This window comes from Salvelinus namaycush, chromosome 28 (assembly GCF_016432855.1).
Source record: "Salvelinus namaycush isolate Seneca chromosome 28, SaNama_1.0, whole genome shotgun sequence".
Lineage (NCBI taxonomy): Eukaryota > Metazoa > Chordata > Actinopteri > Salmoniformes > Salmonidae > Salvelinus > Salvelinus namaycush.
In genome coordinates this window covers 21,163,253-21,232,477 of record NC_052334.1, presented here as the reverse complement: position 1 = coordinate 21,232,477, position 69,225 = coordinate 21,163,253, and the positions used below count along the sequence as shown (strand labels likewise).

At 42.6% G+C, this 69,225-nt stretch overlaps 1 pseudogene; it reads left to right on the top strand.

Moving 5' to 3' along the window:
• The first annotated feature begins 8,560 nt into the window (after nt 1-8,560).
• LOC120023261 lies at nt 8,561-56,223 on the top strand (annotated as a pseudogene).
• Nucleotides 56,224-69,225: the final 13,002 nt, after the last annotated feature.

Sequence of the window (69,225 nt, the reverse complement as noted above, 5' to 3'; positions counted from 1 at the left end):
CTGGAGGGGAGCCAAAGTAATTCCGCTACCCAAGAGTGATAAAGCGGCCTTTACTGGTTCTAACAGCAGACCTATAAGCTTGCTGCCAGCTCTTAGCAAACTGTTGGAGAAAATTGTGTTTGACCAAATACAATGCTAATTTCTCTGTAAACAAATTAACTTCTTCTGGCTGCAAACCCGAGGCCGGCCACAATATGACAACAGCCACTTCAAGTGCAGGGCGCGAAATTCAAAATATATTTTTTAGAAATATTTAACTTTCACACATTAACAAGTCCAATACAGCAAATGAAAGGTACACATCTTGTGAATCCAGCCAACATGTCCGATTTTTAAAATGTTTTACAGCGAAAACAGCACGTATATTTATGTTAGCTCACCACCAAATACAAAAAAGGACAGACATTTTTCACAGCACAGGTAGCATGCACAAAGCCAACCTAACTAACCAAGAACCAACCAAACTAACCAACAAACAACTTCATCAGATGACAGTCTTATAACATGTTATTCAATAAATCTATGTTTTGTTCGAAAAATGTGCATATTTCAGGTATAAATCATAGTTTACATTGCAGCTACAATCAGAAATTGCACCGAAAGCAGACAGAATAATTACAGACACCAACGTCAAATACCTAAATACTCATCATAAAACATTTCTGAAAAATACAGTGTACAGCAAATGAAAGACAGGCATCTTGTGATTCCAGACAATATTTCCGATTTATTAAGTGTTTTACAGCGAAAACACAATATAGCGTTATATTAGCTTACCACAATAGCCAGAAACACAAGCCATTTCCCAGCAGCAAAAGTTAGCGATCGTAACAAACCAGCAAAAGATATATAATTTTTGACTAACCTTGATATGCTTCATCAGATGACAGTCCTATAACATCAGGTTATACATACACTTATGTTTTGTTCGAAAATGTGCATATTTAGAGCTGAAATCAGTGGTTATACATTGTGCTAACGTAGCTACTTTTTCCCACAACGTCCGGATATTTTTCTGACACTTTTTCTGACACACATATTCTGACCAAATAGCTATTCATAAACATAACTAAAAAATACATGTTGTATAGGAAATGATAGATACACTAGTTCTTAATGCAATCGCCGTGTTAGAATTCTAAAAATAACTTCATTACGACATAAGGCTTACGTTATGGCGAGCGAGTGCCCAAAACCTGGGCGCAAAACTAATAGTACACAGTTCGACAGATATATGAAATAGCATCATAAAATGGGTCCTACTTTTGATGAGCTTCCATCAGAATGTTGTACAAGAGGTCCTTTGTCAAGAACAATCGTTGTTTGGATTTAGAACGTCCTTTTTCCCTCTTGAATTAGCAAGCGCACTAGCCAAGTGGCGCGAAGCTCTCCTTCCTGAACAAAGGCACACAATGCAACACGCCTAACGTCCCGAATAAATTTCAATAGTCTAATAAAACTATATTGAAAAAACATACTTTACGATGATATTGTCACATGTATCAAATAAAATCAAAGCCGGAGATAGTAGTCGCCTATAACGACAGCTTTTCAGAAGGCAATCCCCGGTTCCTTCTCGCGCCTTCCTGAAAACAGGAAATGGGTGACACGTCATTCCAAGAGGATTTATTCCAACTCAGACCAAGATAAACACTCCATTTCTTCTCTCACTGCCTTTTGACATCTAGGGGAAGGTGTATGACGTGCATGTATACTAATACGTATCATGCCCATTTATAGGCAGGACCTAGAACAGAGCATAGTTTTCAGACTTTCCACTTCCTGGTCAGGAAGTTTGTGCCAAATGAGTTCTGTTTTACTCACAGATATAATTCAAACGGTTTTAGAAACTAGAGAGTGTTTTCTATCCAGTAGTAATAATAATATGCATATTGTACGAGCAAGAATTGAGTACGAGGCCGTTTGAAATGGGCACCTTTTATCTGGCTACTCAATACTGCCCCTGCAGCCCAAACAGGTTAACTATAGACTTTCAGCATGCTTATAGAGAAGGGCACTCAACATGTTGTGACGGCCCTGAACTTTTCTGAACCGTCTCAGTGCTTCTCCTTCCAATAGGGCGCTTCCCCTTTAATTCCCAATTAAATAGCCAGCATCAGCTGCGCAAAAATGGGGTTGTGATGGAGACGTGAATGAGGATGTGTTCAACCCTCAGTTCCAAAGCTTCTCTATTCTGTTTGTTTTGTTGCCTTTAACTTCTTTGGGATACCCCCCCCCTTCTCTCAATTTCCCGCCTGAAGACATACCCAAATCTAACTGTCTGTAGCTCAGGCCCAGAAGCAAGGATACGCATATTCTTGGTATCATTTGAAAGGAAACACTTTGAAATTTGTGGAAATGTGAATTGAATGTAGGAGAATATAACACCATAGATCTGGTAGGAGAAAATACAAGGAAATAAACATACGTCTTCTGTTTTTATTGTTGTTGCATCTTTCAACTGAACAAGAACAGGCAAACATTCAGATATGATGCTGGGGATAATTTTGATGCAGAACATAAGAGGGCAACAGTATTTGAAAAATGTTTCAAAAAGATATCTTCAGGAACGAGTGAGCTACATGACATTGAGCATGTAGTCACCCAGGTGTCCCACACAAGTTGCCCAAATGTACCCAAGTGGCCAAATTGGTACAGGGATACATTTTGAAGTAAATGACTATATACAAAATCCTAAAATGCTATTCTAACACACACCCCAACAACAACAAAAAATACAAAAAAAATATGAAAATTTGAAAATTATTATAATAGCAAGGGTAACTATTTACACACATTCAATGTATAATATACAATATTGTGAAGACCCTCAGTCCTCTACATAATATTGTTCTGCTGATGCCATGCCCAATAGCAGTCTCTTTCTGCTGTAAAGCAGAGGGTTACTGAACAAGTGGTGCAGGTGATGGGGCATTTCCTGTGACAAAGCACACATCGACGCCTCCCCACTGTGCCCTTTTTGCCCTGAGGCACATTCATGCCTGCAGAGATGAATCTGGGCAGGTGAACAGCACTGGTTGGGGCAGAGGTAGAGGGGGCAGAGGTAGAGGGGACAGAAGGTGCTGCAGTAGACTTGCTGTAGCAAGCAAGCTCCTGGATGAGCAGCTCTCGGAAGGCTAGCTGTGAGATGTGGGGCTGTCCACAGCTCTTAGCCATTTCCTTCTGGAGGATGAAGGAATTCACCACTGCAATGTCAATGAAATGATAGAAAAATGTCTTGTACCATTTTATTGTCTTGTGGAGCACATTGTAGTAGCCAATCAGTGCATCTGACAGGTCCACACCTCCCATGCTCTTGTTGTAGTCCTTGATAGCTGCAGGAATGGGGACATTTTTGGTGGTCCATGCCCCAGTAGCGCCCTTCACACGCCTGACGACGTGATCCCCACTGAAGGACTTGTGGATAGTGGAGCACATGACCACCTCTCTGGTATCCATCCACTTCACAAACAGCAGGCCATCTTGGCGAATCCATCTCATGGTCCCCCGCTCAGCACGCTTAGGCATGTCGTTCACCTTTGTCTTCGGAAAGCCCACTCTGTTGGTCCGAATGGTGCCACAAGCCCACACCTCCAGCTTCCTCAGGTCTGCATACAGGGTAGGGCTTGTGTAGAAGTTGTCCACAAAAAGTTTGTAGCCCTTCTCTAGCACCTGAAAATCTAATAACTGCATAACGGAATCATAACTGAGTCCCTTACCGGTCGCAAAACTGCTCTTCCCCTCATAGACCAAAAAATTGCACGTGTATGCACAAACAGAATCAGCCAAAACAAACAGCCTGTAACCCCACTTAGTTGGTTTGTTACGCATGTATTGTTTTAGGCCAATTCTGGCCTTTGAGGCTACCATCCTCTCATCGATGGACAGGTTCTTTGCAGGCTGAAAATAAGTCTCGCAGGCCTCAACGATGCTGGGGTAGAGAGGTTTTATTTTGCAAAGCTTATCAAACCTTGCTGTGCCTCTCGCCTTCTCGTTGTTCTCATCAACTTCTGGGTCACTGATATGAAGCGCCCGTGAGATTGTCAGAAACCTTTTGCATGACATGACAGTGGAGGGGAAAGGCAGTTGATAGAGGGGAGCAGTTTTCCAGTAGTCTTTCAGGGTTTTCAGCTTCACAAGACCCATGTAAATGACCATTGACAGGTAACAAAAAAGATCTGACATGGAAATGGGCTTCCATCCCTCTTTCTTGCCTGCCTGCTTCTTAGCACCATACTTATTACTGTTCAACACCAGGGAATCAACAACAGATGAGGTGAAAAACAGCTGAAAAAGTTGCATGGGGCTGTACTTGGAGGTCATGTCCAGCTGAGGTCCTGATGGCCTTTTTGGTCTGAATAATGGAGGTGGAGGCGCCACATCCTCCTCCAGCACAGAGTGCAACCCTCCTCCTCTCTGATTGCAGGTTTATCTCTTCCCCATCTCCGCTTCTTTGTCACAGACTTCACACCTGGCAGGGCGGGGGTAGGTGTGGAGCCGGAGACAGCAGGGGTCCGGCTAGATGAACAAGCTCCTGTGGGGGATGGGCACCTTGGCAGTGGGGGCTCCCATCAGAATCGGAGGGACTGTGAAATAAAGACACATACACACAGATTATATATAGAGTAGGGAAACTAAATCATTTTGGTGATCTGTGGTTCTATTCCATGTTTAGATAAAATACATGTAAAAAATCTCTCATATATACAGACACACAGATTATATATAGAGTAGGGAAACGAAATCATTTTGGTGATCTGTGGTTCTATTCCATGTTTAGATAAAATACATGTAAAAAATCTCTCATATATACAGACACACAGATTATATATAGAGTAGGGAAACGAAATCATTTTGGTGATCTGTGGTTCTATTCCATGTTTAGATAAAATACATGTAAAAAATCTCATATATACAGATACACAGATTATATATAGAGTAGGGAAACTAAATCATTTTGGTGATCTGTGGTTCTATTCCATGTTTAGATAAAATACATGAAAAAATATCTCATATATACAGACACACAGATTATATATAGAGTAGGGAAACTAAATCATTTTGGTATTATTTTCAAACAACGGCATGAGAGTTACTTACCAATCGAGAATTGCGTCTTCTCCATACAAAAACATTTCTTCAAATTGGGAGTCCAAACTTGTCCCACAATCTGATACATCTTCTTGTAAATCTGTGTCACTTTCTCTATCAATTTCGTCAATAATAGCATGTAGATCTGTATAGCTGGACTTTGCCTTTGATTTTCCAGATTTACTCGCCATAATTCTTTCAATAAAATAACGGAAAATGATCTCGACTCAATACTGCTACGCGCAAACAAAGTGGCTCCTTCGGGTAGAAATTTCAATGGCGAATGGCTGCGTAACGCTCGACTTTCGTTCAAGAGCTGGTCTTCCCAGATATAACCATTAGATATTGCCGTTTACCTCAGCTCATTGGCTCTCTACGAAGATAGATTTCAAGACGATCAGTGGTCATTGGGCCAAAATACAGTCAATCAAAGAAGCACTGGTTATATCATTGGCGCGCAATGAGGTCATTGTTTGGTGTGTTCAAATCAGTTCCTTTCGGTCAATACGTCCCGTAAAAATAACCATCAGGTATGGTTGTGTTACTAACAAACAGAGGATTGCAATGAAACCAACCATGACTAGATAAACGTACATTTAGTGTGAGTAATTACATCGAATGTTTCGTCGAAAGTTGAAGGAGTCGGAACTCATGACACAAGCCGTTTACAAAATGTGTCGTGTTATGCTATAAAAATGGATTTAATCGAACAAAACGACCATTTATTGTGAAGATTGGACCTTTTGTATTGCCAAAAGAAGATCTTCAAAGGTAATTTATTATTTTATTGCTATTTCTGACTTTTGTGACGCTACTGCTTGGTTGGAAAATGCTAGTTATACTTGTGTGTGCGGCGCGCTGTCGTCAGATTATCGTAAGGTACGCTAACGTCCCACCTAGCCTAGAGAAGTTAAAGGTCCACAATACAACTTGAAGCCGTGGACAGAAGGTCCACTCTATCTGGCTGATGGTGAGGCTAAACAACCACTTGGATGGAGTGAGGTGGAGTTGAGCCTGTGTAAACGCTCCTATATGATTCCGTCTGTTATCCTACAAACCAAGAACCTTGCTTTTCCTGTCGTGTTGGGAATTGATTTCATGTACTTCAGTGGTGTCCAGATTGATATCGCACACAATTGCTACTGGTTTCCATACAATCTGAGCAAGAAGCATTTCTTCCAATCAGAAGCTACAACGTTACATGATTGGGGTCCAAATGTGGCAGTCTTCTCTGCCGTTGCTCTGGTACCACTAACCCTTGATAATCCTTCTGATGATCTCCTTTTACAGGCTGTGAGAAGAGCTCAGCTGGAACAGCCAGAGGAGTTAAAGCTGTTGGAACAGCTGCAGAATATGCTGATGTATGTACTTCAAAGCTAAGACGCTTTGAGGCTCCTGAAGCACAAAATATTCCTTACACAGGAAATGCCGATCAAGCAAAAGCCATATCGTTTGTCCCCAGTGAAGCTAATCACCCAATAGGGACTCATTAATGATATGTTGACACAAGATATAATTGAACGTTTCTCCTCCTCCCTGGGCTGCTCCTGTTGTCCTCATCCCGAAAAAGACCGGTGGTCTTAGATTTTTTGTGGACTATAGGAAGACCAACAATGTTTCCCAGACTGATGCCTATCCTCTTCCCACCATCCACGAGATCCTGGAGTCATTGTCTGGCGCTGTTGTGTTCACTACCCTTGACCTCAATAGTGGCTATTGGCAGGTTGAGATGGACCAGGAAAGCAAGGACAAGACTGCTTTTGTCTGTGCTGAGGGCTTGTTTTCCTTTAAGGTGATGCCTTTTGGATTAAAGAATGCACCTGCCACTTTCCAAAGACTCTTGGAGATTGCGTTAGGTGAGCTCAAAGGGAAGATCTGGACGATATAATTATCTACTCCCAGAACAGAGAACAACACTTTCAAGATCTTCAAGCAGTGTTGGACAAGCTAGAAGAAGCTGGTCTGACATTGAATATGAAGAAGAGCCAAACCTCCCTGAAGTTCCTGGGCCATATTGTATCTTTTGACGGCATTCGTGTGGATCCTGAAAAGACCAAGGCTGTACAAGACTTTCCTGTGCCAACCACACTCAAGGCCCTTCAATGGTTCCTTGGGATGGCTGGATGGTACTATCGGTTTGTGTCGAACTTCTCCTAGGTGGCAGAACCCCTCAACGTGTTGAAGCGAAAAGGAGCGAAATTCCGATAGACGGCAGAGTGCCAGACCTCCTTTGAAACCCTGAAACGACACGTCGTCACATCTCCCATTATGGGTCATCCCAACTTTGACTGCCCTTTTGTTGTTTACACTGATGCAAGTGATGTTGGACTTGGTGCTGTCCTAGTCCAACAGACTGGACTTGGCACTGAAGAAGTGCTAGCGTTCGCCAGTCGGACATTGAATGGAGCAGAACGGAACTACTCCACAAACGAGCAAGAGTGCCTTGCAGTTGTCTGGGCTTTGGAAAAGTGGAGGTACTACCTGGAGGGAAGACACTTCACTGTGGTCACTGACCATTCCTCCCTTGTGTGGGTGTTCAAGACCAACAAACCAAGTACCAGACTCATCAGATGGACTCTACGGTTGCAAGAGTTCACCTTTTCAGTGGAAGACAGGAAAGGAAAATACAACACTGTTCCAGATGCCTTATCCAGAGCTCCTGCTTGTGGTAATGGTGGTCCTCATCTTACATGTGCTACTGTCCTGTCAAGCAGTCGAGACTCACCCAAAACTGACTTTCCCATCTCTGATGAGGCCATTTGGAAAGCCCAACAGGATGATCCAGAAGTACAGGCTTTGTACCAGACTATCCTGGAAGATGGAGAAAAAAATGTCAATCCTACCACAAAGCTGACCATCATTGAAGACAAAGTCTACCGAGTTGTACAACTACCTCACAGAACACTCTACCAAATGTACATACCTGAAGCTCTACGCCTTCAACTGCTGCAACATTTCCATGAAGACCCATTAGCTGGTCATTTGGGTAGGTTCAAAACCTACAAGCGGTTGCAGGCATTACTGTACTGGCCACATCTGAGCATGGATGTGAAGTCACACATCCGAAACTGTCAGGTTTGTCAAATGTACAAACCAGAAGGTAGAAAGCCTGCTGGCAAGTTGCAGCAAACTATGGTTACCCGACCTTGGGAAATGTTAGGAGTGGATTTGATGGGTCCATTTCCTAGAAGCTCCAATCAGAATGTGTACATGCTTGTTTTTGTTGATCACTATTCCAAGTGGGTGGAGCTCTTTGCCCTGCGTCAGGCCACAGCAAGGACCGTCTCTAACATCCTTACGAAAGAGATCCTGACTCGCTGGGTTGTGCCTGATTACATCCTGTCTGATCGAGGTTCCCAATTTGTCTCTGATCTCTTTGAGGAGACCTGCCAACCTGAGACAGAAGTTGACCACGGCCTATCACCCACAGACCAACCTCACTGAGAGAGTAAATCGAACTTTGAAGACAATGGTTGCTTCCTATGTAGGGACCCAGCATAAACACTGGGACAAGCACCTTCACAAGTTTCGATTTGCCCTGAATTCTGCTGTGCAAGAGTCCACTGGAGTCACACCTGCAGAGCTGAACCTAAGTCGTCTCCTCCAAGGACCCTTGGATATGGTGCTACAGCCCCAGCAGCTTACTCCAGACTCTGCATGCTATGACCAGGTAGTCCATCTCCATGACTTGAGAGCTCTTGTCTCAAAGAACATGATCCAGGCTCGACTCAAGCAGAAGAGAAATTATGATAAGAACAGACGAGACATGCAGTTCCAGCTTCGTGATTGGGTGTGGCTTCACTCTCATCCTTACTCGAAAGCTGAACAATTCTTCTCGGCCAAGCTCGCTCCTAAATGGCAAGGACCATAAAGGATTGTGGAGCAGACGGGCGCTTTGAACTACCGAGTGGTGAAAGAGGACACAGGGGAAGATATGCGCATTGTCCATGTCTCACGCCTTAAGGCCTGTTACCCCTCGGCTGAGGAATTGGAGGAGATTGAGCGCCGCAAGGTCCTGGATATCTATGAAGAGGAAAGTGAAGAGACTTTTCTCGGATTCCCAGACCCAGAAGTCTCACGCCTTAAGGCCTGTGACCCCTCAGCTGAGGAGCGTGAGCACCAAAAAGTCAAGAATATTTTTGTAGAGGAAAGTGATGAGACCTTTCTCGGTTTCCCCGACCAAGATGTGTCTTCCAGGGCAATCGTCGGCTTTTTCCAGGGGAGGGGGTGTGTAACGGCCCTGAATTTTTCTGAACCGTCTCAGTGCTTCTCCTTCCAATAGGGCGCTTCCCCTTTAATTCCCAATTAAATAGCCAGCATCAGCTGCGCAAAAGTGGGGTTGTGATGGAGATGTGAATGAGAATGTGTTCAACCCTCAGTTCCGAAGCTTCTCTATTCCGTTTGGTTTGTTGCCTTTAAAAGTGTGTTTTGTAGCCTAATAGCAAGTTTACCCAGGTTCGGATCCACTCTTTGCGTCCGTGGACTACACCTCTCCGTTGTTCTTCATGGCCTTTCTCCGCTGGAGATCTGTTGGCGGATTGGATTGTCTGACTGACCGACTGACTACAACCTTTTTGTATAAGGTATTTCATTTGTTTTGGTGTGATGTATACCGTGATGATTTATGTAGTTAGTTGTAGTTGAGGACTTATTAAGAGTTGATACGCTTGATGGTTGTGTGGTAAAATAATTGTTATTTTGATTGTATGATTTGATACTGGGTTTACGCTACACTTGTATGAACGGACAAACATTGCGTGACTAAGGTCACTTGAGTTCCCTGAACTTCTTTTCCGGGCTGGACTCTCTTTAGGCCAGAGGTACAGGACATTTCTGGAGGAACCAGAGCTCATTATTTGTTATATTGTTATGTGTGTGTGATCATTTATGTTGGTAATACAACCCACGCAAAAGAATACAGTTGTTTTTGAAGTTCTTTCCAATGTTTTAAGGGTTTATGAAAAGTGTATTTCCATCCTGACTTTTACATAAGTCATTTGTATTGGTGTAGACTTGACGGACCAGATGGGACTCATTCCCTCCCAAACCAAAAGGAGAAACCAATGTTTTCTCTGGTAGGCACAACCTACCTGGCACCCCTATAAATAATAACCTTAAGTGAAAACGGTTACAATGTACTGCACTGACACAAATGACTGATGATTGGTTGAAAGAAATTGATAATAAGAAGATTGTGGGAGCTGTACTGTTAGATTTCAGTGCAGCCTTTGATATTATTGACCATAATGTAACGGCTGTCGTAATCCTCCTCCTCGGACGAGGAGGAGAGGCGAGAAGGATCAGACCAATATGCAGAGTGGAAAGTGGTCATCTTTTAATTCACGTAGACTGAACACTTAATATACAAAACAACAAACGTGACAAAACCGCAAACAGTCCCGTGTGGTACTAACACTGACACGAGATAAAAACACGTGAATCCCAGGCTGCCTAAGTATGATTCTCAATCAGGGACAACGATTGACAGCTGTCTCTGATTGAGAATCATACCCGGCCGAACACAAACATCCCAACATAGAAAACAACACATCGACAACCCACCTCAACTCACACCCTGACCAACTAAATAAATACAAGAAAAGGAAAAACAGGTCAGGAACGTGACATAAACCCCCCCCTTAAGGTGCGAACTCCGGGCGCACCAGAATAAAGTCTAGGGGGGGGTCTGGGTGGGCGTCTGTCCACGGTGGCGGCTCTGGCGCTGGTCGTGGTCCCCACCCCACCATAGTCAAACCCCGCTTCCTTGGCCTCCTCCCAATGGCCACCCTCCAAATTAACCCCACTGGATTAAGGGGCAGCACCGGACTGAGGGGCAACACCGGAATGAGGGGCAGCACCGGAATGAGGGGCAACACCGGAATGAGGGGCAACACCGGAATGAGGGGCGGATCCTGGCTGGCTGGCTCTGGCGGATCCTGGCTGGCTGGCTCTGGCGGATCCTGGCTGGCTGGCTCTGGCGGATCCTGACTGGCTGGCTCTGGCAGCTCCTGACTGGCTGGCTCTGGCAGCTCCTGACTGGCTGGCTCTGGCTGGTCCTGGCTGGACGGCTCTGGCTGGTCCTGGCTGGACGGCTCTGGCTGGTCCTGGCTGGACGGCTCTGGCTGGTCCTGGCTGGACGGCTCTGGCTGGTCCTGGCTGGACGGCTCTGAAGGCTCAGTACAGACGGACAGCGCTGGGCAGGCAGACAGTTCAGACAGCGCTGGGAAGGCAGGCAGTTCAGACAGCGCTGGGCAGGCAGGCAGCTCAGACAGCGCTGGGCAGGCAGACAGTTCAGACAGCGTTGGGCAGACGGGCCGTTCAGGCACCGCTGGGCAGACGGCAGACTCTGGCCGGCTGAGACGCACTGTAGACCTGGTGCGTGGTGTAGGCACTGGCTGCGCTGGAGAGGAGGAAGGCTCTGACAGCGCTGGACAGGTGGGAGCAGCTGGAGAGAGAACCCGGAGAGACAGCCTGGTGCGGGGGGCTGCCACCGGTGGACTGGTACGTGGAGGTGGCACCGGGTATACCGGACCGTGAAGGAGGACACGCGCTCTTGAGCACCGAGCCTGCCCAACCTTACCAGTTTGAATGGTCCCCGTAGCCCTGCCAGTGCGGCGAGGTGGAATAGCCCGCACTGGGCTATGCTGGTGAACCGGGGACACCATCTGTAAGGCTGGTGCCATGTATGCCGGCCCGAGGAGACGCACTGGTGGCCAGATGCGTTGGGCCGGCTTCATGACATCCGGCTCGATGCCCAACCTAGCCCTACCAGTGCGGCGAGGTGGAATAGCCCGCACTGGACTAAGCACGCATACTGGGGACACCGTGCGCTTCACCACATAACACGGTGTCTGACCAGTACGACGAAAGATGTCCTCTTGTCCTGTCGAAATAGCCACTAACGTTAGCCACCCACTGGAGAGGTGTCCAACTCGTGAAAGCGCATCACAAAGAAATCCAGGAAAATCGCAATAAACTGATATAAACTGCTATAAGTCGGTTTAAATTAACTACCTTATGATGTCTTTAACAACTATAACGAATAAAAACATGACCGGAGATACAGAACTGCTAAAACGAACGCTTTGCAGGAGGCCATTGTGATGTCCCTGATGCGCCAAGCGCCCCGTTGAAAAGAACGGTACTTCCGTTCCACGGTCTTATATAGGGCCCCAGATTGCGCAATCCACTCCATTCAAATTCTCACCGCTTACTGACATCTAGAGGAAGGCGTATGCAGTGCATGTAGCCCGATGGCTTACATGGGGACTTATAAACTGACCTCAGAACAGGGACCTCGATTTCTGAAATCTCACTCCCTGACAGGAAATGTGCTGCAGAATGAGTTCTGTTTCACTCAGAGAAATAATTCAAACGGTTTTAGAAACTAGAGAGTGTTTTCTATCCAATAGTAATAATAATATGCATATTGTACGAGCAAGAATTGAGTACGAGGCAGTTTAATTTGGGAACGAATTTATACAAAGTCGAAATGGCGCCCCCCTAGTGTCAAGAAGTTAACAAAGAGTTGCAGTCTATTTTGGAATGGGTGGCCTGTAATAAACTGGTCCTGAACATCTCTAAAACTAAGAGCATTGTATTTGGTACAAATCATTCCTTAATTAAGTTCTAGACCTCAGCTGAATCTGGTAATGAATGGTGTGGCTGTTGAACAAGTTCAGGAGACTAAAATGACTTGGTGTTACCTTAGATTGTAAACTGTCATGGTCAAAACATATAGATTCAATGGTTGTAAAGATGGGGAGAGGTCTGTCCGTAACAAAGAAATGCTCTGCTTTTTTGACACCACACTCAAAAAAGCAAGTTCTGCAGGCTATAGTTTTGTCTAATCTTGATTATTGTCCAGTCATGTGGTCCAGTGCTGCAAGGAAAGACCTAGTTAAGCTGCAGCTGGCCCAGAACAGAGCGGCACGTTTTGCTCTTCATTGTAATCAGAGGGCTGATATAAATACTATGCATGCCATTCTCCCTTGGCTAAGAGGAGAGACTGACTGCATCACTTCTTTTTATAAGAAACATTAATGTGTTGAAAATTCCAAATTGTTTGCATAGTCATCTGACACACACAGTTATCCCACCAGACATGCCATCAGGGGTCTTTCACAGTCCCCAAATCCAGAACAAATTCAAGAAAGCGTACAGTATTATATAGAGCCCTTATTGCATGGAACTTCCTTCCATCTCATATTGCTCAAATAAACAGCAAATCTGGTTTCAAAAAACATAAAGGCACACGGCACAACGCCTCTCCCCCATTTGACCTAGATAGTTTGTGTGTATGCATTGATATGTAGGCTACGTGTGCCTTTTTAAAAAATGTATGTGGTTCTGTCTTTGAGCTGTTCTTGTCTATTGATGTTCTGTATTATGTTTCATGTTTTGTGTGGACCCCAGGAAGAGTAGCTGCTGCTTTTGCAACAGCTAATGGGGATCCTAATAAAATACCAAATACCTGGTCAGTCAATGTCATGGAAAGAGCAGGTGTTCTTAATGTTTTGTATACTCAGTGTAAAATTAAATATCTTCTCATTGATGTCTTACTAACTTCAGTATCTTACTAACATATTCCATAATATCATTTTATAGGCTGTCTGCGCCATTCCTCCTATAGATGGAGTGGTGTTACTGTCACACAGTGTTAGTTGGAGAAAGAAAACAAATGAACGTGTGGATTCAATGCTGACAGCTCTCTACCCATTGTCTGCAGTTTGAACTGATGTAGGACCTGCCTTGTTATTTGATACTTCAACCCACAGATCTCTTTAAAGACTTAAAAAGTAAACACCTTCTTCCTTAGGCTGAATGAAGTACCATTATAGCCTCATACTTTGTCTGGGTCAACCCTGCAGACTTAAGTAGCATGTAGTTCACTCAGACTTGTTAAATAAACAATATTATTTATACATAGTAAGACATTACTACAGTAACTGCTCACCCTTTCAAGTTTCTCTCCCACTTTTATCAAGAGTTAGAATGATGTATTTACACTCACTTTTTAAGTATCTGATTTAAGAGTGTATTTATAACACTAGCTTTAACAAAATAAATGGACAGGTTAACGACAGTAAATAAGCACAAATCCAGCCACCCAGCCCTGTGAGAACCCCAAGAGAACAGGGTGTGAGAGGAGGTTGAGTGATGAAGAGATTGTGATTGATGAAGACCAAGTCCAGACCCCTTGCCAGCAATGTGCGGCATCCTCACAGACACTGTAGTCTGTAATATTTATTGCATCAGTAAAAATTTTGGTAACAGTTACTGAAATCAAAAAAGGTTTTACATTTCGCTATCTTTTGAGGTGCACATGGATACAGTGTCTCTATCATTCTAGCTAAGATTAGTTGTGTCACAAGCCGGCTCATAGCCTGTGACAAAAATGAGGGGACACGAACAACAGGTATAGGCCAATTTAAAAGTGTTCTTTATTATAAACAAACTATTAACTTAAACTAAGAAAAAGGAATGAGGTGTGGAAGTATCATGATGTAAGGTGTATGTAAAGTGCATGGATGCGTGAATATGTGTGTGAGAACATGACTGAGTGAAAACTATGCAAAACTACAAAGGAACAAACAAATCATGAGCATACCTGGAGGAGCAGAGAGAGAGAAGTGATTAGTGAAACAGTTTAAATACTTAGAGCCCAGGTGACTCCAATCACTAACGACCCTCCTCTGCCTGCAGGAGGAACCGCCCCCTGCACTGCAGAGGAGGAGCCGTGACAGTTGTGACTTGTTTGAGGACTAGCCTACATCTGGTGTGGCCTTTGTTGTTTCCGCGGTGTAACTCCGTCGGAATTTCCAGTCCCTGTCTCATTGAAAACAATGGCATCTGAATTCGTCGGGCTATTGTGCTTTGCCTAACAGAGTACAACAATAGGAAACCCTCTTTGCTCCCCCTACTCCAATACCTCTGTCATGAATCATTCAGTTCTCATGTGTTTACCACCACCACTCCTGAAGCGTCTTATTGTGGAGTTAAGGTGTTTCCCTCTCTCACTGACTCTTGACTCAGTAAGCCCTCAGTCATCTCTCTCCATCAGCTCAGTCATCTCTCTCCATCAGCTCAATCCTAACCCATTGTTAATTCAGGTTCCTTCCTACAGTATGTGCTATCACTCTCTTTCAGCCCACAGACTTAACATTGTGGCTTTTTTCATGTCCTAATGGAATTTTTTCCCTCTTCATTTCGGTTTTTGTCCACTTTATTTTTCCGGATAAAAGGGGACCTGTGCAGTCACCTTCATGACCTCTCTTGAGTGAGCAGTACACTCCTCGCAAAATAGTACCGGCGTAACTCAATTGGTTGTGAACACCAGATACAGTAGATGTATCCTCCAGCGAATCACATTCCAAACTCCTCTTTGCTGATAGAGACAGATGTTGGGGACAAAACTCATACAAATACTGAAGCTTATCTTCATGAAGGCCAAGTATCCGTTGAAAGTTTATTTGTTCACATCTTAATAATGTGTTCAGTTTTGGGTACCTGTCTACTCCTTACAAATGGGTGGTCTGAGGAGTGATCCCAGACTGCTATAGTATGAAGCGGTTTTCTTTTCTACACTTGCCTCGAGTTCAAAACGGTTCGAGCTGTGTGACAGTGGGATTCGGGGGGCCTTTATTACATCTTCTCTTGGGAGTGCAAGCCACAAACGGGAGAGTGGGGGTGTCTTTATTGTTGTGCCTAGCAAAAATAGCACTGTCATTTCCAATGGCACATCTCTGGTATGGGTCGGGTTTCTGAAAGCCCACTTCTTGAGCATGTCTGGGGCCATCTGGGAGAGATTTGGAAACCCAGCGTGAATAAAAACATACAAATGTATTTAATAAGGCTAGGAGGGGCTGCGGACGGAGTCTAGAAAAGGGTGCTGCTTTTAAGGACAGCCCATCCCCTGCACACTCCCCACTGTCTGGGAGAAAGAGGGAGTTTACTGTTTACTCAGCTTGTGGAGAGCAGGAGACACAATGTTCAGTTGTGGGAGTCTAGCAGATATTGAGAAAGGCGGAGGTTGCCAATCGATGAAAGAAAAGAGGGGGCCTTATCTGTCATGGTTGGTTACAAAAGGTAAAAACAAAGTGACCAGGAAGCTCTCCTAGATAGTGAGATGGACATGGTGTCCATTCTAATGGATCTACTGCAGTAGAGGCATGCACTTCATGAGATTCAAAATGTTAGTTTTTTTCACTGATCTACACAACCTCTGCCTACTACTGTCAATTAAATGAAAACACCTGAAAGTTTCCACCTCACTGAACTATCGCTAGGGGGAATTGTCCTCATAATAACTTGTACCTCATAAATATCTGTACTTTTCTAAGTCTTTATTTGTCTCCCATATTTATTTTATATGCACTCTGCTCAGCAGAGAAGCTTGCTCTCACACAAAGAGTTGCGCAACGTCTTCAGCTGCGCTCGGTTCTTGATTAATGACTCAGGATATGTGAATGAAAATATGAAAACACTAGCGAGAACTGCAACAAGTGTTCTGAACTCGGGCCCAGAGTAGTGAGAGTACAATCTCAGACTACAGGTTTCATGCCATATCCCTTCCCCTCAAACCACTGTTTGTCCTTATTTCCCACAAAATCCTCATCTAGTTCCATGTACTTTATGGTTGCCGTCACCCACCCTAGAAAAATAGAGTTGAACTCATAGTAAATGTTCTTTATTGTTTCAAGATCACATTAGCTTTCACAAGGAATCCAAGCCCTTCTGCCAGGCAAAATAAGACAAGTTAATTATTTTTAGGACATTAACTATGTGTGATTGTTACTTAGTAGCTTGTTCGCTTGATTGGGGCATGTGGTTAGATGCTTTCACAATGCAAGAATTGTGGATTGAACTCCAAGACTGTAGAGCTCCTAAATACAAAAACATCTAGATTCCATATCTTGCAATGGGTTTAATTCATCTTGAGGACAGATGTAGGATCTTAATTTGGCATGTATTGTGGCAGGAAAATAATCCTGCAGAAACAGGATTTGAATGTTTAGTTCATAATGTTGCTTGATCGGTGGTTAGGCAATTATCTGGTCAAAAGTAGGCTGCATGAAAAGTGGAATACTGTTAATATAACCTTGTGTTAGTGCGGGTTTTCAGTGAATTTGTAAATCCTGAAGCTCATCTGCATTTCCTGCAGCACAGGAAAATTCTCAGCAACAAAGGATCCTACAGCAAATTAAGATCCTACATCTGTACTAAGTGATACATTTATAGTATGCGGTCTGCGTGTTGCCAGATATTTATTATGTGTTTTATATGTACCCAATTGGATGTATTTTGGGGATAATGGATTAAAAGGAATAACAGAACCAGTGAGTACACTCCTTTGCTGCATTTTTAAGTGGCATATGAACTATCCAACCAACAAACCAAGGCCATTTTAACCAGCATGTGGTCATGTAAAATCGCCCAGGTGAATTTTATGAACTTAATAATGTCCACTATTAACCAAAGTGTTAGATGGCTTTAACTTATTGTTCCAAATGCTTTAGCCTAAATGTGGCATGAGCGATGATTGGCAATGTATTGTTATAACACTCCACGGCCTAATGGAAAGCTTTATGTTCCTCCATAGATTGGACCTGCAGCTCTCTCTCTCAGCACCCTGTCACTGAGGCAGTTATACATGGAAAGGGCATCGGCTCATTTCGAAACAGAGAGCATTACCAATCCCATGGCCTGAAATGACAGATGTAGGCAAAAGTTACTCATACTTTTCAGCTGGCCAGGATGCCAGGCTATGGCTATATCATTGCAAGCATGCCAATAAAACCTTGTGTCCCTGTATTGCAGTCATATACTTACTGCAACATAGTGTACATCCTAATACTCATCCACACTTATACACGTGATGTGCACAATACAAAACACCTACTGTATGAATATATACAGATTACTCTCAAATAATGTCACTCGTCACACGCTACTGATACACACTCAGAATGCCACACTTCAGCTTCTCTCCTATTGGACGGACAGACAGACCACACAGAGTAGCCTTTATTCTTTAACATCTGCTATTCAGCTTTTTGCCCTTTTATCTCACCCTGCCAGAAATAAACCCCAACCAGGATAAACTCACCTTTTTTACCTGTGGGAAGATAATACTCAACCATACTATAAGCTAAATAAAGTTCCTAGCTAGCAGCGGAGTTGACAGTTTTACCTATGACATGCGGCTGTATGGGGGCTGATGAGATTGATGGCAAAGGTCAGGGAATGACAGGACGACCACAACGTGGCCATCACTTTGTCGTCATGCGCAATGTTCTTCCAAGAGTACAGTGGAAAATGTATTGACATACTAAGAAACTGGTACAGTTGACTGTGAAAATAGGTAACCCAGGTGTGATTGGCTTTTACATGACCTTCATGCAGACGCTTCACCAGACGTTGAGCTGGTGCTACCCTGTGTGGGCAGTGATCCATGCTGAACACTGTGTGCCTCCTGATACTATGGACGTGATTGATGGTATATAACTAATTCATCTCTTATTGAAAGTGGTTTGTGCAGCAGGACATTCTATGAGGCTTTATTCCATATCAGCAGCACATCTCCTGACCACTGATGACTGATTAGCTAGCTTTGAAATGTGTACCCCCTTGTAAGCTCACTCTCCAATACTAAAGACAATGCTAAGGATGGCGCAGGAGAAGAGGAATGTCTGGTGAGCTGGACGAGTTAGCCTGAGCCAAGAGGCCTCTCCCTCTCCAGCCCGCACCAGCATATGAGCCCTGTAATATTCATTCATAAAGTAGTGAGGATGTTTTTATTGTGCCTGATACGTGGGAAAGACATTACCAAGGCCTCACCTGTAATAAGTTAAATACCAACCAGATGGAAGCAACAGCTTTTCTGAGGGCTCATGAGATGGATGGGACGGTCTAGTTTGGATCTGTCCATCTTGAGAATGACAAAAGACATATCCATCTTGAGGATTTCAAAGAACCACTAGTAACACTTTACTTGACACCCAGTGTCATAACATGTTATGACATGGTCATAACCATGTCATAATGTATCTTAACAGCTGACATAACGTGTCATAACCTGTCATAATATGGTCATAACACTGTCATGACGCATATATTTACACCTGTTGTGACATATATATTGTGTTTTATGGCTGGTTATGACACCTACATAAGAGTGTCAAAACCCACATTTATTTAAATCATTTTTTTCCCTGCCAAGAAGTTTCCTTTCATTTGAAAGTTTGTTTCTTAAATCCTTTGTTGCAGTAATGAATTCTTTCCAGTCATGTTTTTTTCATAATGACACTGTCATGAAGCATTATGACCATCCTGTGTCACTTTACTTGAACTAAGAAAATACAGTTTTGACACTGTCAAGAAGCATTATGACCATCATAATCATATAAGCCAGATATGCCTATCACGTACATGCCCTTATGTACTGTATGTCAGTCATCAGTCAAAAAGAGGGTGACTTGTCCTGCTCCTGAAATCTGCTTCTGCATTCATCCCAGTCATCAGCAACAGAGCATTTGGGTAGGTGCATGTCTAATATCAATGTGTGCGCAATTACAATCATAATTTAATATGGTAATTAAAAAATATATATTTACAACGTAAACATACTTTTGATACTTAGACTGTAGTGTAATGGAATGTTTTGCCCTGTGTGGTAGGTTTTGGGGGTTTTGACTCTCTTATGTAGGTGCCGTAACCAGCCATAAAAATAACACAATATGTCATGACAGTGTTATGACTGTATTATAACAGGTTATGACAAGTTATGTCAGCTGATATTATGATATGGTTATGACCGTGTCATGTCGTTATGACGTGTTAAATAAGTGTCAGTAAGTGTAACATTCTGTCAGTGTACCCCGGTAGGTACTGTATGCCTCATATGGGATGTGCGATAACTAGCATGAGTTCTGAAGAAAACTTGAATGAAGCCTTGATTTCCAGGCTTCTCTTCACAAATCTCAAACGCCTGGAGACAACGTGACTTTGTCAGGTCAGTCAGACAATCTATTTTGACCATATAGATGTCAGATGATTATGGTCATGAACCTAACCCTATCACAGTTTTATGGGGGGAAATGAAAATATGATGTAATACTGTACCAGAGGTAGATGGTCTTGATTATATAGACATTCATGTAACAAAGTGAAGCATTGAACAGTTCCTGTTTTATCCTGAACACGTGGCCATACTTGTCAACTCTCAACTCATAAATTATTCATGGGAAACAAGGAAAAGTCTAGAGATATTCAGTAGATACAGTTAACACATTTTCAGACACCCCTGCCAATTTGTAGCATGTCATTTGATCAGCAGAGGGAATAAATCAAAACCACTCTGTTCAGACGGGTATTCCAAGGGTGTTTTAAGGGCTGCTGCTCGTTGTCACCCCTATCTCAAGATCGACAGAGAACTCATCTTTTGTCCCAAAGCCTGATCTGATCTTAACTACGGTCCTGATTTAAGATGAAAGGTTCAAATTGTTCAGCCGCAAGTCCTATGTTTATCTCAATAGTCATTCATCATGCCTTTTCATTTGAGATGCCCTTATCCAGGGAAATCTGCTTACTGTTAATACTATTTGCCGATCTGGAAAGCCATAGCCAATCAATAAATAATATAATAATACTCGTAGGAAAGGTTTTCATCTTTAGCTCACAATCTGTGGATAATAAAGATTAAAACATTTTGTAAAACATCACAGTACAATTGAAAAATATATGGCACATAGGAAACAAACAAGGGTGGTCTATGGTGATAGGTGGGATGGACTGAGTGTGGCTGAGGGTTGGGATTAAAGAGTTTGTTTGGTAATGTATTGTTGTTATATATAAAAGTACCATGTATGTAACATGTGTAGGTAAAATGTATGTATATGTAGTAAAAAAGCTGTACCAAAAAAACTTTTGTTCTTAAAAAAAAAAAAAAAAATTGCCAGGCTAGACCTGCACGCTCATGTGGTCATGCAGTATGGCTAGTATTACTTACAAGGTGTTTGGATGACACTTTCCACATCCACTCGACTCTTACATATCGGCTACCTTTCCACCCCTCTTCTGCGGTTTCAATCCAAGCCGTTGGTGACGGACCACCCTGGTCAACCCTTGAATGCCATTGATTTACACCTCGTCAGAGCATTACATTTGCTGAGGGTCAGGGTGGCATCGTAGAGCAGCAGCCTCTGAAACCTCTGGGACGTCCAGAGAAAGGCCTCGCCGATACAGAGAAATAGTATTGATTGGGCCTCCTCTAAAAATATCTGTTAATGCAAGCACAGGGAACATTCTCCCTGTGCCAACATCAATAAGCCATCCCTGGGTCATGGGATCCTCCAGGAGCCCCAGATCTCATTCATTTTGTCAGAATGAGTTTGCAATGCTACTTTTCACCAGCAGCTTTCCTTCTTTTGATATGACTAAGTTATACACTGTTAGTGTCCAGAGTACTAAACTATTCATTCAGAAAATATAATTTCCCTCTACATTTTTGGGTAGAACAGCTAAGGTCTAATATCAGGGTTATGGATTTTAACGAGAGGTTTTTATGGTGCGTCTGATTCCAATTACGCTCCCTCCACTATCGTCGGTCACGTCTACAGATTCGCATGATTTGTGCATAGGAGACAAATGGCACGAAGCAGTAGAAATTTCAATAATGACATAATGAATGTCAGGAATTCAACTTTTTTGTTTACTACCACTTTGTGACATTTTGGTCTGATGCCCAGCTTCTCAATCTGATCAAATAACTTCAAGACAACGTTCACTTTATCTTGTTACTTGATCCCTCGTTTTTATATGCAAGGTCGACAACTGTTGGCTACCACTGTGGTACAGATGTTGAACCAGCTTCACAAACACTTTTTGAGGAGGAAGTTTGTGAGCTGAGAGGAAGTATGCGCAGTACAGGACGGAGGCTGTTGCTCATCTCTTTCTCTCAAAACTACACTGAGATGTGTTCATACCGTGTCCACAACAGTGCCGTTGTTGGCATTTGTCACATTATTCAGAGGTCCTCAAGTTTTGCAAATGTAACCACACCCAAATATAGAGAGAGTTTTTAAAAAAGAGCCTCCACCTCCCATGTTGCAATCAGTAACACCACAAGTGAGGTTCTTTTGACACATAGGAAATCAGTTACCTTTCCCATGGAGGAAAAATGCACCACACATTTATTGCACATTTGTGCAAAGGCTTTAATCGCTTAACGGGCCGCCCCAGCCTCCTGCTTTTCTCTTGCCAAGAGGATCATTATGTTGTGTGGGGGAATTTATTTTTTCCATATGTTATTCTTTACTGACCCATTAATCACAATTTGTACTCATTTAGTTTTTTTCCATTATATTTAAACATATCCCCAACCCCCACAACCTTCCCCACCCTATCCCTATGCTGTCTGCACAGAACGTCTTCGCCAAAGTCCGCTCTGAAAGAATAAAACGTCAATCCCTCATCAAATAGGTGAAATTCTATGGGGATTAATTTGTTCATTCTTAAATGAATTGGAATTTGTATTTTCCCTCCCGCTAAATCGCGACCACCATCACCATAGGTAGACACATTCTACACTTACTTCAGCTCTTTCTTGCCCTCTCATCATCTCGCCATCTCCTCGCTCATACCCTCTCTTTAATCGTAAAAGGTTATTGTATTTGACTGCTCGGCGCAAGTAGTGAAATGTTAACCGCTTTCTTTGAAACTTTGTTCTGCGGCTAGATTTACAGGATTATTTCAATAAAGTAGAGTTAAATAGCTTTCCAAAAAGATTACAGAAATGAGATCAAGATGTTTTTGGAATACTTCCCAACTTCGATTTCCCTTTGGATGGTCTTGTTTTAATTTTGTTTTCAAAGGGTCCTGAGTACTGCTAATTTGAGGATATCGGCAAAATGAAACGGTGAATATTACCATAACATGTTGTCCCTACATATGTTGGGGTGATCCATGTGCTGGTGCTGACGAATGTACATGTGTACAGAGACATTGATGAACAATGCTGCTCTCATGTCCTTGATCAGGGTGATGGTGAAATAGATGTCATACTGATGTAATACTGAATACTAATGATGAACCTTGATCTTTGCAGACTGAATGGACAGATGAAGCACAAGCTGGTCTTCCTCAGGGAGCACGTTCCCAGGGACACTTGCCTGGTCCTAGTGGGCCACTCCATCAGCTGCTACATCATCCTTGAGATGATGATGTGGGATCCTGAGCTGCAGGTGAGACCCCACTTTGGATTAAGTACTATGGTAGAAGTGAAATTGTAGTGTAACGTCTATCATATCGAGATTTGTCAGGCTTTAAAGCGGCAATCAGCTGTTGAAACAACAACAAATCTAACTACCTTTTCCCTAAAACGGCGCAATCGGGGGAGAAGGGCCTTGGTCACTCTGACAGAGTTACAGAGTTCCTATGTGGAGATGGGAGAACCTTCCAGAAGGACAACCATCTCTGCAGCACTCTACCAATCAGGCCAGACGGAAGCCACTCCTCAGTAAAAGACACATGACAGCACGCTTGGAGTTTACCAAAAGGAACCTAAAGGACTCTCTGACCATGAGGAACAAGATTCTCTGGTCTGATGAAACCAAGGTTGAACTCTTTGGCCTGAATGCCAAGCGTCACATCTGGAGGAAACCTGGCACTATCCCTACGGTGAAGCATGGTGGTGGCAGCATCATGCTGTGGGGAGGTTTTTCAGCGGCAGGGACTGGGAGACTAGTTAGGGTTGGGGGAAAGATGAACGGAGCAAAGTACAGAGAGATCCTTGGTGACAACCTGCTCCAGAGCACTCAGGACCTCAGACTGGGGCGAAAGTTCACCTTCCAACAGGACAACGACCCTAAGCACACAGCCAAGACAACGCAGGAGTGGCTCCAGGACAAGTCTCTGAATGTCCTTGTGTGGCCCAGCCAGAGCTTGAACCCGACCGAACATCTCTGGAGAGACCTGAAAATAGCTGTGCAGCGACGCTCCCCATCCAACCTGACAGAGCTTGAGAGGATCGGCAGAGGAAAATGGGAGAAACTCCCCAAATACAGGTGTGCCAAGCTTGTAGCATCATACCCAAGAAGACTCGAGGCTGTAAATCGCTGCCAAAGATGTCTGAACAAAGTACTGAGTAAATGGTCTGAATACTTATGTAAATGTGATATTTCAGTTTTTTTATTTGAAATACAATTGCCCAAAAAAATCCTAAAACCTGTTTTTGCTTTGTCATTATTGGGTATTGTGGGTAGATTAATGAGGGGGGGGAATTATGTTTGGTGTATATGGGCCCTCTGAGCATTGATTTCCATCTAGTTGCCTCTGCTCTATGGCACCCTACTGTCCCGTGAGGGGATAGGCTGGTCCAGGGTGGTAGCTTGGCACGTTACAAAGTGCAGTGAGAACACTGCCTCAGCATGGGAGAGGTGCATGTTAGAGAAGGCATGTGAAGGGGGCGGAGCTAGCATGTTGGAGTGAACGGCTGTGTGTGAGAGGCTCCTGCAACTTTTTTGCGAAATAATCTAACTTAACCTACTTTATGACACTTTTTACAACAAACGTTTCTTTCTAATACAATATTGTAACTTTCTATGTAAAAATGCCGAGTAATAAGCGACCAAAGGACAATAAATCCACATCGGAGGCCTACTCCACACCGAGACAGTTGTCTCGTTGGTCATGGCGGAGACAGTCATGGCGGAAGGCACAGGTAACAACGTGACACTTACAGAACTTACCCGGGCTTTGGGAGAACTACGTGTTGCTTTAGCTGAGGATCTTATGGCTACTATTGTTGAACTGGACACCAAAATCGAGAGCACCATTCAAACGGTCGCTTCGCAGGGCCAGAGTATTGTGGACCTTGAGAAAGCTTCAACGCTGGTAGGATCGACGAGTTAGAGAAGCTATGCACGTCACTGCAGGATCGTGTGCAGAGGCTTTCTGTGAAAGTGGTCGACCTGGAGGGCCGATCCAGACGTAATAACCTTTGCGTTGTTGGTCTGGCAGAGGGGGTGGAGGCGGGCTCTCGCGCCCCCGACTACTTCGCCAAGCTATTGAAGGATGCAATGGGATCGGATGTTTTGGCTTCGGATCCCCAGCTGGATCGTGCACATCGCGCTCTTGTCCCAGTGCCTGGACCGGGCCAACGTCCTCGCCCAGTAATCATCTGCTGTCACAGTTTCAAGACCAAGGATCTTATCCTGCGCGAGGCTCGAATGAGGGGTAATCTGTTACATAAAGGGCACCCCTTTCGTGTCTATGATGATTACGCGCCCGATGTGGCAAAGCACCGCGGCGGCTACAGAGATGTCATGACCAAACTCTACAAACTCCATCTTCGCCCAGCCTTGCTCTTCCCTGCAAGACTCAGAATTAACCCGCCTTCCGGTGAGAAGATTTGGGTCTCCTCAGTTTTGGACGCAGAGAAGTTTATCCGGGAACATACGCCAATCCCCCGTACAGGTTAGAGTGCCTTGTCATTGTGTGTTAGGGTCTGCTCATGGACTCGAATCCATACTATACCATAACGGGTGAAACCGTATTAAACGGTCTCAGCAAGGGCTACCGAACATGTAAGACGCTGTGGAGGGCGGTCAGAGCTCTCATTTAAAGTTAAATTCACTTTCATTCTGGCTGTGTTCAGAGCGATGCCTATTTGGGATGCCTTCCAGGTTTGATCATTGACACTTTCGGATGGATATACTTATATTCCCCCATTTTTGTTTTGTTTCGTTATTTATTTTTCAATTCTTACATTATTGTTATTACCATACCATTTATTTATTGCTTGCAGGGGACTGGGGGTGATGGTTGGAAAGGGGCAGACATAGACACCTGGATAGCAAGTTGATGTTTTGTGCCGTTCTGCCTTTGTCATAGCCGAGGGCCGCTCTCCCGATTAGATCCCCACCAGCCCTCTGTAGTGCTTGTGTCTGTGTAGGTGTCCGTACATATAATTATTATTTGTACTTTATTATTATTTTCTCTTAGTATTTTAGTATTATGTATGTGTATATTTTAAATTAGTGTAGATTATTATTCTGGGGTATGAATGTTTGTGTATGTAGATGTAGGTATGTATGTGTATATATGCATATGTATGTATGTGTATATATGTGTGTGTGTGTGTGTGTGTGTATATGTATATATTTTTAAAAATCTATATTTTTATATGTATTTTTGGGGGGGTATGTGTGTGTGTATGTATGTGTGTGTATATGTATGTGTGTGTGTGTATATGTATGTATGTATGTATGTATATATGTATATATATATATGTATGTGTGTATATATGTATATATGTATATATATATATATATATATATATATATATATATATTAGAGGTCGACCGATTATGATTTTTCAATACCGATACCGATTATTGGAGGACAAAAAAAGCCGATACCGATTAATCGGCCGATTTAAAAATAATAATAATATATATATGTATTTATATATATATATATCATACACACACACATTTTTGTAATAATGACAATTGCAACAATACTGAATGAACAATGAACACTTTTATTTTAACTTAATATAATACATAAATAAAATCAATTTAGTCTCAAATAACATGAGAACATATGTTAAAACGAACCAGCAGCTTTCATGGGTCTTCAATATTCCCAGTTAAGAAGTTTTAGGTTGTGCAGAAAGCAGAGCTTGTCTGCATGTTCCCCTGTCAGTCTGCTCCTCCGCAAAACACAGACCTTATTTGAAGTAGATCAAGACATTCTCTATGGAAGACATGAATGGTAAAATAACGAAGGAACCCCTTTCAAGTTCAGCCGCAAGTTATTACAGGAATTATAACGCGTCAACTATTTCTCTCTAAACCATATACCTTTGACTAATCCGGAAACTATCACCTCGAAAACAAAACGTTTATTCCGTTCCGTATTTTATCTAACAGGTGACATCCATGAGTCTAAATATTCCTGTTACATTGCACAACCTTCAATGTTATGTCATAATTACGTAAATTCTGGCAAATTAGTTCGCAAAGAGCCAGACGGCCTAAACTGTTGCATATACCCTGACTCTGCGTGCAATGAACGCAAGAGAAATGACACAATTTCACCTGGTTAATATTGCCTGCTAACCTGGATTTCTTTTAGCTAAATATGCAGGTTTAAAAATATATACTTGTGTATTGATTTTTAAAAAAAAAAAGGCATTGATGTTTATGGTTAAGTACACATTGGAGCAATGACAGTCATTGATTGATTGTTTTTTATAAGATAAGTTTAATGCTAGCTAGCAACTTACCTTAGCTTACTGCATTCGCGTAACAGGCAGGCTCCTCGTGGAGTGCAATGTAAACAGGTGTTAGAGCATTGGACTAGTTAACTGTAAGGTTGCAAGATTGGATCCCCCGAGCTGACAAGGTTAAAAATCTGTCGTTCTGCCCCTGAAGGCAGAACGTTCCTAGCCTAGTTAAACAAAGATTAAATAAAGGTGTAAAAAATAAAAATCGGTAAATCGGCGCCCAAAAATACCGATTTACGATTGTTATGAAAACTTGAAATCGGCCCTAATTAATCGACCATTCCAATTAAATCGGTCGACCTCTAATATATATATATATAATCATTTTTTTTTGTTGATTGGGGGGTACGTTTAATTTAGAAAAATCCTTGTTCCGATCTCCTAACCCACAATATGTAAATGTACTGCTGTCTATGTCTGTTGCTGATGGTTTATGTTTAGACCGGCATTGCTTAGCAATATAATCTTGTGATGCTATATCTTGCTTATCTCAGGGATTGACCCAAGATGACGCTTAAGTGCGCAATATGTTTAAGTTGCAACTTATTCTGTTTAGGTTTATTAGATGCTAATTGAACACTTTATTCGCGGGAGCCTCCTCAGTTCATATGTTAGTAGAAGTTCTAGGATAGTGAGAGGTGAACGTATAGTTGGGATTTTATTTTTGTTTTACCTCTTGTTCGAGGTTGCGCCGTGCTTTTTTGGCATCGGCCAGACAATGTGTTTATTATTTGTATTTTTATTCTTTTTTCTCTCCTATTTGTGTATGCCTGTTAAAGGTGGGTTGATGGGGGGGTTAATGTTGGGGAAAGTAGGGGAACAGGGTGGGAAGTAAAGGTGCTTGCAGGGGGGGAGGGGTTGGTTGGATACTGCTCGGGTGTAGGTGCTACATATGCTGATCATGATGGTTTGGTGCGCTTTCTTACCTTTTTATTGAGTTACATGTTATGCAGGCCACCATAGGAACTAACTCTACTAAATATCTATGGGCCAAACATTGATAACCCCTCTTTTTCAAAAGAGTCCTTGCCCTGATTCCAGATATCTCCCATACTAACCTGGTCATTGGAGGGGTGTGCTAGACCAATATTTGGATAGATCCTCTACCCGGCGAACCCCTACCTCCTATTCAAGCGAATTCTTGAATACCTACATAAAAAATTCTAACTTATTTGATATATGGAGGATCACTAACCTAAACTACTAACCTAAACTACTCCCCTATACCTGTTATGTGAGGTATCATGATATTATAATCTCTGACCATAGTCCACTCACCTTCTCCCTGAGATTGGGTGACATCGTACCAAACGAGAGGGTCTGGAGGTTGAATCCTCAGCTCCTCACAGAACCAACATTCTGTGAACATCTTAAAGACCAAATTAAATTTTTATTTGATACCAATGACAACACAGAGACTTCCCCAGCATTATTGTGGGAAACACTGAAGGCTTATTTGAGTATCATCTCCTATCAGACTGCCAGGAGTAGGCAAAACAGAGGAAAATTGTTAGTGTCACGCCCTGACCTTAGTATTCTTTGTTTTCTTTATTATTTTGGTTAGGTCAGGGTGTGACAAGGGGTGGTTTGTTTAGTTTGTCTTGTCTAGGGTTTTTTGCATGTCTATGGGTTTTTAACTAGTCTAGGTAGTTATATGTCTATGGTTGCCTAGATTGGTTCTCAATTAGAGGCAGCTGTTTATCGTTGTCTCTGATTGGGAACCATATTTAGGCAGCCATATTTCTTGAGTATTTCGTGGGTGATTGTCTATGTGTTAGTTGCTTGTGTCTGCACTTATTATATATAGCTTCACGTTCGTTTTATTGTTTTGTAAGTTTATTCAGTGTTCTTCGTTAATAAAAGTAACGATGTATTCATATCACGCTGCGCATTGGTCCTCCGATCCTTCTTACTACTCCTCCTCAGATGAGGAGGACGACGAAAGTGACAGGTAGAACTGGAGGGACAAATTCACTTACTGGATAGGGAGAATGCTAGCCATCCATCTATGGAGAAACATTCAAAAAAGTACCTCTTTAAAATTTGAATATAATCAGATTCTCTCAGCTAAAATTGCTAAATCTTTTCTCTATGCCAAGCAAAAATATTTTGAGTTTGGTGACAAACCACACAAATTACTCGCCAGACAACTTCGAAAAATGTGAGTGACCGAATGATTCACAAAGTTAAATCTGCATCTGGGGAATTACTCTCTTCCCCCAAAGACATCAATGACAGATTCCGTCAGTTTTATGAGACTCTATATACATCTAAAGTGGATCCTAACCCCTTAATTATGCAAATCTTTTTGGAGGACTGTAATCTTCCGGCCCTGAACCAGGACGATTCTAACTTCCTGAATAAGGAAATATCTCTTGAAGAAATTCGAGAAACAATTAAATCTCTAAAGAGTGGCAAGACCCTGGGCCCATATGGATACCCTGGTGAATTCTATAAAACATTCAGCAACATGCTCTCTCCCTACCTGCACAAAATGTTGGTTCAGGCCAATGAGGATGGAGCTCTCCCATCTCCCAGCTCTCCCATTCATTACAGTTATACATAAGAAGGGTAAAGATCAGGAAGAGGTAGGGTCATACAGACCAATATCCCTCCTTAATACAGACCAAAAGATTTTAGCAAAAACTCTGGCTAACAGGCTTAGCACTTTAATTGTCAAATTGGTCCATTCGGACCAGACCGGCTTTATCCCTAACAGAAACTCATTCTTCAATCTCAGGCGCCTCTTCAACATTATGTATTCTCAGAGGTTACCCAACGTGGACCTTGCCGTTATATCTCTTGACGCCGAAAAGGCCTTTGACCAAGTTGAGTGGTGCTATCTATTCAAGGTCCTCCAGAAATGTTATATTGTAGATGGGTTCATAAATTGGATCCAGCTTTTATATAGGAACCCCTGTGCGAGAATACTCACTAACCAATCATTGTCGCCCCGATTTAACCTTTACAGAGGGACAAGGCAGGGTTGTGCGCTGTCGCCTATGCTCTTCGCCCTAATCATTGAACCTCTCGCTCAGGCGATTAGATCTCATGCAGCAATACACGGCTATAATACTAAAGATACTCTAAATAAGATTTCCCTATACGCAGATGACATTCTCCTCTATGTAACAGAACCCCAAGCTAGTATTCCAGCTATTCTTGATGTGATTAATTTGTTTGATACCTTCTCGGGTCACAGAATAAATTGGAACAAGAGTGAACTAATGCCCATACGGTTGCAAAACAACTCCTGGCTAGAACATCTTCCAGTTAGGTAAATTTTTCTGAAGATAACTTATCTAGGAATTGTAGTTACCAAACAATACTCCTTACTATTTAAAGAGAATTTCCCCTCTCTGATGCAAAAACTGAAGACAAACATACAATTTTGGAGAACTCTCCCAATTTCTCTGCTCGGAAGAATTAATGCCATTAAAATGGTCTTCCTCCCACAACTGCTCTACCTATACCAGAACATCCCAGTATTCATACCTAAATCCTTTCATAAACAACGACTCAATTATCAATCCTTTCATCTGGGATTATAAAACACACAGGATAGGTAAAAAACACCTCTGCAAATCCAAGATGTTAGGAGGATTGTCTCTCCCAAATTTTATATTTTATTACTGGGCCGCTAACCTCCGCGCTGTTATGTTTTTGCTGGATGACGCACGTCCGTCATCCAGCTGGCTTAGTACGGAGCGTGAGGAGTGTCACCCCTTCTCTATTGGTCCTGTGATTTTGTCGCCTGTCAATCTGGAGATGTCACTTCATCGTAACAATCCTATTATACATAGCACAGTCCGAATCTGGAAGCAAATTAAAGTCCACTTTGAGCTTAGACCAATGTCAATCATGCTCCCTGTTGCCAGGAATCCCTCCTTTGCCCCCTCTAACCTTGATAACACCTTTGAGCAATGGGGAGAGTTGGGGATAAGTACCATAGGGGATTTATATATAGAAGGGACCTTTGCTTCCTTTGAGTTGCTGAGGGAAATTTATAATCTTCCCAGAAGTCACTTTTTCAGATACCTACAAATCAGAGACTATGTTAGAAAACACCTCCCAACATTTGGGAACGCTAAACCTTCCATGTTTGACGGATGCATAAAAATATCCCCCACCTCAGACAAACTGATATCTCGTCTATATGATGCTTTTCAATCTGTTAGCACACCTTCTACAGATGCCAATTAAGGCAAAATGGGAGGAAGAACTAGGGACTGACATTTCGGTGGCAGACTGGGAAGATAGCTTGGAGTATATCCACACCTGCTCCATTAACTCCAGACATTGTCTCATACAATTCAAGGTATTACACAGATTACACTATTCCAAAACCAAACTGCATAGGATATTTCCTGATACATCCCCTATGTGTGATAAATGTCAGGCTGCGCAGGGTACACTACTCCACTGCTTTGCCCTATGCTCTAGCTTGTATGGTTATTGGTGTGGAATTTTTAGGATCCTCTCTGAAGTTCTGGAGACTTCAATTGACCCAGACCCGCTTCTGATAATCCTGGGAGTGTCTGATTCCCTAAATGGATTAACCAACCCCCCAAAACAACTCATCTCTTACAGTCTAATTTCGGCAAAAAAACTAATCTTGTTGTTTTGGAAAAGGAGGGAAGCGCCCTCTACCAAATTATGGCTCAGCGAATTGGCAAACACTGTACACTTAGAAAGAATTAGATATATTCTGAACAATAAATTATCAACATTTGATCAAATCTGGAAGCCTTTCCTCTCTTACTTGGACCATTTGGCGCTGTGAATTTGTACGTTTTAACGCACTCTCAATTGTAATATTTTAATCTACCTTTGGGCAGCATGTGCTGGCCCCGCCACCCGAGCAGTCGGGAGGGGAATAACAGGGGAGGGATAAAGGGGGGGAATAAGTGGGGGGTGACATCTACCCTCTTTCTTTCTACCTGTCCTTGTTCTGTATGTCTTGTTTTGTAATATTTGTTTTGTACCCAGAACTCTGGGTCTTGTTGTTTCTGTCTGCTCTTTTATGTTTAGATAAGAATTGTATACCTGTCTTTTATACCTATACACCATTCTTGTGTGTGTTCAATAAAAAAATATTTGAACGAGAGAAGGCATGTGAAAACATCCTAGGCTGAGATGGGACCCTTGTAACCCTCCCATTTCGGACGCCACGTTAAAGGTTAACGGATTGAATAACAAGAGAACTCGTCGTTTTTTTCTGGGAGGCATTTCCTCTCTCACTCAGACAAGCTTTTCATCATTTTTATTTTCTAGCTCTTATTTTATAATATGGCCTTTTCACTGGGTTTTTTCTGTGTTGTTTCTCTTCTTGTTGGCAATTCCTCCTCTGTGGGGTTCCTTCCTCTGTTCTACGTGTAGAGATCAAAATATAGAACATCGGCAACCGCTCTGTCTAATCTTAATTGCTATCTTTAACATTTCCTCATGGAAATAGAGCTTAATGATATGTAGGCCTACAGTAGATCTGTAATAGTCAAGGAATGATCACTTATTTGCTGTCAAAGTGCTCCGTCTGAACACATTCAATACATAAAAAGCTAATTCTATCAGATTAATTTATTGGATCTCATGTTACCCAAATAGGCTACACATTTATGCATCAACTTTGAGCTGCATTAATCTCCCTTTCCATCTCTCCTTGAGCTGGTACAGATGTAGGATATTAATTTGAGCCAGTTTGCTATAGCAGGAAAATAATTCTGCAGCAACAGGAAATGTTCAATATTATGTGGATTATAGTTCATTGACATTTTTGTTGGGTTTGATATATTTTTCATTCGGTCAAATCAAGTCTGGAAATTACAAACTTTATAAGCCTTTTTAAAACTCAAATACTCTACAAGTTTGCAATTCTCAGAAATAAAAGAGTGATCAAATTAAGATTTTACATCTGTATCTCCTCAGCCCATTCTGTGGTCCAGCCGGCTCTGCCATATTATTTTCTGCAAAAAAAGAATGAGCAGAAAAATACTTCCTTTCCCACTGAAGATTGCAGGCTGCCAAGAAGCAAACACAAGCGATTATGTCCTGTAACGTATGATGTGTGATAATCAGAAACTCCTGTTCCTTTGTGCCTCAGGTATTTGTGTTGGAATAATGGCTTGCCATATGGGTTGGGGCACCGGCAAGGCCTAGGTAAGCGGTGGCGGAGTTTTTAGTGTACTTACTACTTACCAACGGAAAAGGAGGCTGAGTTGAGCTTGTAGCAGGGACCAGTCTAGGGTGAGTTTGCGTACTTCCACAGCACAGCATCTGGCACGCTGCTTTCCCTGAAAAGGACATTGGGTGTAAGGGCTGATGAGACTGTCTATGTTTTGCCCTGGGTTCTCTCCAGGTGCACTAGGCTATAGGTTTGGCCTGGTGTTTTTAACGTCATGTTCATAGAGGCTTTGTTTGGCATCTGACACAATATGAAGTATAAATACTGTTTGTGTGCTAATATAATGTGTCATATACACACTGAGTGTACAAAACATTAGAAACACCTTCCTAATATTGAGTTTCACCCCCCATTATGTCCTCAGCCTTAATTCATCGGGGCATTGACACTACAGGGTGTCGTAAGCGTTCCACAGGGATGCTGGCCCATGTTGACTCCAATGCTTCCTACAGTTGTGTCAAGTTGACTGTACAGTTGAAGTTGGAAGGTTACATACACCTTATCCAACTACATTTAAACTCAGTTTTTCACAATTCCTGACATTTAATCCTAGTAAAAAGTCCCTGTTTTAGGTCAGTTAGGATCACCACTTTATTTTAAGAAAGTGAAATGTCAGAATAATAGAATGATTTTGTAACGCTCGTCTTTAGGTGGAAGAGAGGAGGACCAAGGCGCAGCGTGGTGAATGGTCATGATGTCGAATTTTAATGATATCCGACAAAACAGAACACTGACAAAATACAAAATAACAAAACGATGTGAACAGACCTGAACTTGAGAACATAAAACATGAACGCACGAACAGGAAGGAACACACGAACGGAACGAAACGAAACAGTACCTTGTGGCGAACAAACACAGACACAGCAACAATCATCCACAAACAAACAGTGAGAAACAGTCTACCTTAATATGGTTCTCAATCAGAGACAATGACAAACACCTGCCTCTGATTGAGAACCATATCAGGCCAATACAATGAACCCAACATAGAAACACATAACATAGAATGCCCACCCAGCTCACGTCCTGACCAACTAAACAAGGCTAAACAAAGGAAATAAGGTCAGGAACGTGACAGATTTATTTCAGCTTTTATTTCTTTCATCACATTCCCAGTGGGTCAGAAGATGACATACACTCAATTAGTATTTGGTAGTGTTGCCTTTAAATTTTTAACTTGGGTCAAACGTTTCGGGTAGCCTTCCACAAGCTTCCCACAATAAGTTGGATGAATTTTGGCCATTCCTCCTGACAGAGCTGGTGTAACTGAGTCAGGTTTGTAGTCCTCCTTGCTCGCGCACGCTTTTTTAGTTCTGCCCACAAATTTTCAATAGGATTGAGGTCAGGGCTTTGTGATGGTCACTCCAATACCTTGACTTTGTTGTCCTTAAGCCATTTTGCCACAACTTTGGAAGTATGCTTGGGGTCATTGTCCATTTGGAAGGCCCATTTGCAACCAAGCTTTAACTTCCTGACTGATGTTGCTTCAATATATCCACATATTTTCTGACCTCATGATGCCATCTATTTTGTGAAGTGCACCAGACCCTCCTGCAGCAAAGCACCCCCACAACATGATGCTGCCACCCCCGTGCTTCATGATTGGGATGGTGTTCTTCGGCTTGCAAGCCTCCCCCTTTTTCCTCCAAGCATAACGATGGTCATTATGGCCAACAGTTCTATTTTTGTTTCATCAGACCAGAGGACATTTCTCCAAAAAGTACGATCTTTGTTCCCATGTGCAGTTGCAAACTGTAGTCTGGCTTTTTTATGGTGGTTTTGGAGCAGTGGCTTCTTCCTTGCAGAGCGGCCTTTCAGGTTATGTTGATATAGGACTCGTTTTACTGTGGCTAAAGATACTGTTGCACCTGTTCCCAAGGTCCTTTGCTGTTGTTCTGGGATTGATTTGCATTTTTCGCACCAAAATACGTTCATCTCTAGGAGACAGAACGCGTCTCCTTCCTGAGCGGTATGATGGCTACGTGATCCCATGGTGTTTATATTTGCATAGTATTGTTTGTACAGATGAACGTGGTAACTTCAGGCATTTGGAAATTGCTCCCAAGGATGAACCAGACTTGTGGAGGTCTACAAATGTTTTTCTCTGAGGTCTTTGCTGATTTCTTTTGATTTTCCCATGAAGTCAAGCAAAGAGGCACTGAGTTTGAAGGTAGGCCTTGAAATACATCCACAGGTACACCTCCGATTGACTCAGGCTAATTGACATCATTTATCAGAAGCTTCTAAAGCCATGACATCATTTTCTGGAATTTTCCAAGCTGTTTAAAGGCACAGTCAGCTTAGTGTATATAAACTTCTGACCCACCAGAATTGTGATACCTGTGAATTACAAGTGAAATAATCTGTCTGTAAACAATTGTTGTAAATATTCCTAAACGACTTGCCAAAACTACAGTTTGTTAACAAGAAATTTGTGGAGTGGTTGAAAAACAAGTTTTAATGACTACAACCTAAGTGTATGTAAACTTCTGACTATATCTGTATGTCCTTTGGGTGATGGACCATTCTTGATACACATGGGAAACTGTAGAGTGTGAAAAACCCAGCAGTTCTTGATCCACACAAACTGGTGTGCCTGTTACCTACTACCATACCACATTCAAAGGCACTTCAATCTTTTGTCTTGCCCATTCACCCTCTGAATGGCACACATACACAATCCATGTCTCAATTGTCTCAAGGCTTAAAAATATTCTTTAACCTGTCTTCTCCCCTTCATCTACACTGATTTGAAGTGGATTTAACAAGATTGAAGTGGATTCAATGAGGATCATAGCTTTCACCTGGTTAGTCTGTCATTGAAAGTGTAGGTGTTCATAATGTTTTGTACACTCAATGTACATGCCCCAGGTAAATAATTTTCGAACATTTATTTCAATTTGAAATATTTAATTTGGGCAAAAGTCACTTTCGTTAAAAAAAAAAAATGTATGACATAATTACAAAATGTTTCGTAAATACAGAGTAGAGTACATAATTATTAGTAATTTCACCCCTTGCAAAGTAATATAATCGGAAATCATGTAAAACCAAATTGACACATGAGCACAACTCGCAAACATATGTTCAGTAGAGGATTACCGTAACAGTATAATAAACACACAGCTTTACTGCCCCACCAATTGGTTTGTGTAACGAATTTCTAATTTAGTCTCTGTTTCTGAAATCCTTTCAATTGCATTAGTCATGACAAGGATGAACGAAACCCCATCTAGCCTGTAACTCTCTCACCCTCTCAGCTCAGATCTCATCCATCACAATGGTATAAACACATTAATCTCAGTGTGTATTCAACAGGAGCCTAAGCTTCAGATAACACTAAGCCTTCCATATTCATTTGCAGTTCAACATGGCAGATATCGAATATATCCAGCCAACTAATAAACCAAGGTTTAGAGATCGTAGCTTTCACCTCTATTCACCTGGTCAGTCTGTCATGGAAACACTCAGTCTGATCTTCCTGGCAGCACCATCCGGTTCTCCTTACAGGCACAGAGAACTGAGTCACAAACAAAGCACTTTAGAAGCCAACTCACTTAACCCTATTTCTTTCCAATCTCTGTACCTGTCATTTAGACACATGCACCATCTCACATTGACTCGACAACAGATGGCTTTCCGTATTGCTTATACAGTAAGTATGTAAGTAAGGAGTCTCTGGTGATTCGAGTCAGAGGAGCGTTCTTAATCTAAATCATTTTCAGCTTTGGGGCTGGCAGCTCTAACTGGAATCCCATTGATGTGAAAGACATGTGAAAGCCATCAGATCATGTTGTATACATACAATATGACTCTAAAGAAACCAGCTGCCTCAAAATGTGTTAAGCATGGCAGCTCTCTCTTCCTACCACCTTTGACCACAAGGGTTGTTGTAGTCATAACATTGACTTTAAATGGCAGAAATGGAGAGGGTTTTATCCTGACACTGGGCACAGCACAGCAGGTTACAATGAGCCAAGCCTGTCTTGTTTGAAGTGGCAAACCTCACACTGTTTCCACAGTGGCACATTGGTTCAATAGAGTGTGGCTTGAGTGAGGCTTACGCTGGCTCTTTCTGGCTGCCCCTCACTGGAGTAAAAGCAGTAATTCACGTTAGAATGATGCCACCTGTCAGAAGACAATGATCTATACATCGGTCTCCCCCGAGATCGTTGTCCAAGGCCAAGACTAAGAGCACAGCTGCCAAGAGACGGCATCTTTGAATGGCAGGGAAGGCCAGATTCAAACCGGCCTGTTAAGTATTTATGCATTTGTTTACTGCCTGCCTCCATGTCGAAGGTTTATGCTACTGTGCAAGTACTACTGGGGTTTTGGTTGCCCAAGCTTCAGAAGCAGACAGTGGGGTGCAGTAGCAGGGAATAGCTGGAACACTGCTGGAGTGCAGGCATGAAGAGCTGAAAGCCTGAGGGGTCAGGGGAAATATGCCACAGGAATGTAGCCTTGCAACCCACTGCAACAGGGGGTGCTAGAAGCTGTGAAAACAGTGGTCACAAGTAGTTCAGGGGCCATATCAGTGGACTAGAGTGTATATTTTAGTCTACATTTATGTGGGTTATTACCTGCAATAGATCAATACTGTGTGTTCTGTGTCCAGGGGTTAAACTTCCTCATCCATAATTCAATCCCGGGAAAGCACTTTTGAATGCATTTTTGGCCTTTGTTAAAAAGAGGGTGGTCCCAGTTTTCCATTGCTACCACTTTTTTCTTTACTCCTTCAATTCTTTACTCCTTCAATTCTTTACTCCTTCAATTGCGCGATTGGCATCGTTTTACAAACGCAGTTACAACCGGAGTTTCAACCATGGTTTAGAAGCAGCTTCGCAATAGCAGTGATGGTTCGTTTGCGAACGACCCTTTTTGAACAGACCTTTTTGGTGAAAGAGCCTTTTTATTTGCCTCCCTGATTTGCATACTTTTACTATTGCTTTTTGAGCTCCAGACATCGATTAGTTGCAGATAAGTTATAAAAACATTTTCTGAAGATGGTAATTCCTCAGTGCAGGAACAATATAGTGAGGAGAGAGCCTCATTCTAGTCCACGCAAAAAAAATTCAGTGCGTTAAATTTAGTCTTTTTTTTGCAGGCCATCTAATAATTTGGTTAGGTACAAATGTATTTGAACTCACATTTCATGACCTGACATAATAGCTTATGGTATAGAAATTACTATCCAATTCTCTAGCAACAGCTCTGGTGGACATTCCTGCAGTCAGCATGCCAATTGCACGCTCCCTCAAAACTTGAGACATCTGTGGCATTTTGTTATGTGACAACTGCACATTTTAGAGTAGCCTTTTTTGTGTGCCCCCAGCACAAGGTGCACCTGTGTAATAAATGGTCATGCTGTTTAAAAGGCTTCTTGATATGCCACACCTGTCAAGTGGATGGATTATCTTGGCAAAGGAGAAATGCTCACAGGGATGTAAACAAATTTGTGCACAACATTTTAGCAAAATAAGCTTTTTGTGCTTATGGAACATTTCTGGGATCTTTTATTTCAACACTTTACATGTTGTATTTATATTTTTGTTCAGTATATAATAAAAAGCATGAGCTGGCGCACACCCAATACATTTACTGTGAACTTGTATATAGAGTGCCACTCTCTTTATTTATAGTGTTTAGTGTATATACATTTTTTCCCGGGAGGACTAAGCAAGGGGACTGGAATTGGCCAAGCTCGCAGTTCAAAACATGTACAGAATGATACTCTTTCCCTAAAAGTTTGATAGTCGTGACTTTCTTACATGAAAAGGGAGGTTAATTTGGCCCCAGACAATCGATCTGAGGTCGACTTAAGTTTCAGTCATGGGATTTATTTTTGCTTTAACCCCTGTGTGAGATTTTGTGCTTACAGTATGTACATTCTAAATTCTGTTTACACTGAATTGTGTTTTTAATAGGCTACATTGTTATTTGTGATTTAGCACTGTTTGGAAGAACCCTTGGATATGATATGCCAAAACAGTGATTTCACTGGTGCCCCCCACTGACTTTATGTTCATCTCCAGGGGTCCATTATCAGGCCAGGCAGACAGAAGCAGATTGGCAGAGAAATAAAGATGGACACAGTGGAAAAGCACTTTTCATCTAAATAAACAGACAAGTGCGAGGCCCAACAGCCTTCAGTTTCGTCTTCTGTATCCTTCGTCTTCTGTGTCCTTCGATTATTGGATCTCTGGACCTAATTTTGTATGTCTGCAGAGGAAGAAGATGTATGACATCTAGCTTATAGGCTATGTGTTGTCAAGCAGGGTAACTGGCCCAACAGCCTTCAGTTTCGTCTTCGGTATCCTTCGTCTTCTGTATCCTTCGATTATTGGATCTCTGGACCTAATTTTGTATGTCTGCAGAGGAAGAAGATGTATGACATCTAGCTTATAGGCTATGTGTTGTCAAGCAGGGTAACTGGCCCAACAGCCTTCAGTTTCGTCTTCTGTATCCTTCGGAACTTGGAAATTGGAACGTTTTCTAATCAGAAGGAATCTGCTGCCCCAATCTTTTAATAATACCTTTGCTGATTACTTTAATCAGAATACTAAAGTAATGCATTTCCAGAAAACTGGCAAAATTCCCAAGTTCTGGTGTAGTGAGGCTCCAGTTACGAGGAAGTTGATACTCCGGTCCACACAATGCCACATCCTTTTCTCTTCAGTGCTGACCCCTGACCTGAGGCAATGATCACGCTGGTCTGCTGTCCACATTCACTCTCTTTTAGCACCCTGCTTTGAACGACGGCATGAAAGAGGGAAATAAAGGAAATCCAGCGTGTAATCAACGTTTCTAACTGTAGAGTTTCCTGTTAAAGAGACTTTTAATATTTTACAGCCCTTAAATGTGCCTATAATGGTGTTAATAGCCACATTGTTTATTAACAACATTTTAGTGCAAGGGAGGCATTAAGCCAATAGTGAGGAGAAGGTGATGGGGGGTATACAGTACATAACCTGCATCCGACCCACATGCGGCACTAAAATATTGTGACCGCAGCGCAACCCGCCGTAAGGAGAGACTGCTATCGCAACCCAACCATGTCTGCATAGAATTCAACCACGACCAATTCGCTAACCACTAATATCATAAATATTATAACAGCCAGTAGCCTATACCTTACCATGAATGTGCCTACTGTAGTTTGTGCCACTCTCAAATGGCAGTAAAATTACTTGATTTGAAAAAGGTTGAGAATCCCTGTGATAGCCTAAGCAGTTATGATAAATCTCATGTGGTGATTAATAGTAATTCACAAGTATAATGCATCTATGAATTTCTCTTAAACTATGGTGTGATGACAAATGGTGGCAAGGCCTCAACACAAGCCGCCTGGAAAGACGTCTGGTTTGGGATGCCCTTAACATAATCTTTTTCCTAGGTGCTCAAACTGCCCCAGGTGTTTTTCTCTGTTGTATGGCAACATTTTATCACACTCATTATTCATGGTTTGACTTCTTTAAAGCCAGGCTCTACATCTTCACTAGGCTCAGAACATATGTCACATGAAAAGATGAAGCGGTAGTTACAAATGGAAATGGGTTTTCCTATGGGACTGAGTTATCAGTACCATAGTATCCCTACTAAGTCTTTGTCACCATTTTTTGGGTGGATGCTGAAACTAAGAGGGTAACGTGTTTGTACCCCGCCTCAAACGTTGAGTGACTGGCGACATGGGTTGGACATGGATAGAAAGGTTTCTAATGCCTTTTAATGGATATGTGTATCATTAATGCAGCTGTGTATCTGTTCAGTGCCTTACAGCAGGAGTGTCAAAGTCAAATGTTAGGACTGCATATTGGTGATGGAAAAACATTGTTAAATGTTTATGTAGCCTATATATCGCTGCAACTCCCGTACGGAACTTGGGAGAGGCGAAGGTTAGGAGCCGCGCCTCCTCCGAAACACAACCCAGACAAGCTGCACTGCTTCTTGACACAAAAGCCAGCCGCACTAATCTGTCGGAAGAAACACCGTACACCTGGCGACCGTGTCAGCCGGCCAAACCCTCCCCTAACCCGGACAACGCTGGGCCAATTGTGCGCCGCCCCATGGGTCTCCCGGTCGCGCCCAGCTGCGACAGAGCCTGGACTCAAACCAGGATCTCTGGTAGCACAGCTAGCACTGATTTAGACCACTGCGCCACTCGGGAGGCCCAACTATGCATAGACAATAAACAGCGAGTAGCAGCAGTGTAAAAACAAAGTGGGGGTCAATGTATGGTGCCTGCCACCGGTCTGCTCGCATTTGCCAGTTATTGTCAGGTATGTGGATGATCAGGGCTTTATTCAGGAACGTTTCTTGAGCTACTTTGATATTTGTATTTTTTATTTAACCTTTATTTAACTAGGCAAGTCAGTTAAGAATAAATTCTTATTTGCAATGACGGCCTACCCCAGTCAAACCCTCCGCTAACCCGGACGATGCTGGGCCAATTGTGCACCGCCCTATCGAACTCCCGATCAAGGCCGGTTGTGATACAGCCTGGGATCGAACCTGGTCTGTAGTAACTCCTCTAGCACTGAGATGCAGTGTCTTAGACAGCTGCTCCACTCAGGAGCAAGTGGGTGAGATGCGCAGTGCGTTTTACTTTGTGAATTCTGAGATGTCTGAGTTTAACTTCATTGAGAAACTTGTTGCCCAAACCTATGATGGCACTGCTGTAATGGAATGTATCTGCTATTTGTATTTACAACTAAGTCCTCTTCTGGTTCCTGATTAAGTGGTGATCTCCACTCAACTACCAGTGTCAATTCTCTCCTGACATGAACTAAAGCCGCGTCTCATGTGCTCTCTCATCCACTAGCACATTGAATGTTTCCTCTCCAAGCACTGAGTAGACCTGTCAAGTCAAACACATACACAAACACATTATTACACATCAATGATTTTACTCCTTGCTTGGACTAACTCATTCTTATGTCTTTTGTCTAACTGTGTAGTGTGTTGTGTTATTGTTTTTTGTCTTCCCAGTCAAATCTTGTCCTGCCTTCAGTAGAAGAGTTGAGCTGTTCTCCAACACATCCATCCAAGATGAGCCTGTCCTGCACTGAAGCCTCTGAACACCTCAACTCATGCCTCATTCAATCACTGCTGTGATCCCTTCCCAACACTTTGTAAGTAGCCCTCTCATTCCCATTCCCCATAATGTTGTACTATAAATGTATTTATTAAATGATTTGAATAATTAGTATTTGAAGATTTGTGAAAACACGCGTTGTCGTCTCAGTGCGGTCCGCTCCGTGGGTCTCCCATCCTCCATTCAAGTCACCAGCCTCCACTGACTTACTTAACCCAATGATCTGGCAATTGCATTGACTGCATTAGCAAGCGGTTTATACAAGCGGGGGCCTAAAATGTCCTCTGAGCCTTATGTTTGACCCCTGCTCTAGAGGTCCTCAATACAATGCATACCCATAGTGTAATGGAGAATATTGATGGCTTGTTGACTGCTTGGGTGGGCTCTGGCAAATTTTCTATCTGGATCGTTTTCATCTGCCTGATGGGAATATTACATTTACAAATGAATAAATAAATACATTGAGACATTTTCATATGCTTTGTTGTTCATCTAGATGATGATGGTGTTTCTATAAAGCAATAAAAACCTCTCATTACCTTTCTCTGTCTTCAGGATTATAGATTAAATGGTGAATTTCACCATAAGTGTGCTGTCACCAATCTACCTGTCATCCCCACATGAGTTCAGCTGGTCCAGCTTTCCATAACTGTACTTTCCACCTGATGTCACTTACCAGCCGAGACAGCTGACGCACGTAGACATGATACCATATGCCATGGAGACTGGAGAGTGAGCCCTAGGAAGGCTCCATCCTTCCCTATCTCCAGCCCCCTCCTCTTTCCTAGTCAGAAAACCGACAGAGCAGGCGTATAGCAGGGAGTGTGGGCATACAGTATGAATGGATCCTGAGGAGTCCCCAGGCTATTGCTGTCTTATGAGGTGCAAGAGAAGTACGTGAGGAGAGCTTTAGTGCAGCTCTTAACCCACACTGTCACTTAACAACCGCGGCAGGGCTGCACAAGGCTCTCCACGCGCTCCGTGGCCAGGTGGCTTGCACACCAACGTTTTACGACCGGGGGAACACCTGCTTTCTAACAGTGCACTGGGTCTGGCCTGGCACTGTGTGGCATGTCAGCCCATTGGACCTTGTTAAAGAGGGTGTTAGGGCGGGCTGGACGCCACTGACCAAGTTCCATGCCGTTCCCAGAACCTTCTGTGAACCTCCCTTCTCTCTTTCCTACTCCTTTCATTTCTCACCTCCAGAACAATAAAAAAGGAAGGTAATATCTATAAAACGACTAAGGCTGGAAGGTTTAGTCGTTGACAAATTGTTCCTGTTTCGGAAAACCATTTGGTTTCCTTAGTTCCAGGGTAAAGCTGGTCATCTGAGCTTGTGTGTTCTTTACCAAATGTTTCACTGTGTCAGGAGTTTGACTTCAGGAGTTGACTTCAGTAAACACGTGTGTGTGCGTGTGCATGCGTGCGTGTTTTCTTACACAGAACAGACTGAACATTCATTCACAAGTGAAGTGTACGTGTCATGTTGGTTCCATCTCTGGTGCAGAACATGTAAAACATTAACCTTCCTGCTCTGTCACATTTGGCGCTCAGGTGTTTAGAAATCAGCCCCTTTCACTGTGACATCTTAAGCCCACTCCGTCCGTCCATCCTCTGTCCATCACAGCAAAGCAGAGCCAGGTTCAAGGACTGTCCTGACCTGTCCGCAGGGGCCGGTCGTATGTGTGTCCTAAGCAAACAATTCCTAAGAAAAGTGTAAAACAACACATTTCACTGCACCTATCCGATGTATGTGACAATAGATGGGTTAGCTGACAACGTCACGAAAATGATGTACACGCTTCAATGGGGCAGAAGTGTGTGTGTGTGTGTGTGTGGGTGTGGGTGTGGGTGTGTGTGTGTGTGTGTGTGTTGTTGTGATTCTGGATGGCCAGAGAGCTAGCAACTGTTCTAAGAAGCTGCCATGTGGGGGATCGTATGCGGCTCATTTCAGCTAGTTCTATCTTGTTCTTGATACCATGTCTTGTTTGGAGGTGTTTTGAATGAGTCACGTTAGCTAACCAACAACTGTAACAATGTATTTGAGAGACAACAAGTGCTCATTGTGGAAATGTATTTGTTTTCAATAGACATTGGAGACAAAATATTTTTATTTATTTCACCTTTATATAGATAACAATCTAAGCCAATCCTATTTTGCCTCATAGTTGAGCACGTATCGGTTTGGTTACTAAACAACCAGCCCGTCTTTAAAAACAAATCTATAAATAAAAACTTGTGTAGGTGTGTTAGAGATAGATGAAGAGTCAAATGTGTGTGTCTGTGCATGCATGTGGTTGTCTAGGTGTGTTTGCGTGTGTTATTAGTGGTTATGTTAGTTAGTATTTTTTCTGTGTTTAACGACCAGCCTCTTCCTTCCGCATTCTTTAGAACATTCCTCTTGAAGAGGAGCTGCTTCCCATCAAAACTACCTCTTTACACATCAAAGCTCACCTGTGTCCCTCTGTGCACCTCTTTCTCTCTGTCTCTGTTTCACGCTCACACATACTTCATTTTCTGTCACACTCAGACTCACACTACCACATATTGGTATCTTTCAACAGCTTCATTAATCTATAGCTACAAGGCTACATTGGTAGGTAATACGTTTTAAATCAGTCAACTGTAACTACATGTGATTTTTATTTAATCGTTCTTTAACTAGGCAAGTCAGTTAAGAACAAATTCTTCTTTACAATGACGTCCTAACCTGAACGACGCTGAGCCAATTGTGCGCCGCCCTATGGGACTCCCAATCACGGCCGGTTGTGATACAGCTTGGAATTGAACCAGGGTTTGTAATGACGCCTCTAGCACTGCGATGCAGTGCCTTAGAACGCTGCGTCACTCGGGAGCCCCTAAAGTAATTATTTATCATGGTAGGGCCATAAACAATAACTATTCATGCTGCATATTCTAAGAAAGTTTCAAATCTCACCTTTCTGGTTAAGATAGTTATAAATTGCTGAGGTGTCGTCACTTTTGAGGACACAATACAAATATGATAAAAAATATGAAGATTTTTATGATTCATTTCCTATTCAACAAAGCGGTATGAATAAGGCTTGAAATGACTTATATGCTTTCTAAATATAGTATAATCAAATAATAAAACAACTAACTATACCATTTTACTTTCCTTATAATTTGGATGTTTGGTGTTTGAAAAAAAGTGCATATTTTCAGAAGGTCTCTTGATCAAAACATCTGACCCCACTGCTGTAAACATTGGACAGAGCTCTAGCTTGGCTCCGTGAACTCGTTAGGAACATGCCTTTCGTCTCATATTAATCTTGTTCGTCTATGACCAGTGGCGTGCCGTGGGCCTGGGGCCTGGGCCTTCAGTGAGGTACTACACAGTCCCACCCGAATTAATCCACCTCTTATTACCATCATTATGATGCCATGGCTCTAGACACTATACATTTAGACAGAAACGCAGTATAACCAGGCGTTGCGTCACCTTGAAATTGACAAATTGACATTTTTGGGTAAACAGTGTTTACCCAAAAACATGACACAATCAATGAGTCTTTTCAATATTTCCCTTCACCTTTTCATTGTGCAGCTCCGTTGCCCTGCGCGTTTGTTCGTTGAGCTGTAGATCCACTCCGGTGTCCCCAAAAGTTTTCAAAAGCACCATTGCTTGTAAGTGCCCAGCCGTACTTTGGTGTCTCGTTGCTGCCTTGGTTAGACAACTCAAGTTTGCAAAGCCAGTGTGGCTCCAAACACCAAATCGATCACTTGCAAATAATAGGTATTCCCAGCAGTACAGTTTGCAGTGCTTCTCGGAGCCTGTGAGCCATTGATAGCGCTGTTGGTCGGCGTCAGGCGACCTCTCCTTACAATGTCTAACTTTTCTTGAAATGTTCGTCTTGAGAATGGCGTTATAGTTATATCCTCGACCAAATCGATATCTTCTCCTCCTTCCGCCATTGTGGTTTGAAAAAACAGCTTAGTAGTACGCGAATTAATTCGTTTATCAAATTCAGTTTCCTAGATCTGCATAGACCTGCCCATAGGACCTGCCTCTCAATATTGGTAATCCAATCAAAAGACGTGCACGCACTACGCCTGCTAGCTGGCTCCTGTGTAACACTCCTGTGTAACACTGGAGCCAGCCAGCAGGCGTACAATAGCCAACTCTAAAGCTGATTGGTTGACACTAAATTTTCATTTCCATTCACTATAAGCTACAAGCGCCCGCACTGTTGATTCTGAAGGCCTGAGGGCAGATTTTAGACCCCTGGCAACACATGATGGCTGAATATGATTGGATAAAAGATCTAACATAAAGACCAGCCCTCCAAATCTCAACCTGGGGCTGGAAGCAGTGCAACCAAGAGGAAAGCTATGAAATGAAGAGTATAACTCTTACTCTGGGGAATAATTTAATACATATTTGTGGGAAAATATATTTTAAAAAAAAATTATATTCTGATGATGTTTAGGCCAGCAGAGAAGGCCTTGCTGGCCCTGACGGCCCACCACTGTCTATGACAAACTAAAAGTGTTTTTTGTTTAAAATCTATGAATTATTTTAGATTACTTTGATAAAGTTAGTTATAAATCTATCTTTGAACATGCTAGAGTGACGGAACCAATCTCGCCTGCTGGGCTATGATGTAAGGATTGTGGGCACATGACAGTGGCTGTGACGTGGGGTTCAGCCAGGAGTTGATGGTCCGTCAGAAGAGCGAATGAAATAGGAGGGACATCTAAGCTTCAAGTGGTGTTAGATTTCACATCCTACTTCACACAGGCAAAAGAGACATACTACTGTGTCCATGAGAACGAAGGCTACCGCTCAATGCAAGCTATTTTGATCTACGGTGTCCATAGATTGATTTATAAGTGAAAATCACAGTTGGAAGCGGTACCAGAACCATGCATGTCCCTTAAACAGGGGACTTTACATTAAAGTATTGCCGAAGCGGGCCATGAAAATTGAATATTAATGTTAATTGTTTTTCAATGATAGGGAGAGCCTCTAATGAATGCCACAGGTTTCACAGCAGTAGATCACTGTTAAAGCACGCTATTATGTTATCTCTGAAGTACAACATGTGGTTGCTTCCCCCGTCCCCCTCCCCATGTCAAAACAGCAGCCTTTCTTCCTACTGCCCTGTCGTCAAGGGGATACCTAAGTATTTTAGTGAGTTTGTTTCACTCACGTTGGAGGACGGCATTTCTCTCTTCCTCTCTCTAACGCTCTCACTCTCTCTCTTGGCCCCTTTTACCCCTAAATCTAGACATATCCCTCCTCCACCTCTCCCCCATCCATTCCCTATGTCCCCGATGTACTCCTTGAAAAGGTGTTAAACCTCTGGGTTCCCATAAGGATCTCTGGAGCTAGTTAATCAATCCCTGCTTTGAACTGGTAAGAAAAATACAATTCCAACAACCACAAAGGATGCATAGTAAGTCCACATCCAATCTGTGGGGCTTGCTCTCTCTGGGTCATAGACTGGCTGTTAGGTAGAGGTTTATCACTCTTTCAGCCTGCTGCTGGCCAAACAGGGGCAGGTGTTTCCTGTTTCCTAATACTGGTGTTCTGACACATGTATTTTCTCTCGCTCTCTCTTTTTCTCTCTCCTTTTATTTGTTCTCCATCTCATGTAATCACATGCATTGCCCATGTCACGCCCTCTCTTTTCCTGGACATCTCATCGCTTTTACCACTTTCACACGCATGCTCTCACCAACAGTATATTTCTATCTGTCTCTCTTTCCAACTGTTTTGTCTTTAATGCCTTTGCTCCGTCACTCAAGCAACTCCTTCTTCACATAGTGCCCCCTGGCAGCACTAGTGTAGCATAACATAAGAGCTCCACACAACTTTAAACTCTAGACTGAATGTTGGAATAATAGATACAGTGCCTGCACATTGTCAACAAGTTTGGGAAAAGATCTAAAACCAAATTCATTGTATTTATTAAAACATGATGCCCTAAAAGTCCAATAGTGCATCTTTAAACTGAAGTCATTAAAAAGCTGAAGACAGATAATGGTCCTGTCACGTTCCTGACCTTATTTCCTTTGTTTAGTCTTTGTTTAGTTGGTCAGGACGTGAGCTGGGTGGGTGTAGTCTATGTTATGTGTTTCTATGTTTAGGTTGTCATTTGGCCTGATATGGTTCTCAATCAGAGGCAGGTGTTTTACGTTGTCTCTGATTGGGAACCATATTAAAACCTGTTAGGCGGGCTGTCCCGATATCGGTACACCTCTGACAACATCCAGCTCAAGTGCAGGGCGCGAAATTCAAAATCTATTTTTTTTAAATATTTAACTTTCACACATTAACAAGTCCAATACAGCATTTGAAAGATAAACATCTTGTCAATCCAGCCAACATGTCCGATTTTTTAAATGTTTTACAGAGAAAACACCACATATATTTATGTTAGCTCACCACCAAATAAAAAAGAGGACAGACATTTTTCACAGCACAAGTAGGATGAAGTAGCATGCACAAGCCAACCTAACTAACCTAAAACCAACCTAAATAACCTAGAAAAAACTACATCAGATGACAGTCCTATAACATGTTACACAATAAATCTATGTTTTGTTCAAAAAAATTGCATATTTTAGCTATAAATCAGTTTTACATTACTGCTACCATCAAAGCTACAGTCAGAAATCGCACGGGAGTAGCCAGAGAAAATACAGACACCAAGGTCAACTACTAATTACACATCAGAAAACATTTCAGAGAAATATATGGTGGATAGCTAATGAAAGACAAAGATCTTGTGAATAAAGCCAATATTTCAGATTTTTAAAATGTTTTACAGCGAAAACACCACATATATTTATGTTAGCTCACCACCAAATACAAAAGACAGACAGACATTTTTCACAGCAACGGTAGCATGCAAGTAGCATGCACAAAGCTAACCAAACTAACCTAGAACCAACCTAAATAACCTAGAAAAAACTCCCTCAGATGACAGTCCTATAACATGTTACACAATAAATCTATGTTTTGTTCGAAGAATTTGCATATTTTAGCTATAAATCAGTTTTACATTACTGCTACCATCTTAGCCACCATCATAGCTACAGTCAGAAATCGCACGGCAGTAGCCAGAGAAAATACAGACACCAACGTCAACTACTAATTACACATCAGAAAACATTTCAGAAAAATATATGGTGGATAGCTAATGAAAGAGAAAGATCTTGTGAATACAGACAATATTTCCGATTTCTGAAGTGTTTTACAGCGAAAACACAATATATCGTTATATTAGCTTACTACAATAGCTAACACACAGCAGCATTGATTCTAGTCAAACGCTAGCGATAGCACAGTTCGACAGATATATGAAAAAGCATCCCAAATTGGGTCCTTATCTTTGTTGATTTTCCATCAGAATGTTCTCCAAAGGGTCCTTTGTTCAGAACCGTCTTCATTTGGACCCAGAACGAACGATGTCCCTCTTGAATTAGCATGGCACACTGGCCATGCCGTGCTAACCTCTCCGTCTTGACAAAATTCTTGCGTCGCATCACGTCTAAAGTCCAGAATAAATTTCAATAATATAATTAAAGTATATTGAAAAAACATACTTTAGGATGATATTGTGACATGTATCAAATAATATCGAAGTCGGAGGTCATATTCACCTATAACGAGGGTTTTCCAGGAGCGCAGTCCAGTTCCTACTTCGCGCCCAGAAAAAAAAATAAAGTGCGCACTTCTCACTCCAAGATGTTGTTTTCAGTCCCTGACAGAGATAATCAAGTCATTTTTTCTCTCACTTCCGCATGACACCCAGGGGAAGGCGTGTGACGTGTTTCTACAGTCCTAAGTGCCAAGGCCTTTTATAGAGAGTATCTTGAAGAGAGACATAGCTTCTTGGAAATTTCACTTCCGGATAGAAAATGGGCTGTAAAAAGAGTTATGTTTCACTTAGAGAAATAATTAAACCTGTTTTAGAAACTAGACAGTGTTTTCTATCCAATTGTAATAATAATATGCATATTGTAAGAGCAAAAATTGATTAAGAGGCCGTTTGAAAATGGGCACATATTTTTCCAGTTTTTCAATACGCCCCCTGCAGCCATAAGAAGTTAAGGTAGCCTGTTTTCACTGTTTGTTTGTGGGTGATTGTTCCTGTTCGTGTGTTCATGTGTTCTATGTTCTCTAGTTCAGGACTGTAGCTTCGTTGGTTTTCGTTTGTTTATTGTTTTGTTCGTATTGAAGAAGTATTCTAATAAATATGGATACATACCACGCTGCGCTTTGGTCCTCCTCTCTTTCTACCGACGGAAGCCGTTACAGGTCTATAAATGTCATGGAACATCTATGCTTCTAGATTTATTGTAAGACACACAGACTAAATGAATGCATAGGAGAATGTCCCAAGAAGGAGGTTTAAGTTGGGTATGACTAACATCCTTTCTTCTACATGTTCTTGTGCAGGTGGTGAAATCCGTGATGCGGTTCCCCACCATTGAGCGCATGGCGGTGACCCCTCAGGGCAGGCTGTTGACCCCGGTGCTGTGCCACCTGCGGCTATGTAGTTTACCTGCCCGTCTTCCTCCTCTCTCTGCTGCCTAAAGTATTCTCTTCTGTCCAGTAGTCACTTCCCCAATAAAACTGCATCTGAATCTCATGTTGTGTCGCGGCACTGAATCAGTTGATACACGTCATAATTTATCCAGTCTTTTGAAAGAAGAAATAATATATATCTGTTTTGACAAAGGAAGCCCTACATTACTGTAGCATCAGGAAATACAATGTTTGCAATTAGGTTTACATAAAGCAAAGCTAATCCCAGCCGGGAGTGGCTACCAAGAGGAGGATGGCATATTTTATTATTATTATAATATTATTTATTACAACTTCTAGAATATATCCCCTCTTAATTTGCCAGATGATGGCTGGGGATTTGGGTACGAGTGGAAGTAATTAAGACAGCTTCTAGGAGAAGGAGAAGAGCCGGCCATCCCTCCTTCCTGCATAGAGCGGAGGAAAGCAAAGCCTGGCTCACTCGCTCTTTCTGTCGGATTTGAAGTGTGCTATGTTTTCCTCCTCAGTCTGTCCTGGGAGGCGAGAGATTGATGTTGTGGCGGCCCGAGGGCCTGTGCCAAAAAAAGCTCTCTCTAGCCAAGTAGCCATGCTGTGTCTCAGCCTCAGAAGCTTCTTCCTTCTTTCTCCCTCAGTCTCTTCTGTGAGGTCAGAAAGCATCTTATTTTTCTTGTCACTGCTGAGCATGTTTTTAATCATTAGCACTTCAGTTTAATTAGCTTTTGGAATTTTTTATTCCCTCATGGTCCTTTTTTTTGTGCGTTTTCCTGCTCAATTAATTATACTCTGACTAGTTAAAGAAGACGTTAAACATCCTCAATTCTTATTAGTTGTATACCTTTTTTCTAAAATAAAAAAGTTACTTGATTTCTAAAGGCAAGTTGGAATAGTTGTTCCTTATTGGTTTTGCACTATTGAACATTGGCCCCTTTCTATAATGGAATGCTGTAGTGTTTCTCTGTCATGTGTGACATATATAAAAAATGGCCAGTTGACAGGCCTAATTAACAAAACATGTTGCGATTAGATGGAACTTCCTGCGTACATTTCAGCGTTTATTTTTCCTGAAATCCCTTGCAAGGAAGGGGAACACGTTGATGTGTTGATGCTGAAGGAGGGTTCTGGGTGCTCAGTAGCAGGCAGTCGCAGACCGCCGCCATTCTTATACGACTTTGAAGGGATAGCAATAGCCTGAGCTCCATTTCCAAGCTTGTACTGCTCTAGACAATTGAGTCGACCATAAAGTGTATCCTAATGCTAATTATTATACAATAAGAAATATATTGAATGTTATTCACATTTTCTTTGAAATATTCATATTATTTATAACAGTAGATTTCCTGTTTTGATGTAGTTTTTGATGACAGCTTTGCACTCTTGGCATTCTCTCAACCAGCTTCACCTGGAATGCTTTTCCGACAGTCTTGGAGTTCCCACATATGCTGAGCACTTGTTAGAAGATGAGAAGATTTTTCTTTAACAAGTCGGACGCAAAGGATTTACTCCAGACACCCGACAAGGCCCTCGTCCCTGTCATTCTCAGGAGAAAGAGACGGAGATATTGGGGACGTAGGTCTGGGTGCCTTGTAAGGATCCGACAACGAGTAGGTAATCTGCCTTTTCCATTGGTCCTATTAGCCAACGTACAATCATTGGATAATAAAATAGACTAACTACGAGCACGAATATCCTACTGTACCAACGGAACATTAAAAACTGTAATATCTTATGTTTCACTGAGTCGTGGCTGATCGACGACATGAATAACATACAGCTGGCACGTTTTATGCTTTTTCATCAGGATAGAACAGCCGCCTCTGGTAAGACAAGATCTAAGTATATTTGTAAACAACAGCTGGTGCACGAAGTCTCGAGGTTTTGCTTGCCTGAGGTAGAGTATCTCAAGAGAAAGTGTTAGACCACACTATTTACCAAGAGTTTTCATCTATATTCTTTGTAGCTGTCTATTTACCACCACAAACCGATGCTGGCCGCACTCAATGAGCTGTATACCCCCATAAGCAAACAGGAAAACGTTCATCCCGAGGCTGCGCTCCTAGTTCCGGGGATTTTAAAGCAGGGAAACTTAAATTCCTTTTACCTAATGTCTACCAACATGTTAAATGTGCAACCAGAGGGGGAAAAAACTCTAGACAACCTTTACTCCACACACAGAGACGTGTACAAAGCTCTCCCTCGCCCTCCATTTGGCAAATCTGACCCCCACAGTGACTGTACGTACATTCCCCAACCAGAAGCTATGGATTACAGGCAACATCCGCACTGAGCTAAAGGGTAGAGCTGCCGCTTTCAAGGAGCGGGACTCTAACCCAGAAGCTTATAAGAAATCCCCCTATGACCTCAGACGAACCATCAAACAGGCAAAGCATCAATACAGGACGAAGATTGAATTGTACTACACCGGCTGCGACGCTCGTCTGATGTGCCAGGGCTTACAAACTATCACAGACTACAAAGGGAAGCACAGCCGCGAGCTACCCAGTGACACGAGCCTACCATTACTTCTATGCTCGCTTCGAGGCAAGTAACACTGAAACATGCATGAGAGCATCAGCTGCTCTGTAGCCGATGTGAGTAAGACCTTTAAACAGGCCAACATTCACCAGGCCGCAGGGCCAGACGGATTACCAGGACGTGTACTCCGCTGACCAACTGACAAGTGTCTTCACTGACATTTTCAACCTGTCCCTGGCTGAGTCTACCGACCCGTAGCACTCACATCTGTAGCCATGAAGTGCTTTGAAAGGCTGGTCATGGCTCACATCAACACCATTATTCCAGAAACCCTAGACCCACTGCAATTTGCATAGCGCCCAACAGAGCCACATATGATGCAATCTCTGTTGCACGCCACACTGTACTTTCCCACCTGGACAAAAGGAACACCTATGTGAGAATGCTATTCATTGACTACAGCTCAGCATTCAACATCATAGTGCCCTCAACTCATCACTAAGCTAAGGACCCTGGGACTAAACACCTCCCTCTGCAACTGGATCCTGGACTTCCTGACTGGCTGCCCCCAGGTGGTAGGTAACAACACATCTGCCACGCTGATCCTTAACACGGGGCCCCTCAGGGGTGCGTGCTCAGTCTCCTCCGGTTCTCCCTCTTCACTCATGACTGCATGGCCAGAAACGACTCCATCACCATAAGTTTGCCGATGACACAACAGTGGTAGGGCTGATCACTGACAGCGATGAGACAGCCTATAGGGAGGAGGTCAGAGACCTGGCTGTGTGGTGCCAGGATAACAACCTCTTCCTCAATGTGATCAAGACAAAGGAGATGATTGTGGACTACACGAAAAGGAGGACCAAGCACGATGAGGACCAAGTCCAATGAGGACCTCATTCTCATCGACGGGGCTGCAGTGGAGCAGGTTGAGATCTTGAAGTTCCTTGGTGTCCACATCTCCAACAAATGATCATGGTCCAATCACACCAAGACAGTCGTGAAGAGGGTACGACAAAGCCTATTCCCCGTTAAGAGACTGAAAAGATTTGGCATGTGTCCTCAGATCCTCAAAACGTTCTACAGCTGCACCATCGAGAGCATTCTGACTGGTTGCATCACTGCCTGGAATGGCAACTGTCTCCGAACGCAAGGCACTACAGAGGGTAGTGCGTACAGCCCAGTACATCACTGGGGCCAAGCTTCCTGCCATTCAGACCTTCTATACCGGCCGGTGTCAGAGGAAAGCCCTAAAACTCCAGCCACCCTAGGCATAGACAGTTCTCGCTGGTACCACACAGCAAACGGTACCGGAGCGCCAAGTCTAAGTCCAAAAGGCTTCTTAACAGCTTCTACCCCCAAGCCATAAGACTGCTGAACAGCTAATCAAAGGGCTACCCAGACCTCTCAATTTACGCTGCTGCTACTCTCTGTTATTATCTATGCATAGTCACATTACCTCTACCTACATGTACAGTTGAAGTTGGAAATTTACATACACTTAGGGTGGAGTCATTAAAACTAGTTTTTCAACTACTCCACAAATTTCTTGTTAACAAACTATAGTTTTGGCAAGTCGGTTAGGACATCTACTTTGTGCATGACACAAGTAATTTTCCCAACAATTGTTTCCAGACAGATTATTTCACTTATAATTCACTGTATCACAATTCCAGTGGGTCAGAAGTTTACATACACTAAGTTGACTGTGCCTTTAAACAGCTTGGAAAATTCCAGAAATGGATGTCATGGCTTTAGAAGCTTCTGATAGGCTAATTGACATAATTTGAGTCAATTGGAGGTGTACCTGTGGATGTATTTCAAGGCATACCTTCAAACTCAGTGCCTCTTTGCTTGACATCGTGAGAAAATCAAAAGAAATCAGCCAAGACCTCTGAAAAAATTGTAGACCTCCGCAAGTCTGGTTCATCCTTGGGAGCAATTTCCAAATGCCTGAAGGTACCACGTTCATCTCTTCAAACAATAGTACGCAAGTATAAACACCATGGGACCACACAGCCGTCATACCGCTCAGGAAGGAGACACGTTCTGTCTCCTAGAGATTAACGTACATTGGTGCGAAAAGTGAAAATCAATCCCAGAACAACAGCAAAGGACCTTGTGAAGATGCTGGAGGAAACGGGTACAAAAGTATCTATATCCACAGTAAAACGAGTCCTATATCGACATAACCTGAAAGGCCGCTCAGCAAGGAAGAGGCCACTGCTCCAAAACCGCCATAAAAAAGCCAGACTACGGTTTACAACTGCACATGGGGACAAAGATTGTACTTTTTGGAGAAATGTCCTCTGGTTGGATGAAACAAAAATAGAACTGTTTGGTCATAATGACCATCGTTATGTTTGGAGGAAAAAGAAGGCAGCTTGCAAGCCGAGGAAAACACCATCCCAACCGTGAAGCACGGGGGTGGCAGCATCATGTTGTGGGGGTGCTTTGCTGCAGGAGGGACTGGCGCACTTCACAAAATAGATGGCTTCATGAGGAAGGAAAATTATGTGGATATATTGAAGCAACATCTCCAGAAGTTAAAGCTTGGTCGCAAATGTGTCTTCCAAATGGACAATGACCCCAAGCATACTTCCAAAGTTGTGGCAAAATTACTTAAGGACAACAAAGTCAAGGTATTGAAGTGGCCATCACAAAGCCCTGACCTCATTCCTATAGAAAATATGTGGACTGAAAAGCGTGTGCGAGCAAGGAGGCCTACAAACCTGACTCAGTTACACCAGCTCTGTCATGAGGAATGGGCCAAAATTCACCCAATTTACTGTGGGAAGCTTGTGGAAGGCTACCTGAAACGTTTGACCCAAGTTAAACAATTTAAAGGCAATGCTTCCAAATACTAATTGAGTGTATGTAAACTTCTGACCCACTGGGAATGTGATGAAAGAAATAAAAGCTGAAATAAATCACTCTCTCTACTATTATTCTGACATTTCACATTCTTAAAATAAAGTGGTGATCCTAACTGACCTAAGACAGGGAATTTTTACAAGGATTAAATGTCAGGAATTGTGAAAAACTGAGTTTAAATGTATTTGGCTAAGGTGTATGTAAACTTCCGACTTCAACTGTATGTTAACGTGGGCTATTTTGAGCACTTTTCTCTTGGGATCTTTACTTGTTTTTATTGCTTTACTGGGATGCTTCGCAGAAGTAGAAATGCTCATGTTCCTACTAGGGCGCACCGCCTCAGTGCTAACAGTATAAATCTGGTTCATAGCTGTAGGATCAGCAGAGGCATTCAGGGCAGTTAGAGAGACATAAATTCGCTTCCTTACATTGTTTTTTTTACCAACGCCCCTGGTATAATGTACATTTGCTGAAGAATTATGACAACTCACTGTCACAATGGTAGGGATTAACTGAGCTGGGCTAGGGTCATTGATAAGTCATTGTCTCAACGCAGCCTTATAATGCAATGAAAGGATCCAGGAACCCAAATGATTTGGGTGGATCGCATCCTCCTTATGTTTTGTTTCGAAATTGTCAACAAAAATTACACCCATTGAACTGCAATAATCACATAGACAATTGTGAAGAGAAAGAATCCTGCTAAAGCATTCAATGCCACGATTCAGAGGGCACAGGGCCAGATATGATGGGTATTGTATTAGTGTCTAGCAGAGACTCAATCAGCTCTTTAAAATACAGTTCAGAGCTGCCCTTCATAATGTCATTAAAACCTACATGGACTACGATAGAATTGATTTCCATGTCCTGACATAGTACATCCGGAAGCAGCTTAGGAATGTCATTTACTCAAGCTCTGGGATAGGACATGGTTTTTGCACCAGGAACAGTCACATTTCTTACTATGGAGCTGCCCAAAATCACAGCTGGCAAGAAGGACGGGGAAATCCGCCCACTCCCACGCTTCACAGGATTCGGAGAACACTTTATGGACAGGCGAGAGGCAGGATAACTTGAGCCTGTTGCTCCCGGCGCCTGGTGCAGGCCTCCGACAGATGGAGAAGCCCCGCTCGATTCAGAGCAGGGACGGAAGGTTGTCGACTTCGAAATCGTAGGAGTAGGCACAGCGGCCGCAGACACAGGCACCCCCAGTGACTAAGGTGCAGGAAGATCAGGCTCCAGGACGGCCAAACTATTCATTGTTTGTATCCTCTCTGGGCCTCTCATTGAGAGTGTAGACTGCTTTGCAGGAGGTCACTGTCTTCGGCTTCCACGGGTCGTGACATGCGACCATGGTTGATTGCCATGCTCCTCTTGCTGTGCTCCTTCGACTCCGCTGTCAGTTGGGGAAGCTCCTGGCAACACCGGCCAGTCGGATAACGACAAACGACAAGGCATCCAACAAGCGCGAACGCCATCCAGCCACCGGCATAGAAAAGGTGAACATTCCACTCTACGTTTTCCCCAGTTTCTTACGTAGGCTGGCAACCTGCATGATCAAGGAAACCCCCTCAAGCCTATAATCCTCAGCAAGCAAACAATTGCCGCATTGGAATTCATGAGTGATCCGGTTTCTCCAGAAACACAGCGTAGTAGATACACCTACAGCGCTGGAACCATTCATTTATTTCTCCAGACAAAGTGGGCTCCATTGCAAAACTCATCAGGGACTAACTTCGTTAGCTTGATGGCTAGCAGCTTACCGGCTCTGTCAATCAGGCTTCAACCTGTCTGTTAATCTGTTAAGCGGGATTCCGGGACAAGAAATAGCGGTCCTAGCTGTTAAAAGCTAACTGCGTCGCCGAATTCACGCAAAAACAAGTTTGGTATTTATAATTAACGAATATTGGTTGTTTTAGTCAAAAATAACAAACCGAGTGTTTCCACCATACAGTGTTCAGCTGTGCAGTCTGATGACGTAGGCTCAGAGGAAAATGAGTTTGTGTAAACTGTCTCAACACCATAATATATGTTTAACTTACCATTAAGAATTACCATGATAATTGAGCAGGAATGGGATGATTTGATTAACCAACATCTAGTCCTAGCTGATGGAGCTCGTATACATCCCATACCCCCAACATCCACACATGCTGGTCCCAGTTATGACCCATCTTTCCAAGCACCTCTGTGCAGTCAGACCGTTTGATTATTCTGTGCCGCCAGGGCCACAATAATATGCACCCTCTCTGATTGTCTGAGTGTGACTCACTCCCCATGGGTTATTGCAGCGAGTATCGTTAGCACTGCCACTACATGGGTGAGGTACTCTACCGAAATTCCTACCGGCTAGGTACGAGGTCGTCAAGGGTCTCATTAACAGCTTTGAGAAAATCCTTGTGTATTATGCTCACCCATTTGGGGGCTTTGGCTTTTGGACCAATCCTGCCAGGCAGGCTCTGACTCTCGAGAGTGCGGTGCTGATTTAGTGGGCTGCTTTAGTTCACCTTTCTGTAATGGCTGCGTAGGCTACTTGCAATAGGCCTATAAAACTGATAAGGACTTCTCCTTAGAGGGTGGATTGCTCAGGTCGATGTCTAGGATATAGGGTTGGCACTGTTCCATCATTAAAGAAATTATATATTTGTATTTTAATTTTAGAATGTATATCCCATATCTTCGCAAAAGTGAAGACTCGCTCTGTCACAACTCCTGCTCGCAGACACACATGGGCTCTGGCATTTGTAACCATTTCCCTTACTGTTTTGATAATGTTACTTATTAACTGTACTTTGTCACCGACACTCCATCCCACCCATCTGTCTCTTGGAATACAAAAATGGTTTTGTCTTCAGTTTATTTGTACACATCTCATTGTTCTCTCATTCCTGCATGCCTTTTCTTGTTGCTGGTATTCCTCCTCGGTTTGCTGGTGAGTTGGCAATCTAGTCAGAGCCTGACTCCACAGCCTGTCTCTTCAGACTCCGTGGCCAAGTGGAACAGAGAAAGCTGCACATACATCAGGAGTACAGCAGGAAGGGGATTAAACTCCTAAGCAGGCAACCTTACACCAGGTAGAGCAATGTCATCACTCAGCTGGAGGGAGACTGGCCTTGTTTCTGACACCTGTTTCTTCTTAAGGAAGTCCAAGTAGTGCAGTGAACAATATATCCTCTCCACATACTCCATACTGGGAAGAGCACTAACTCTTGCACTAACTTTCTTTGATAAGTGTAACGTTAATGTTTTACCGTCAATACCTGAACATAGGGTAAAGGTGACTGGAAATACCAACTTCGTCATCGCACTGGTCTTTGCTGACTGCATGAGATTTTCTACATTATAAATCTCATACTACAGGTGGATTTACACCTCACAAAAACAGCTAAATTATAGCCTGTTTCAGGTGGTAGTGTCGCGCTATTGTAAGGCCGCTATAGCTACCTATTAGTGCTTGTAGCAGCAGTGAGACAGTGGTTTCAGTCTGATCTGTGCTGCTGATCCTTTCCAGCCTTCTCTCCTCAGCCAGTCGCTAACGAGCCACATGTGTGAGGATCTGTAAATTGGGCTGGAATGCCGTGCTGTACCCCCTATCCACCCCCCCAACTCCACTGCTAGAGATAAGGGAGCTAGCAACAGCTGGGGATGTCTCCCCCAGCAGATCCCTTCTGCAGATATGCAGGTTAGATTTTCCCTCTCCTTCGCTCTCATCTCTCTTCCCCCCTCTCTTTCTCTCTCTCACTCACTCAATCCCCCCCTCTGAGTTCCTTACTTGCATTTCTTCACATCTGTCTGTGTGCCTTCCTATTGCTCTTTGTCATCCCATCTGTTTTCCTTACTCTACTCTAATTCACCTTTTACTTACATGTAACTCAAGCTGCATCACAAGTCTTCCATTGATATTGATGCATGGTTTACCTTGACTTCCTCAAGTTTGGATTCTGCCCGCAGTCCTCAACCGTGTGTTACAGAAAGACCAGGAACTTAGCCTAGCAGCTACTATGTTCAAACTGGACAAGTGAGTGATTGGGGTAAACAGAACATTTTAAACATAATATTGCTAATATCGGAGTGAACACATGCGTAGTTGGTTGCGGTGAACCTCCTTGGTGTGACACTCAAACCATGTTTTACATAAAGCCACACTATCAGATGTGCATACCATAAAGAGGAGTATCTTTATTTTGACACTGTATTGCTCCATAGGCAAAAGTAAGGCTGTGTAACTAAATGGAACTAGATTAACCAGTTCTGAGTGGTTGCACAATGGTGTGAAGAGAAAGTGTTCAGCTTGACAAGGCCTTTGGAACCAATGGGATGCTTTTATGAAGTTATTTACACACTCGGAAAAAGCTGGATTTTACATAGTGAAGATTTACGGAGAGAGTAAAAAATGTGTGTGGAATGTAGGAAGTAGCCCATAAAGATCCGGCTCAGCACCTGAAGATGGGCTCACAAACAGGAGTTACTGGTTTAGTTATTCTAGACAGCTATATGTTGATTTAGACAGGGTTACGGTGAGGTTTAAATGTTTCCTATCATTCAATCTATAATAGTACCCCCCTCCCTCCGTCTTTCAAGTCACGACCATGGGACTCAAGAGTCTCTGAAAGCTATGAAGCACTCATCTTAGATGTACAATTGAGTTGCTTATTCAATATCCAGAAGATAAACAGATATGCATTTGTCTTTCGTAATATAATATCACATTTTAATTTCATTTTCAAGACCGTCTACAGTATATTTTAGGAACTAATAAACGCTGTGGCCAGTTTATTAGGTAGACCACCCCGTTCACGAAAATTGATCGCTCCTACAGACAGTGAGACACGTGGCGGTGACTTGCTATATAAAGCAGGCAGACTGGCATCGAGGCATTCAGTTACTGTTTGGTTGAACGTTAGAATAGGCAAAACGAGTGACCTAAGCGACTTTGAGCGTGGTATGATCGTCGGTGCCAGGCATGTCAGATCTAGTATCTCAGAAACTGCTGCCCTCCTGGGCTTTTCACACACGATAGTGTCTAGGGTTTACAGAGAATGGATGCTTTTTGTTTGTCGCACCAGTCAGCGGCAGTCCTGTGGGCTAAAACAGCTCGTTGATGAGAGAGGTCGAATGAGAATGGCAAGAATCATGCAAGGTAACAGGCGGAACACAAACAGACAAATAACGGCATAGTATAACTTCTTATGGCTGCAAGCCCGAAGCCGGCCACAATATGACAACAGCCACTTCAAGTGCAGGGCGCGAAATTCAAAATATATTTTTTAGAAATATTTAACTTTCACACATTAAACAAGTCCAATACAGCAAATGAAAGGTACACATCTTGTGAATCCAGCCAACATGTCTGATTTTTTAAATGTTTTACAGCGAAAACAGCACGTATATTTATGTTAGCTCACCACCAAATACAAAAAAGCACTAACATTTTTCACAGCACAGGTAGCATGCACAAAGCCAACCTAACTAACCAAGAACCAACCAAACTAACCAACAAACAACTTCATCAGATGACAGTCTTATAACATGTTATTCAATAAATCTATGTTTTGTTCGAAAAATGTGCATATTTCAGGTATAAATCATAGTTTACATTGCAGCTACAATCAGAAATTGCACCGAAAGCAGCCAGAATAATTACAGACACCAACGTCAAATACCTAAATACTCATCATAAAACATTTCTGAAAAATCGATGGTGTACAGCAAATTAAAGACAAACATCTTGTGAATCCAGCCAATATTTCAGATTTTTTAAGTGTTTTACAGCGAAAACACAATATAGCATTATATTAGCTTACTACAATAGCCTACCACACTACCGCATTCATTCATCAAGGCACGTTAGCGATAGCAATAGGCACGTTAGCGATAGCGAATAAACCAGCAAGATATATAATTTTTGACTAACCTTGATAAGCTTCATCAGATGACAGTCCTATAACATCAGGTTATACATACACTTATGTTTTGTTCGAAAATGTGCATATTTAGAGCTGAAATCAGTGGTTATACATTGTGCTAACGTAGCATATTTTTCCCACAACGTCCGGATATTTTTCTGACACTTTTTCTGACACACATATTCTGACCAAATAACTATTCATAAACATAACTAAAAAATACATGTCGTATAGGAAATGATAGATACACTAGTTCTTAATGCAATCGCCGTGTTAGAATTCTAAAAATAACTTCATTACGATATGCAGTTTATGTTATGGCGAGAGAGTACCCAAAACCTGGCCGCAAACGACTAGTTCACATGTACGACAGATATATGAAATAACATCATAAAATGGGTCCTACTTTTGATGATCTTTCATCAGAATGTTGTACAAGGGGTCCTTTGTCGGGAACAATCGTTGTTTGGATTTAGAATGTCCTCTTCTCCAGTCAATTAGCACGGAAAGCTAGCAAAGTGGCGCTAAGCTCTCCTTCCTGAACAAAGGCACACAACGCAACACGCCTAACATCCCGAAAAAATTTCAATAATCTAATGAAACTATATTGAAAAAACATACTTTACGATGATATTGTCACATGTATCAAATAAAATCAAAGCCGGAGATATTAGTCGTCTATAACGACAGCTGTACAGAAGGCAAAACCAGGTCCCTTCGCGCGCTCTCCAGAAAACAGGAAACTGGTGACACGTCATGCCAAGAGCTATTATTCGAGCCCAGATCAAGTTACACACTCAATTTCTTCTCTCACTGCTTGTCGACATCTAGTGGAAGACGTATGAAGTGCATCTAACTAATAAATATCAAGGACTTTAATAGGCAGCCCCTAGAAGAGAGCATCGATTTCAGATTTTCCACTTCCTGTCAGGAAGTTTGCTGCAAAATGAGTTCTGTTTTACTCACAGATATAATTCAAACGGTTTTAGAAACTAGAGAGTGTTTTCTATCCAATAGTAATAATAATATGCATATTGTACGAGCAAGAATTGAGTACGAGGCCGTTTGAAATGGGCACCTTTTATCCGGCTACTCAATACTGCCCCTGCAGCCCAAACAGGATAACAGTGGTGTGAAGAACGGCATCGCAGAACACAACTCGTCGGTCCTTGTCACAGATGGGCTATAGCAGCAGACGACCACATCGGGTACCACTCCTATCAGCTAAAAACAAGAAGAAGTGGCTCCAGTGGGAATGCGATCACCAACACTGGACAATTGAAGAGTGGAAAACATCGCCTGGTCCAATGAATCCCAGTGTTCCTGTTGCGTCATGCTGATGACAGATTCAGGATTTGGTGTTAGTAGCATGAGTCCATGGACCCATCCTGCCTGGTGCCAACGGTTCAGGCTGGTGGCGATGGTGTGGGGAATGTTCTCCTGGCACACGCTAGGTGACTTCATACCAATTGAGCAGCGTTTGAATGCCACGGCGCATCTGAACATTGTTGCTGACCAAACCCATCTATGAGATGAGATTGAACGGCTGTTGGCAGCATGAATGTACCACCGTCCAATCTGCAGCAACTGCGTGACGCCATCACATCAGCATGGACCAACATCCATGTGGAACGTTTCCGACACCCTGTAGAATTGATGCCCCAAAGAATTCATGCTGTTCTGGTGGTCCGACCTGGTACAGTTTACCTAAGAAATTGGCCACTGAATTGTGTGTGCAGCACATCTTTTGAGATCCTTCAGGTTGTAGGGTGTCGCACAGTTTTCACACAAATTTAGACACACATAAACACACTCGCACAATGCCTGCATTCACAAGGCCATTCTCTCCTGTTAGCCATTCCTCTGCAGCATAAATCAGAGAGCTAAATGTGACCCTCTTGTTGACGTGACGCTGTTGAAACTTACCGGGATCTCTGGGAGATGTACAATCTCCCTTACAACCCTGAACTAAATCCTCCAAATGTAGGAAATTACCTCAAAGACTAAACAACCCAGTGATATATGATAGAATCACATCCTCTTTACTGACTTGAACCTTTTGGTGTTTCACTCTCTTTGCCCCTTACCCTTGGCTTTTGGGTGGAAATAGGAAAAGCATTCTTTCTCTCCTGCCCTGTGCCAGGTACAAAGTGTGTGAAAACACTCCGAATACAAGGCGATACCGCTCACAGATTATGATTAATATACGCACGTTGCGGATGTGCAAACAGACCATCGCTTCCTTCTCCTCGGAACAGCAAAAGATAGAAAAATTAGGAGCTAGATAAGGGGACCTGAATCCCACCCCACACACACACACGCACGCACGCATGCATGCACACTCAAACACACAGACACACACACAAACCCCCCACTGCCAACACCTCATCCAGAAAAGGACCGTGGCAGTGAGGAGATAGGCGTGAGTGATCACTCAGAGAGAACTTGGACAGGAGGATATTTGTACAGGATATTAACAGTTTTCTCCTTCATATATTCCTCCCTATCCACCCACTGAGTACAGCCTAGTTACAGATTACTCTCACTGAACATTTCCTTGAATCATTGTGTTGAGCTGAAATTAGTTATTGAGGTGTGTGTGTGTGTGTGTGTGTGTGTGTGTGTGTGTGTGTGTGTGTGTGTGTGTGTGTGTGTGTGTGTGTGTGTGTGTGTGTGTGTGTGTGTGTGTGTGTGTGTGTGTGTGTGTGTGTGTGTGTGTGTGTGTGTGTGTGAATTTATTTATACTTTTACTTTTGATACTTAAGTATATTTTAGCAATTCTATTTACTTTTGATACTTTTGGTCATGTAGTGTACTTAAGTATGTGGACACCTACTAGTCAAACATCTCATTACAAAATCATGTGCGTTAATATGGAGTTGGTTACCCTTTTCTGCTTTAACAGCCTCCACTCTTCTGGGAAGGCTTTACACTAGATGTTGGAACATTGCTGCGGGGACTTGCTTCCATTCAGCCAAAAGAGCATTAGTGAGGTCGGACACTGATGTTGGGCGGTTAGGCCTGGCTCGCAGTCGGCGTTTCAATTCATTCCAAAGGTGGTCGATGGGGTTGAGGTCAGGGATCTGTGCAGGCCAGTCAAGTTTTACCACACTGATCTCGACAAACCATTTCTGTATGGACCTCGCTTTGTGCACAGGGGCATTGTCATGCTGAAACTGGTAAGGGCCTTCCCCAAACTGCTGCCACAGGTTGGAAGCACAGAATTGTCTAGAATGTTATTGTATGCTGTAGCATTAAGATTTCCTTCACTGGATCTAAGGGGCCCATCTCGGACCATGAAAAACAGCCCCAGACCATTATTCCTCCTCCACCAAACTTTACAGTTGGCACTATACATTGGGGCAGGTAGCGTTTTCCTGGCATCCGCCAAACCCAGATTTGTCCGTCGGACTGCCAGATGGTGAAGCGTGATTCATCACTACAGAGAACGCATTTACACTGCTCCAGAGTCCAATGGCAGCGAGCTTTACACCACTCCAGCCGATGCTTGGCATTGTGCATGGTGATCTTAGGCTTGTGTGCAGCTGCTCGGCCATGGAAACCCATTTCCTGAAGCTCTCGACGAACAGTTATTGTGCTGACGTTGCTTCCAGAGGCAGTTTGGAACTCAGCACTGCTGACCTGTGAGCTTGTGTGGCCTACTACTTCACGGCTGAGCCATTGTTGCTCCTAGATGTTTCCACTTCACAATAACAGCGCTTACGTTGACCGGGGCAGCTCTAGCAGGGCAGAAATTTGATGAACTGACATCCTATGACGGTGCCATGTTGAAAGTCACAGAGTTCTTCAGTAAGGCCATTCTACTGTCAATGTTTGTCTATGGAGATTGCATGGCTGTGTGCTCGATTTTATACACCTGTCAGCAACAGGTGTGGCTGAAATAGCAGAACCCACTCATTTGAAGGGGTGTCCACATACTTTTGTATATCTAGTGTATATTTTAATATTTTAAACCCAATACTTTTAGACTTTTAAAAAGTACTATTTTACTGGGTGACTTTCGCTTTTACCTGAGTCATTTTCTGTAAAGGTATCTTTACTTTTACTGTGTGTGTGTGTGTGTGTGTGTGTGTGTGTGTGTGTGTGTGTGTGTGTGTGTGTGTGTGTGTGTGTGTGTGTGTGTGTGTGTGTGTGTGTGTGTGTGTGTGTGTGTGTGTGTATGTGTATGCAGCTTGCGTGTATGAGTTATGGACAGACTCTCAAACATCTGAAATAGCAGCAATATTAGTGCAGCTTGAAAAAAAAATGTCCCTCAACTAATGTTTTTAATAAAAAGTACATGCTGCTGAAAGGGAAATGTAATGGAACATAGAATCAAAGGCATTGGGTTACGCTGCTCTCTGGGGAGGGGTTTCCCCCTCTTTCACTCACATTTTTTGCGTTATCATTTCTGGTATCCAATAAGCCATCCATGTCCCCCCATTATATTTTCCAGCTGTATAAGATGACTGAGATGGATAATTGGGGGGGTGCATTGAATATCTAATTTCTTAGTCATTGTACTCTTTCCTTTGAATTTCCTTTAAATGTTAAAACAATGATGCTACACACGCCTGTGTGATACTACAAATGTACTTCATGCTCAGTGTGACCTTGATGGAATATAACTCAGTCTCCATTATGGGCTTGAAATGTTACAGGGTGATTATAGACCATAAAACAAACAGTCTATGGTGGACAAATAGAGAGATGGACTGACATATTGTTGTTGTTGTTTGAAACACAAGTTGTTGTTTGAAACACGGTGACAGAAGTTCTCCCAAGTGCCAGTCCTTTAAAGTGTTTGTCCCTCTCTGACCCATTTAAACTAATGGAGGACCTGCAACATATCCTCCTACACACCACCCAGTTACCTATGGAGAGGTGTAGAGCTCCTGAGGGCTCTTGGACCAATGCAGTGGAACACTTAAAAACTGCAGTTAAGAGATGTCTCAGTTGATCCATTTTATTAGCCTCATAATTCTGCTGTTCAAATACCCTCACGTTTTAACGTTTCCTTGTCGGCAGATGTGAAGATGCTATGGGTTACACTGTAGCTATAAAATTCTCACACATTCTCTCCCTCTTCCTCTTCCCCACTTTATCCTTATCCATTTTGTCATCAAGAACAATGAGAAGAATGTGTCTGCCTCTCAGTGCATGAGTGTATGTGTACTCTCTCCCTCTCTGTGATGAACCAGATCGGCAGTGGCGAGGGATCTGCACTGGTTGACTGTCTTTGGACTTCATCTTTTGTCTGTAAATAAGGTGATAGTACAAACTGTACTATGCATAGAGGAATTTGAATAAGTGAATGAAAACCTTTAAATCTTGCAGTGACAGGGACATTGTAGTGCGAAGTATATTCACAGAAGAAATGCTATGTTAGTTATGGATGTTTTGTCATTCCTATGTTCAGCTTGTGTTTTACTACGGAGCCAGTGACCACTGGTACCATGTGCAGTATCATCAGGAGATCAAGAGGGACTTTCCAAATGGAGACATCAGACTGTGTAGTCGAAGGATTCGTCACGCCTTAGTCCTGGACACAGGAAAGGAAGTGGCTGATATGATCGTCGAATGGATCCACGGCGATTTGCAAACATGGAGCTAGTTTCAAATACACTCTAGCCAAGTGGCATGACAGTGCGACTGTGATGTAATGAAATTGTAATCGAAATCTCAATTGGATAATGATATTATAGGTTTATGTTACCTAAATTAATTTAAAACCTTTAAGGAGTGAATACATCTGGTTGTGAAATTAAAGCATTATGATATTTGTGCAAATCATTGTCAAAGCTCTTTAGTACTCACCAAACTAAACTAGTTTCCTGTAACATGTGATTATAACCACCACAGTACAATCACTGCCTTTATAGTTACAGAGATATCAGATAGGCCTCAACAACCAAGCTTTTATTTGGACATTGGATTTATTTCCCATTTCTATTTTAAGATTTGTTTGTATTTTAATATATAGCGAAGTGAAGTAAAATGACCAAAACTTGATAAGATTATTAATCAAATTTTATTTATTTGTGTACCACCAATCATGTAAATATGTGTTTGTTGGTGCCAAATGTTTTTTGGGTTGGCAGGAAATTGTGATACTGCACTTTGTAAAGTAATGGTATGTGTTTGTTTGCTGAAGAGGACCAAGCAAAATCAGCAGGAAACTATTGATACATTTGATTAGTTCAGGCATTCTTAATTACACTTTAATGTAACATATGTCACTATAAAAACAAAACAGATCAGAAACAACATCCTTTTTGTCCTGGAAAAATGCACGTTAGTGTCAAACAACCTCAAAGGCATATTAACTCAAACATGCTTTCCTGCTGCGTGGAAAGAAAAATGTTGTTTCTGAATTATCCCAGACTCTTGTAGAACATGTTTGATTGCACATGGCAAAATGTGTTGGCGCATCAACTGTTGTTTTATTTTATTTAGACTTTTCTGTGTTCTGTCAACACAGTCTGATACAGATAGCTTGTTTCCATTTCCTGCCCTAAGGTGTAGTGCCAGAACAATGTGTTTTTACAGCAGTGCATATTTTATTGAATTCAGCCCTAAATCTGTGATGAAACAACGACAAGGCATGCTCATCATTCCAAAAAGTTAACTCCATCTAAAGTTGGATTTCCTATATTATGGAAATCTGAGAAACTCTATTTCTGACAGGAATCTGCAGACTTGGTGTTCATCTTTGACCTTCAACCTCTGGCAGAGTACTCCTTCCACTGTTGGCCACCAGCCACTGGTGATGTA